General features: G+C 33.8%; 3 protein-coding genes across 4 annotated transcripts in view; 1 reads left to right on the forward strand and 2 right to left on the reverse strand.

The window, feature by feature from the left end:
• Nucleotides 1–226: 226 nt before the first annotated feature.
• TEX43 (testis expressed 43) lies at nucleotides 227–9,244 on the reverse strand. Its single transcript, XM_051982533.1, has 3 exons — nucleotides 9,092–9,244; nucleotides 8,256–8,364; nucleotides 227–515 (listed from the first exon to the last, which is right to left on the reverse strand). Exons 1-3 carry the CDS (start codon nucleotides 9,172–9,174, stop codon nucleotides 306–308), a joined length of 402 nt encoding a protein of 133 aa, XP_051838493.1. The 5' UTR covers nucleotides 9,175–9,244; the 3' UTR covers nucleotides 227–305.
• Nucleotides 9,245–19,899: 10,655 nt separating this feature from the next.
• Nucleotides 19,900–32,593, reverse strand: PHAX (phosphorylated adaptor for RNA export). Of its 2 annotated transcripts, none has more exons than XM_051994647.1 (5): nucleotides 32,479–32,593; nucleotides 30,567–31,171; nucleotides 28,104–28,224; nucleotides 23,069–23,152; nucleotides 19,900–20,417 (listed from the first exon to the last, which is right to left on the reverse strand). In XM_051994647.1, exons 1-5 carry the CDS (start codon nucleotides 32,545–32,547, stop codon nucleotides 20,148–20,150), a joined length of 1,149 nt encoding a protein of 382 aa, XP_051850607.1. In that variant the 5' UTR covers nucleotides 32,548–32,593; the 3' UTR covers nucleotides 19,900–20,147. The 2 variants fall into 2 exon arrangements, with proteins under 2 accessions (XP_051850607.1, XP_051850600.1); XM_051994640.1 differs by having other exon boundaries at nucleotides 32,440–32,574.
• A 19,376-nt stretch (nucleotides 32,594–51,969) lies between these two features.
• Nucleotides 51,970–72,089, forward strand: part of ALDH7A1 (aldehyde dehydrogenase 7 family member A1) — a 34,246-nt gene continuing 14,126 nt past the window's right edge. The window contains exons 1-9 of the mRNA XM_051994660.1: nucleotides 51,970–52,197; nucleotides 53,019–53,072; nucleotides 56,569–56,634; nucleotides 58,899–58,979; nucleotides 59,787–59,910; nucleotides 62,212–62,344; nucleotides 67,839–67,883; nucleotides 69,712–69,789; nucleotides 71,562–71,659. Of these exons, the coding sequence (XP_051850620.1) occupies nucleotides 52,003–52,197; nucleotides 53,019–53,072; nucleotides 56,569–56,634; nucleotides 58,899–58,979; nucleotides 59,787–59,910; nucleotides 62,212–62,344; nucleotides 67,839–67,883; nucleotides 69,712–69,789; nucleotides 71,562–71,659 (874 nt within the window). The 5' untranslated portion in view covers nucleotides 51,970–52,002. The remainder of the gene's footprint in view (nucleotides 52,198–53,018; nucleotides 53,073–56,568; nucleotides 56,635–58,898; nucleotides 58,980–59,786; nucleotides 59,911–62,211; nucleotides 62,345–67,838; nucleotides 67,884–69,711; nucleotides 69,790–71,561; nucleotides 71,660–72,089) is intronic.

Below are 72,089 nucleotides of genomic sequence, written 5' to 3' on the forward strand. Positions count from 1 at the left end.
CTGGGAATAAAACTCCCAGAGAGTCCTAGAGGGGACAATGTAAATGCTTTAGGCTAATAGGCTTTATGAAGTTTTATATATCTATTTAAAAATGAGAGAAAGACACTAAATGAAGAACTTTAGCTCTCTTCCACCTCAAGCAATTCATAAGTTAACAAAATAGCTAATTATGAAGACAAATACTAGGAAATATCAATAAAAATTAAAATATGACACAAAAAAAAGACTGATTTGCACACTACAATTTTATTCCCCCCCCCTTTTTTTTATTTGAACACTACAATTTCATTCTCCCTTTTTTCTTTTCATATCATTTGCCGCCTGTATCCCTGAGAAATAACAGTGCTTTGGTATTTGGAAAGAGGAGAATATAAAGGTATATCAGCCATTTTTACATGGGGAGAAGTTTTCTTTAAGACAGTTTCTCGATCTTCCCCATGGCAAAGTCTCTCACTGTGTTCCAGAAACAGACTTTCTTCCAAAGGACCAGCGTGGATCCCACCCAGCTGTGCATGCTGAGGAAAGAAACAACAGGTTTATACAAATGACCACTTGCTTTGTATACCAAAGATTTCTAGAAACAGATTTAGAATTGAAAGAAACTTTAAGAGATCAATCTATCTAGTAGAATCTATAATGAAGTAGGAATGTCTACTTTCAACTGATTCAATGTCTATACTTATGGTAGCCTGTTCTACTTCTGGACAAATTTAATTATAAGTTTGCCTTTTATTAAGAAGAAATCATCTTTTCATGTATTGTAGTTTTGCCCTTTAAAATCAAGCAGAACAAGTCTAATCTTTCCTTCCATATGATGGTCTTCCAAATACTTGAATATTATAGTCTTCCCCTCAAGTCTTCTCTCCTTCAGACTAAATAATTTTTTTTCATCATTTTGATTCCCAGAAGTACAACTAGCTTTTTGATTCCCGACACAAGCTTTAAAAAAAGTGTCCCAGCTAAGTAACATTAAAAAACAAATCTTAAGCCAGCTTTTAAAGATAGTTCTAGTAAAAGAGAACTTTGGAAAAACTTGAGGACACAAAAGTTAATGGGGAAAATATGCCTCTTGGGAAAGAGGTAAAGACTGTAAAACTATTAATATACCACAGGGTATAATTGGAGAGAAGATAAAGAGATAGACTGGGATATTCTCTCTTTTTTTCATATCATTTGCCACTTGTATCCTTTAGAAATAACAGTGCTGGGATAGAGACTAGGGCGAAACTAAACTGAGGCACATCTTCCTACGGGAGGTTAAGAAGACTCAGTAGACAGATCTGGTGTCATTATCATACCCCTGCCTTCTTTCCAACTTGTAGTAAGGTTTCTCTTAACAGGAGCTATCCATCCTCACCTTTACCTTTTTCATCATTCCCCAGTCCAACTCTTAGCATAGGGGAGCAGCAAAGTAAGTTGGACATCATTGAATAAACGATTACTATTATGTAATGGAAAAAGACATTCCTGCATTGTTAGTCCGTGTTTTTGTGTTTTTGTGGAACAATTGTGATAAAATGACTTGGGTGGGATCACACGACTAGTAAGTATTATTTGTTTGAGACCATATTTGAACTTCTGGGAATGTAGCTATCCCATTGCATTGCTATTCTGAATCAAAGAATATGATCAGTTTTCAGTTTGATTGCTTTCTAAATGTACAACTCTAATTTGATTTAGCAAAGCAGACTTATAGAAAATTAACTTCTAGTAAGTTTGAGATATTTAAAATTATCCAACTATAGAAAATATATTATTTATTATTTATTAATTATTGATTAAATTAATCAATAAGCATTTATATTAAGCATCTGTACTATGTGCCAGTCACTAGGCTGGAAATAGAAAGACAAGTGTTGCTATACCTCTATCTCTTCTCAGTATGAAAATCTGAGTTTTTTTTTTTCCATAAAAGTTCAAGTTTCATATGTGCAATGCAGCAATATATTTTCCATTTGTAGAAAGATACAGAAATCTCTGCTTCTGGGTCTTCATAGTTTTTTAAATTAAGTTTTTATATTTTTCAATTAATGAAAATCTGCCCCCTGCTCTTATGTAAGAAGAAAAATAAAATCCCTATTACAGATAAAAATTAAGCAGAATAAGTTCCATATTGTGTTTTTGCTTTTTAAAAATCACCTTTGATTAAAAAATGAAATGACAAAAAATAATTTGCAAAATTTTTGAATAGGTTGAATTGTCAAGTTTTGCCTTAAAATACACTAACATTTACCATTGTACTCTAACAGTATTTAAAAATGTAGGTATTATATTGTGCTCTTCAACACAATGAGTCTTGCTTCTATTTCCAAAAATTACCATATGCGGGGGGCTTGATTTCTCAAAGTGGAGATAAAGATAGAAATAACTTTTGCGTCCTATCTTTGTTTATACTTTTCCATTGAACATATCAATGGCATTTCAAACATTTTATGTTCAAAATTATCAAAGAATCAAAGATCTAGAGCTGCAAAGGATCACAGATAGCAGCTAGGCCAGTCTGTAAGAGTAAATGGGAGCCCAGGGAGATTTGAGTCCAAAACCATATAAGTGATAATTATCAGAAATGAAATTTAAACCAAGTATTGTAACCCCAGAACTAATGCTCTTTTGTCTCTTATAAAATACTTTCTCAGAACTCATTTTCCCACCCATCCATATTTCTAATTCTCCTACATTTTTCAATGGTACCACTATCTATCCAATCACCTAGATTGATAAACTTGATGTCATTCTCAGTTTTTCCTCTATTTCTCAGGCTACATATCCAATCAGCTGCTAAATCTTGTTTATTCTGCTGTTGAGACACCTCTTGGTTGAGAAGGAACCAGCATACCTAGAAGCAGTGGGGCAGAAACACTATTGGCTGTGGACACTTGCAGGAGGGTAGAGCTTTTGGTTTGGAGTCCCAGGTCAGAGGGGAGAGCTGAAGTGAAGGTAGAGGCAAGATCCTCTCCTACCCCAGGGTTAGAGATGCTTACACTAGTACTACTCATATAAAAAAACAAACAAGCCCACAAACAAGCAATGAAGAAAGAACACAACTATAAGAACCTTACTATGAGAATAAAGATGATAGAGGTTCATCTTCAGAGGAGGATAGTGAAGTAAAGAAACACTCTTCTACCCAAAAAAGTAACTTTAGACACATGTCCATAAATAATTTATAGAAGAGCTCAAAAAAACTTCAAAAATCAGAGAGATTGAAGAAAAACTGAAGAAAAAAAAATTATGAAAAACAAAGTCAACCAACTTGAGAATGAGATAGTTTTAAACAAGAAAATAATTCTTTGAAAATTGGAATTGTGCAAGGGGAAGCCGTAAGAGACCAAGAAATAATAAAACAAAATATTAAGAATGAAAAAGTAAAACGTAATGTAAAATATTTTATAAGAAAAACAACAGATCTCAAAAACAGATGAAGAAGAGGAAATGTAAGAATAATAGGATTACCTGAAAGCTGTGACCAAAAAAAAAAGAACCTTGACACAATAATTCAAGAAATAATCAATGCCTTGGAGTGATAGAACACATGTATGTATGTGTATATAGATACCTGATATATAACCTGAAGGTTATAGCATCCTCCAAAATCTATAGAAGGATGTATAGATTTATGGCACTGGGATAAGGTATATAGATTAATAAAGGGATAAATGGCTCAATAAAGTGGGATACAAAAAGGTGTTTAGATTAATGTGAGTGGTATAAGTTTTGTTGAGAGGGAAGGAAAGGAAGGAAGGAGAAGATAGAGAGGGATCCATGGATTGGGAGAGATTAAGCAGTAAGATAAATTAAGGAGTAGAATTAAAGTAGAAGAGTTAACAAGGATAGGAATAAGAGATATACACAAAGACAGTAACAAGGATTAGGAGTAGAAATTAATAGAAATTTTTAAAAGGAAGGACTAGTAATAGTTGATCTCAGCGTAATGCCGGAGAAACTGAGCAAGACAGAGATTAGAGACCAATTTAATAGTTTATTAAATGGAGAGAGATACTGGGACCAAATGGATCCGTGATTGGTCTCAGGGCTGAACAAGACTATCATCTCAAAGAATCCAGAACTGAGTATTGGGACAGAAAGATTTTTATAGGATAACAAGAACAATGACATAATGGGGGAGGTACCTGGATGGGGATAACCTAATAGGGGGAGGCACCTAGGATGACACAATGGAGGGAGGTACTGGAGAGATTGCTAATATTCTAATGATGTCTAAAATGGATAGGCCTTTATCCTGTCAAACATTAAGAAGGAATGATTATAGCCTTAAGATATAAAACTTTATCTCATCAACATTAAAAGGGAAAGGTCATAATCTGAGGCAGAGTAACTAAAAAGGACAATGGAGAAACTGGGTCAGGACATTAAAAGGGAACTGTGACATAACATCAGAAAAAGCCAAATTTAAAGATATAATTACAAGAGAAATCTGCATTATATGTCAGCCATATTATTGTTTTAGATGCATATTTACATATGGTCAAATGTGTCTGTATATATGTATGTGTGTATGTATACATGTAGGTATATGTTTGTATGTATATGGATATATGTATTGGGGGAAAAATATGTATATATGAATACATCCATGTTTAATTGTAGTTTCCTGGGGGAGGTAGGGAAAAAAAGAATAAAGTAAAAAGTGCACAGCAGAGAACAAAAGAATAATCTACAAGAAAGCAAAGAAAATATTGACAGTCATGAATATATCTTCTGTTATTATTTATGTTTCTTGAAATTTATTGTTAAATATTTTGAATACTCCCTAATGATCTGCTGGGTACATGACTATGTTGTGGTTTTTAAAAAATTTTTCCTTTTTTATCTTTTTCTATTTTGTTTTTTCTTATTTTATATTTAGTTTTAAAGACATACATGTATGTACATGTGTGTGTGTGTGTGTGTGTGTGTGTGTGTGTGAGAGAGAGAGAGAGAGAGAATTTAGCCTTCTGGAAAAAGCATTTGGTAAACTATAACACCCAATCCTAATAAAAACTAGAGAACATAGGAATAAATGGAATTTTCCTTAAAATGATAAATAGCATCTATCTAAAACCATCAACAAGCATTAGATGTAATGGGAATTAGAAGTATTCCCATTAAGATCAGGAGTGAAACAAGGATGCTCATTATCACTATTATTCAGTATTGTACTAGAAATGTTAGAAAGAAATTGAAGGAATTAGAGTAAGCAATTAGGAAACAAAACTATCACTCTTTGAAGATGATATGATGGTATATTTAGTCAATGAAGTAAAAAATTACTAGAAACAACAACTTTAGCAAAATTGTCAGATATAAAATAATATAAATCATTTGCATTTCTACATGTCAACCAACAAATCCAATAGCAAGATAAAAACCCCATTTAAAATAACTATAGACAATATAAAATATTTGGGAATCTACCTACCAAACCTAGAAACTATATGAACACAATTTCAAAACACTTTTCACACAAATAAAGTTAGATCTAAACATTTGGAAAGATAGCATTTGCTCCTGAGTAGGCCAAGTTAACATAATAAAAATGACAATTTATCAAAATTAGTCCACATATTCAATGCCATATCAAACTGCCAAAAAATTACTTTAAAGAGTTCGAAAAAATAATAACAAAATTAATTTGTAAGAACAAAAGAACAATAATATTAGGGGAGTTAGTGGGAAAAAAATGTTAAGGAAAGTGGTTTAACTGTACTAAACCTAAAACTATGTTATAAAGTGGCAGTCATCAAAACCATTTGGTATTGGTTAAGAAATAGAGTAGTGGATCAATGGAATAGGTTACATACATAAGATATAATAGTCAATGACTTTAATAATGTACTGTTTAATAAATCTAAAGATTCCAATTTCTGTAATAAGAACTCCTTATTTGACCACGGAATATTGAAAAATAGTATGGTAGAAAATAATTGACCACCACCTCACACTTTATACCAAGATCAGATCTAGGGGTTCATTATTTAGAGAGAAAAGGTGGTGATATAAGCAAATTAGTAGAGGAAAGGATAATCTATTTGTCAGTCTGTGGAGAAGAGAGGAATTTATGGCCAAAAAGAGAACTAAAGAACATTATGAAATGAAAATAGATAATTTTGATTACATTAATTTTAAAAGTTTTTACACTAAGTCAATGCAGCCAAGATCAGAAGGGAAGCAGAAAGCTGGGAAATAATTTTTATAGTCAGCATTTCTGATGAATACTTTATTTCTAAAATATATAGAGAACTGAGTCAAATTTATAAGAATGCAAGTCATTCCCCAATTGCTAAATGGTCAAAAGTTATGACTAGAACATTTTCAGATGAAGAAATTAAAGTCATTTATAATCAGTTAAGAAAATGTGGGGTAGCTAGGTGGTGCAGTGAATAGAGTACCAGTCTTAGAATCAGGAGATCCTGAGTTCAAATATGGCTTCTGACACTTAACACTTCCTAGCTGTATGATCCTGGGTAAGTCACTTAACTCCAATTGCTTTGCCAAAAAAAAAAAAAAAGTCCTAAATCATTACTGATTAAAGAAATGCAAATTAAGACTACTCTGAAGTACCACTCCATACTACTCAAGATTGGCTAAGATGATAGCAAAAGATAAATATTGGAGGAGAGTGGGAAAACTGTATTGTTGATGTAGTTGTGAACTGATCCAACCATTTTGGAGAGCAATTTGGATCTATATCCAAAGGACTATAAAATTGCATTCCTTTTGATCTAGCAGTCTCACTATTGAGTCTGTGTCCCAAAGAGATCATAAAAGAAGAAAAAAGGATCCACATGGGCAAAGATGTTTTTAGCAGCTCTTTTTGTATTGGAAAGGAATTGGAAAATGAGTGGATGCCCATTAATTGGTAATGACTGAATAAGTTATAGTATATATATTAATAAAATATCATTGTTCTATAAGAAATGATGAGCAAGCTCATTTCTGAAAAGCTTGTAAAGAATTATGTGAATTGATGGTTAGTGAAGCAAGCAGAACCAAGAGAACATTGTACACAGTAACAAGATTATGTGATGATCAACTATGATAGAATGGACTTTTCTCAGCAATGGAGTGATTCAAGACAGTTCCAATTAGACTTGGGAGGGAAAATGCCATCTACGTTCAGAGATGAGTCTATGGAGACCGAATATGGATTGAAGCATAGTAGTTTCACCTTTGGTTGTTTTTTCTTTCTTATGTTTTTTTTTCCCCTTTTTGTCGGATTTTTCTTGTATAACATGCCAAATATGGAAATTTGTTTAAAAGGCGTATATATGTTTAACCTATTTCAGATTGCTTGCTATCTTGGGGAGGGGGAAGGTAAGGCAGGGACAGAGAAAACTTTGGAACATAAAGTCTTTCAAAAATGAATGCTAAAAACACTCTTTAAGTGCATTGAAAAAGTAAAATACTATTGAGAAAAGAATTTATCCTGCTACTAATAGTGTAATAAAATCTTTACCTCTTGAATTGGAGGTCTAAATCTACAAATTCTCTTAAGATATCTTATGACACTGGCCTGGAAACCCATTATTTTGGGGTTCATCTTCTAAACCCCCAAATTTGCACATTATCTGTGTAGTCCATGGCTGGTGTACTCCATCTTCTCACCTCCACCTTTTGAAACTTGTAGTTGTCTTCAAATTTCAGTTTAAATGCTAATAAAACTGGGGTTTGGATTTAATCTCTAATGTTGAGCATCTATGTGATCTTGAGCAAGTCTCTTAACCCCCCTCCCCATCTCAGTTTCCTTAAATATAAAGATTAAGAAATTAGATTAGATATCCCTTTTCAGTCCAGCTCTATGATCCATTCTATATAACACCTTTCCTCATCCCCAACTTGTTGTTTGTGATATCTGCTTCTCTCCCTGCCCCATCAGGGGCAAGAACTTATTTTTGTTTTTGTACACCCAGTGCCTAGCAGAGGGCCTTGGTAGATAATAAGTACTTAATACTGTTGAATTGAATTAAATTGTTCTTTACTCTTCCATTTACTTATACAAATTAAAACTTTTAATATACTTACTAGGATATGAAAATGCATCTTAGATCGTTATAAGAGCTCAAGTATTGAAATATGGTTAAATTATGTCTACACATTCCATTTGAATATATAAATCAGCTATGTAATAATTATATAACTATTAATTAAATATGTTTGTGTATATGTGTGTACTCAAACACACACTCTTATATACAAACATATAGACATATATACACATACATATACATATATATGTGTGTGTTGTGTATAAATACCTTTAGATGAACTTTTCTGAATTTCATGTCTTGTTTCCAGTTCATCACATAACGCCTGGGAATTAGCCCTTGTTTCAAAGAAAATCTTGGCAAGTGGATCCGGTTAGGCCTGGAGAAGAGAGATAGAGAAAAAAGGATATCTAGAAATTAAATACACTGAAATACAATGTCCTAAGGTTCAGTGAAACCGATGGCAAATGTCTGATCTTTGTTATGCTGCAACCACCCAGTTTGGGGTGTTGGGGGTGGGGAAAGTAAGACACATAAAAGAAAAGAAGTTGCTTCTAGATGGTATCTTGAAAAAAAAACAAAAACTAATTCTTATGTGCTAAAAATAGATTCAATGAAACAGTTACCTGCTGCATTCTATCACAAGATAGAGGAGACGGAGTTGCTCCTGTAGGATATTATCTTTTCACCTTGAAAATTGCCTTTGTTTAAACCAATGTTATTTGGGGCAAAATCGTGGGGGAGGAACAGTGAATTCAGAAGGAAGTGAAGGTCTTAATTTTCCCTAGGTCCTACACTCCACACCACAAATTTAATTCCTTTAAGATAAAGAATTTTAATTACCTTAATGTAATTCCTCCTCTTTCCCAAAGGAAGCCATAACTTGTTCCCCAAAAAAGTCTTAATCTAGTTTCTATATAATCCATAGAGTTTGGGATAATTAATTCTTGGTATTCTTTGAATATTTTCTGTCACTACTTCAGAAGTAATGTCTTTTGCGTTAGATGCCCAGAGAGTCATCAAACTGTTCCCTAATTTCTGTTTTAGATATTCTCTCTGTTCTTTTCAGGGACAATCTCATTCTAACAATTCCCTTATTTTCTCACCATTTCTCAAATTCATCCTTTTTATCACAGGAAATGAAAGGTGTAAAAGATTCTTTATCTTCTCCTGTTGAAGCAGCGTCCATCACTAGATGTCCTCTAGAGCAAACTCCCAACAGCCACTGACTAAAAAGATCTTTGCTCACTGATACATTCTCTGTGATGAATTTGGAGTTCCTGATGGAATGATGGGATTTCTGTTTCCATGGCAATTTTTATCCAGCCCAATAGCAACAGATTTGTAGAGTTTCAAGTTCTGAGACATCTTTTCTAGAGCAAGGATGGGATGGGATTTTATAGGATAGGATGAAAAAAATAAGACATTTGTATGAATTATTCTAATACAAGTTCAAACATAAGTACTAAAATTTGGTTGAAAAACTGTGTTACTTTTCCTTTTCTCAGACACTCAAATCATTCTAAGACATGGTAGGGAAGGGGAATGTGCTTGATAAGAAACAAAATATTGTTTAATTGGTAACTAACTAGTGACTTGTGTACGGTTCTTTTTGCTCTCTTATTTGACCTTCAAATTTTCATTTATATTAATGAGTTTTTCCTCTTGTTTTGCTTTGATTTTGTTTGGGATTCTCTGGAGCAGTGGTAAGCTAGTCACTTCATAATGCTAAGATATGTTTTAAGTAGTAAAGCACTGGCTTTAGCTCCTTCTGTTCTAGTAAAGTGCAGAAATGATTCATTTATTTTTTTCTATTATTTTTAGATATGTAAATTAATATATATATATATTTATTTAAAACAATATTGACATAAACCAGTTAACTGCTGCATTCCGATATTGTTATATTGGGTCTATACTGTTGAATTATATGAGCAAGACAGCAAAAATGTGAATTAACAATTTTTAATAAAAAATATTAAAAGTGCATAGTGACTTGAGAGAAGAATGAAAAAATATGAAGAAGGAAGCTATCAGTTCTAGTTGGGGAAATCCAGGAATGATTTTGTAAGAGATCTAAACAAATAGAGAAATGAGAATAATACATTAGAAAACAAATCCCATCTTGATTAGAGGAAGGTATATACACAGACACACAACTTACTATTGGCCAAGTACTATGCTATATGCTTTGATAATTTTTTCAGATATTTTCCTTTTGTCTTTGTCTCTCTGTTTCTAGCACAATATATTGTAAGAAATAGGTATTTAAATGCTTTAAAAATTGAATCTATGTGTCTTGGATGATTGGTCCAAAGTCACACAGCTGGTAAATGGTTCCTTGCTACTAGAGAAATCTTCTTAAAGCATAAAACTTTCAGTGATTCCCCATTGCTTATAAGATAAAATTCAAACTCCTTATCCTGGCATTTAAAGCTATCTGATTCTAATCAATCAACCTTTTCAGCTTTATTTCCATACCCTTTTTGGTGTAAATTAGAATATCCAACAGAAGTAGCTGGTGGTATAGTCAAGCTAGAAAGTCCTGAATTTATCATCTAACCTCTTCCTCAAGTGTAAAATGGGGGTAAAATTAGCACCTATTTCCCAGGGTTGTCATGGGGATCAAATGAGAAAAAAATTATTCACATTTTTGCTGTCATCTAACAATAATATATATAAACAATTTGTCCATATTTAAACAGGCTGTCCATGTTTAAGTTCCTTAAAATTGACTTTTTATATTGACTCTTACATGTTCATTAAATGTCCATTTTTTCTCATTCAAAATTATAGATAATTTTGCTAGATATAATATTTTTGGTCGTATGCCTAGTTCTTTTGATTGTTGGTTGATATGATTCCAAGACCTGCAGTCCTTTATTACAGCTGTTGATAAGTCTTATATAATTCTAATTGTAGCTCACAGCATATTAAAATTTTTTTTTCTTGTTTCTTGCAAAATTTTCTCTTTGATCTGGGGGTTTTGAAATTTGACAATAATATTCCTTTGTGTTTTCCATAAAGAATCTCTTTGAGAGATTTGTCTTTTTTTAAAAAGATGTTTCATATTCTATTCTATTTTCTTATTCTTTATAATCTTGTATTGTTGCTTCTTGGTCTCTCATAGCTTCACTGGCTTCCTCTTGCCCAATTCTAATTTTCTTTTTAAATATTTTTAATAAAATTTTTCCCCAAAATTTTTATTTTCAAAACATATGCATGGATAATTTGACATTGATCCTTGCATAGCCCTGTGTTATAGATTTTCTCCTCTTTCCTCCCAGCCTCTCCCCTAGATGGCAGGAAATCTAGTATATGATAAACATGTTAAAATATATGTTCAATCCAATATATGTAAACATATTTATACAATTTTCTTGCTGCACAAGAAAAATGAGATAAAAAAAGAAAGTAAATGAGTAAGAAAACAAAAATGCAAGCGAACAACAAAAAGAGTGAGAATGTTATGTTGTGATCCACCTTCAGTTCCCACAGTCCTTTCTTTGGGTGTAGATGGCTCTCTTCTTCACAAGATCATTGGAACTGGCCTGAATCCATCTCATTGTTGGAAAGAGTCATGTCCATCAAAATTGATCATTGTATAATAGTGATGTTGCCATGTACAATGATCTCCTGGTTCTGCTCATTTCACTTAGTAGCAGTTCATATAAGTCTCTCCAGGCTTCTCTAAAATCATTCTGTTGGTCATTTCTTATGGAACAATAATATTCCATAACATTCATATACCATAACCTATTCAGCCATTCTCCAACTGATGGGCATCCACTCAGTTTCTAGTTTCTTGCCACTATGAAGAGGACTGCCACAAACATTTTTGCACATGTGGGTCCCTTTTCCTCCTTTAAGATCTCTTTGGGATATAGGTCCAATAGAAACACTGCTGGATCAAAGAGTATGCACAGTTTGATAACTTTTTGAACATAGTTCCAAATTGCTCTCCAGAATGGCTGGATCCATTCGCAGTTCAACAATATATTAGTGTCCCAGTTTTCCCACATTCCCTCCAACATTTGTCCTTGTCTTTTCCTGTCATCTTAGTCAATCTGAGAGTATAGTGATATCTCAGAGTTGTCTTAATTTGCATTTCTCTGATCAATAGTGATTTAGAGCACCTTTTTATATGATTAGAAATAGTTTTAATTTCACCTGAAAATTGTCTGTTCATATCTTTTGACCATTTATCAATTGGAGAATGGCTTGTCAGTTCTAATTTTTGAAGAATTATTTTCATCTTTGAGATTCTGTATCTCTTTTTCTAGTTGGTTAACTTTTTTTCTATAAGCTTCTTGTTTTTCTTGGATGGTTTTTATTTTATTTTATTTTTTTTAGTTTTTCTTCTAAAATTTTAGTTTACTTTTTTCATTTAGTATTTCTTTAGTTTCTTCTCATTTGATTTTTAAATTCTTTTTTGAGTTCCTCTATAAATTCTCTCTGGGCAGGGAATCAATTCATATTCATCATCTTCCCAGAATTCTTCTATTTCTAATTTTTTTTACTACCTTACATAAACTTAAAGTTTTTGTCTAATTGTTTTGCTAAAAGAAATGTGCTTTTGCTTACAATCTTCATTCCATATAGCTAAAAGATACTCCACTTCTTTTTTTTGTTGTTGTTCTATTATGATGATTTTTTTGATTTTTTTTTTAGTTTTTTAAAACTTTTTATTTATAAACTATATGCATGGGTAATTTTACAGCATTGACAATTGCCAAACCTTTTGTTCCAATTTTTCCCCTCCTTCTTCCCATCTCCTCCCCCAGATGGCAGGTTGACCAATACATGTTAAATATGTTAAAGAGATACTCCACTTCTAACACTATAACATTTCTGTGCCTTGTGGTTGATTGTAAATAACATGGAACTGATGTAACTTGGCTTTTTTCTTTTATTTCAACTGTCTTGTAACATTTCATATAGTAGATTCAGGATTCTGATCCATCTTAGAGTTTCCACGGCCTCATTCACATCAATTATATCAAATTTTTATTTTAATATAGTAACCATCATCTTTTTTTGAGTTGGCAATTTTTATACTTACCAGCTGTGTGATTCTGAGCAAATCATGCACCTCTATTTGCCTCAGTTTCTTCATCTGTAAAATAGGGATAATAATAGCACTTTACTTCTAGGATTGTTGTGAGGATCAAATAAGATAATACTTGCAGAGCATTTAGCATAGTGCCTGGAACATAGTAGGCAATATATAAATGCTAGCTATTACTGTTAGTAATATTTTCCTTTTTATCTGAAGTATTTTTCTTTTATCCATTTTGTTAAGGGTTCCTTTTAAAAAGAAATTGATACAACTGTTGGTAGTAATATGGTATTCATCAGCACAGCACATCTACATGCAAGGAATGATAGGTAAGTGCAGACTGAAATCCTTGACAAGTCTTCACAGATTTCATTAAATGAATTTTGGCATGCCTTAAGTGAGAAATTGTATTATTTTATAATTTACACTAGGTTCTGGGGTAGCCAGAGGAATGTTGTACCTCTTGGCACCAGCTAATTTGTAGTAATACATGTATTATATGTAAGACAAAGTAATGATGACTAGCAGAGAACAGGTATCCAGAAAAAAGTAACAAATACTTTACATTCCAGATTCAGAATTGTACTATCTTCAAGGGTCCCAGGCAGACCTGAGTAAGACAGTCAGAAAAACTTGGTGTAGTTCTGTTATTTAAAAAAAAAAATTATAGAGGAAAGAAAAGGAAAGGGAAAAAATATGCTCACAGAAAATAAGGACAAGTTGGAAGAACTTATTATTTCTAAATTGGGGTGAATGAGAAGAAAAAGTTAAAACATAAAGGGTTCACTCACTGAAATGAGCAAAAAGAAGATAGCATACAAATATAAATAATTTGGTGTAGAAATATTAAACTTAACATAGAAAAAATGAGTACAAAGGAGTTTAAAAGGAAACCTTCTGATAAAGCGTAATGGACTCAGAATGCAGATGGAAACTTTTTTTTTTTTTTTTTTTGATATGGCCAATGCAAGAATTTGTTTTGCTTGACCATACATATTTATTTATAACAGATTTTTCATTGATAGGGAAAGGAAAAGAGGATTTTCATGAAAATATTTTTTTTATTAAAAAGAGGAATTTCTGGGGGTAGAGCCAAAATGGCATAGTAGAGAAAGTGCTCCACTGAGCTGTCTTAATATTACTTTCCAAACAATTTTAAAATAATGCTTCAAGTCAAAATCAAATTGTAGAGCCAACAAGAATTCAAAATAAGCCATTTTTCCAGCCTGATGGCATGGGAAGTCAGAAAAGCATATTAATGACATGAGGGAGGAAGTATCCTACATGGAAGAAACACCAGTAGTGGGACTAAGTGATGCTGAGAGAAGCAGCAAAATCTCTGGGAGATTTAAGGCAGAGATAAGAAAGAGACTTGGCGATTGATCAGGAAGAAATTCCTGAGGCAGAACTAGATGAAGGAACAGACATTGTTTGGCAACTCCATTGTTTTTACCCATTTCTGGATCATAGTTCAATTAAGAGGGAGTGAATGAAAGCTCTGAAGGATAGTAGTAGCACTTCAAGTTTTTGCTAGAGTAGTTACATGGAAGCTCAGCTGTCTACTTTCTATTCAGGAACTGATTTGGCAAGAAGTCCTCCCTGCAGTTGTTTATGTGGTTTCCATGCCCTGGCACAAAGCTCTAAGTAGGTGAGAAATATGCATAGTCTCTTCTGTTCACTAATGACCAAAGATATAACTTTTCTGAAATTCTATTCAATTCTTTAGCTTCTTTCTGTTTGTATTTTTCTTATATTTGTGTAACTCTAATAGGAACCTCTTGAAGCCCTTAACAATGAAAAAGTTTTTTTTCCTTTTTCCTTTCTTATTTTCCCTTTAACTACATTGAACTTTTCCTTTAAATATTTAGATGTAACACCATTCAATGTTACTGATATTATTTCATTGTTTATGGCACTTTAAGCAAAATGTAGTTTTCCCATCTTGTCCCTTTTGATCATGATCATTTTTACTATTGTGTGAGATATTTGTTTTATGGAAATTGACAGAAGCATAGCAGAAATGACTTCTTATCTACATGTGGCTTCTTTATTAAAAACTGACCTTGTTCTAGGGTATAAAAACCACACAAACAACTGTAGAGAGGACGGCTGTCTGGCCAAGTCAGTTGCTTGAATGGGAAATAGACAGCTGAACTTACACTCAACTATTCTAGCAAAAACTTGAAATACTTACCAGACAAAATGATTTTTAAAAATATGGTCAGACAAACCCAAAAATTCTAACTTTTGGGATAAGATTTCATTATTTGATAAAAACTGCTGGGATAACTGGAAATTAATATGGCAGAAATTAGGCAAGGACACACACTTAACACCATATACCAAGATAAGATCAAAATGGGTCCATGATCTAGGCATAAAGAACGAGATTATAAATAAATTAGAGGAACATAGGATAGTTGATCTCTCAGACTTGTGGAGGAGAAACAAATTTGTGACCAAAGATGAACTAGAGACCATTACTGATCAACAAAATAGAAAATTTTGATTATATCAAATTAAAAAGCCTTTGTACAAACAGAACGAATGCAAACAAGATTAGTAGGGAAGCAACAAACTGGGAAAACATCTTTACAATTAAAGGTTCTGATAAAGGCCTCATTTCCAAAATATATAGAGAACTGACTCAAATTTATAAAAAATCAAGCCATTCTCCAATTGATAAATGGTCAAATGATATGAACAGACAATTTTCAGATGATGAAATTGAAACTATTACCACTCACATGAAAGAGTGTTTCAAATCACTATTGATCAGAGAAATGCAAATTAAGACAACTCTGAGATATCACTATACACCTGTCAGATTGGCTAAGATGACAGGAAAAAATAATGATGAATGTTGGAGGGGATGTGGGAAAACGGGGACACTGATGCATTGTTGGTGGAGTTGTGAACGAATCCAACCATTCTGGAGAGCAATCTGGAATTATGCCCAAAAAGTTATCAAACTGTGCACACCCTTTGATCCAGCAGTGTTTCTATTGGGCTTATACCCCAAAGAGATACTAAAAAAAGGAAAGGGACCTGTATGTGCCAAAATGTTTGTGGCAGCCCTGTTTGTAGTGGCTAGAAACTGGAAATTGAATCAATGCCCATCAATTGGAGAATGGCTGGGTAAATTGTGGTATATGAATGTTATGGAATATTATTGTTCTGTAAGAAATGACCAACAGGATGAATACAGAGAGGCTTGGAGAGACCTACATGGACTGATGCTAAGTGAGATGAGCAGAACCAGGAGATCATTATACACTTCGACAACAATATTGTATGAGGATGTATTCTGATGGAAGTGGATTTCTATGACAAAGAGACCTAACTGAGTTTCAATGGATAAATGATGGACAGAAACAGCTACACCCAAAGAAGGAACACTGGGAAACGAATGTGAACTATTTGCATTTTTGATTTTCTTCCTGAGTTATTTTTACCTTCTGAATCCAATTCTCCCTGTGCAACAGGAGAACTGTTTGGTTCTGCAAATATGTATTATATCTAGGATATACTGCAATATATTTAACATATATAGGACTGCTTGCCATCTTGGGGGGGGTGGGTGGACGGTGGGAGGGGAAAAAACGAAACATAAGCGAGTGCAAGGGATAATGTTGTAAAAAATTACCCTGGCATGGATTCTGTCAATACAAAGTTATTATTAAATAAAATAAAATTAAAAAAAAAAAATCTGGTCAGAGACTGCAATGACTTCTTCCAATTCTACATAAGAGGCCAATTATAAGCCTGAGGACAATATAAAAATAGACTGCCAGCAAAATCAGCTCCAGCAGCTTTGCAACCAAAGTTATATACAGCCTCATGAATTTGGACAGACTTTGAGAGAAAGTGAAATATAGAACTTGTGCTATGATCTATGGGGTCACAAAGAACCCAACACAAATGAATGACTGAAAAACAACAACATGGGGTTAGATCTTGAAGTCAAAATGTTGAGCTGTTTGAGAATAGACACTTTATTTTCCCTTTTTTTCAGGGGCTGGCACATTGTAGATATTCAATAAATATTTATTTAGCTATTGTTTATTTTTTGTTCAGTCTTTCAGCCTATTCTTTGTGATCCCATCGATTATATTGTCTATGGAATTTTCTTGGCAAAAATACTGGTTTGCCATTTCCTTCTCCAGTGGATTAAGGCAAAAGTTAAGTGATCTATTCAGGGTCACGGAGGTAAGGACTTTCCAAGTTGGGAGGGGATGAGTGAACATGTATAATTCCCATTTCCCCCAAGTATCTAAACAATCAAAGAAGCAAGGAAACAATAATTGTTTGGCACCAGTTTTCAGGGAAGACATATGGATTGCTTGAGAATATAATTGTGAGAAAACTTGCATCAATCTTTGGATCTGACTGGGTTTTTGATCAGTTCTTTCATCTTTAATAACTGATTGGACACAGAGAAAAAAAGTTAAAAGTTCAACTTTTAAGAAACCCAAATGGTAAATAGTGAAATTTGCTGTGTAAGATGAAGGCCCTTGAGACTATAATTTTAACATGAGCTTAATTTATTTTCTGGTAAAGTGTTTCTATAATCCACTATAAAGGGGAAATGCCAACAACTGCCAACATGAAATGACAGAGATTGCTAGGAAGATTGAGAGGAGGACTTTATGAAGGATATTCTCAACCCAGTTTTTCTGGACCTGGTGTTCCTAATCAGCCAAGGTTCCCTCAGTCTTCCCAGACTCAAACCCAGATTCTATAACCAGTTCTGGAGGTAAAAGTCTCTGTGGTTCCTGCTGAGGCTCCAAACACACCCAGCTAACTGCAGGGCTTCCCACTTGGTGTTTCTGCAGAGCTGGGCCAGAAGTGCTGCCATTTTAGATGAGTCAATCCTGGATGGTCTTCTGATCTTCTCTGGGTTGTAGCTGGAGGACCCCGTTCTACCCCAAGTCTTGATTTTTCAAGAGACTATGTTTGTCCTGAGGTGTAAATTTGTTGTGCTTGTGGGGGAAATTGGGAGAAGTTGAAATTTACCAACCTATTGTGCCATCTTCCCAGGATTCTTCTCCCCTTATTAATAATTAGGATGGATTGGTTTTCTTTGTAAGGAAGCATATAATACAAGACTTCATAGAAACTTAGTCCATGTTTTGTATTATTAGTAAAAGTAGCACCATCTTTCAAGAGCAAGTTCTAAAAATAATTGCAAGATTTTGCAATCTGAATAGCATTCTCATTGCTGATCCCACTTAGCTTGAAAAGGCAGTGGAATGACAAAACATAATTCTTACAAATAATATAGCTACAACTTGTACTTACTATTACTTCTCCTATCACTTTTACACACATTGAGAACATTTTTTAACCCTTATGAAACTCATAACCTCCCAACAAACAGGTATCCAATTAAGATTGTGCTGTGGTCAGGTGATTAATGAAATTTATTAAACTGTTCATCAATCAGTATTGGAAGTTCGTTCTGGGTCACTTGGTAACATCACAACTTCTGGAGAATTGGGCCCATTGGTACGAAAAACACCCTTTAATTCACTGAAGGAAATCTATTGCAAGTCCTACTGGACATCAAAATTTACTGTACACTATCAGAGCCTTTGAAATGGATTCAATCCATACTATAAGACACCTGTAATAGGAATATGAGAATACTTTTCTTCTGACATTTAAGATGTCAGAGGAAAAGTATTCTCATACACAAAAACATGTATTTAATAGTTTTAATAAAGAACTAGAAATATGTCAATCATAAGGGGAATGGTTAAATAAATTATGGCTTATGAATGTGATAGAATATTTTTGCAGGTTTAAGGGATGACAAAAGGGGAGTGATACAGAAAAACCTGAGGACTTATATAACCTAATAGACACTGAAGTAAGCAGAACCAGAGGAAATATTTTTACAATATTGTAATCTTGATTGCTTAATGCACTAGTCGATAATTAATTTTATATTTCCCACTTCTGGCCAGACAGCTGGAATAGAAGTATGGAATGAAACCAACTTTCAGATACAATGTGTGGATTTATCTTGTTTATACATATTTATTACAAATGGCATGGTGGTGAAAAGGCTTTAGCAGGTCACTAGATAATAATAATTGTATTACCTAAAAAGAAGTCTCTTCATGTGAAGAGATAATCATGTTGATGGATGATTGTCAAGTTAATAAAATTAATTTTTTAAAATGTACAAAGACATTTGAAGCTCAGAAAAAACTACCAGGAATCAAATTTTATTTTTGTCTTTACAAATAAAAAGGAATGTGTGAAAATCCTATTCCCATTTAGCTCCAACTTTAAAACACTAAAATATTTCAAGAAATGCTTTATAAAATGAAAAGTTGTATAGCATTTTCTCTTGCACATTTCTGTAGTTTTTATATTCTTAAATGTGATTTGTAAGTAAAAATCATAATTCCAATTTACTTTGTTTTAGGAATTTGAAATTCAGATTTAAAAATTTTTTGAATGTGTCCTACAGGTATGGATTTAACTTAGTGATTACTATTTGACCCTGTTTAAAATAAAGTGAGTAATGAAGTAACAAGGTGAACCAAAACTTTATTGAAAAGTTGGTCTTGCTTTTCACCCAGTTTGGTGAAATGAAACAAAAAAATCATTAAGTTAAGAGAGATGTTATAAAGTTTCTATTTTCTTTAAGTTGCAAAGGATATCAGCAAATCAAAAACTTAAACTTAAATATAGCTAGAATTTTTAAAGAAGTTCTAAAAATAGCTTATTGAATTTTTAAAAGAGAAAATTCAAAAAAGATATTCTTTTAAATTACTAGTCATGCTCAAGTTATCTGTATTTTTGTCTATAGTTTATCCCATGCAAATAGACTGATAAAAGAAATACGAGTTCAACACACTTAAGCTTTTTATTTAGCCAGACAAGACAGAATTCTTAAAAACAATAGATAACATTTCTATTATGTTCATGTCTCACATACAGAATTCTTTAAAACAGAAACAAATGCTTTTTATTTTAAATCAGGTAACATGTGCAAAAGGAAACAAAGTAGTCAAAATGTAATAAAAAGGTTAATTTCAAAGTTTTTTTTTTTTCAGAAAAATGTAATCTCCTAGATATTCAAGACGTTATTAAAAGATCTCCAAATCAAGAGAATGATCAATCTCAAAGGTTTCTTCTGAATCTAATTTTCTTTCTCCTTGTCCTTCTTGGGAATCATCCAGAGAAGCCAATGCCTCATTTGTGTCACTTGCAAAAGTTTCTCGAGATGCATCATCATATTCTTGAAGATTAAGACCTTTAATAGCCTGCTTCATCTTTTTCCCCAAGACCTGTATTCTCCTTTTCTTAGCAGCTTTTTTATTTTCATATTCCTTTTGATTTTCAACAAAGAAAATTTCCTTTGAAAAAAACACATGAATTTATTAAAATATATTATTTCTTTGGTTGCAATATATTTCTAACTAGAAAAATAAAAGGGAAAGCAACATTGATTTAAATTTTAAAGACAACTAATCTTGAGGAAAAAGAGCTTATTTCAAGTATTATCAATCACCTGAAATGAAAGCCTAGGGGTAAACTATAGGTTTGATTATTTAGAAATTCCTCCAATATATAACAGACACATAACAATGCCATTCTGAAATTTCGTTTCAATTATGTAGAGTCTGAACTTTGGAGAAGGATACTTGAAACAAAGTGTTATCTCAATGGAATTGATGAGATAATGGTTCTCTAGTTCATATATATCTAGTATGATATGAATCACTCTAGATTGGCTTATACTCAGTATACTAAAATGATGTAATTGTAATAGGATATTTAAACTGGGGACAAAGTCAGACTCAGACTGGGTCAGACTATGACAGTCTGTATGTCAGACAGACTGCTTAAGAGACAATAAAGACTTTGGACTCTATTCTTGTCCATTCTTGTGAAGTCTATCCTGTTGAGACCAAGGCCCTTCAGAAAGCTGGCCCGAACGTCATACAATTATATCTTGGATGAAATCTTTGGCAATGATCAACAATATCAATACTTATTATAGGGAAAAATTTCAGTGCTTTGGAAAATCATGAGAATATACCTGTATGAATATGGGAGATATGTATACATGTATGTATGTGTACACACACACACACACACACACACACACACACACACACACTCTCCAGTGAGAATTCATTGTAAAAGAAAATTACTTGAAATTATTACAAAAACATTAAAAAAGAATGAACTGAAAACAACAAAACTACTCATTAAAACCTTTTAAGCTATGCTCCCAACTGAGAGCTTTCTTAATGTGCTTTCCCTTCCTCCTCATCCTTCATCCAGAGAGACTTTTTAGAACTGAAAAGCTTATCTTCAAGTTGAAATCCACACTAAATGAGGAAGATAGAAAGAGCACCACAATGACCCCAATTATTTTAAGTCACCAAACCCAGAACTAATCTAGGGTACTTAGAACTGGATGTATGAGAGGCATTGTGAATGATCACTGAACAAATGAAAAATGAGAAATATACTGTAAGATTTGAGATGTGTAAAAACATGGACAATGGAGTACTCAAACTGGTGAGGATGACTTAAGACTCCTAGAAAATTTTTACAATGTATTATATTAAAGATATAGTGCAAAAATTTAAAAAAGGAAATAGATAATCACTAAGAACTAAATGGTTTCATCAAGAACAAGCTATGCCTAACTTACCTACTTTCCTTTTTCTGTGAGATGACAAATTATGGATACAAAAATCCCATATTAAAATTACAGGCCCATTAAAACCTAAAATTTAAAATGTATAAATGTGAAATCTTATATGTAAGTCTTAAAAAAATAAAAAAAGGCAATGAGAACTGTGTGTCTCTAAGTAAGTCACCTAACCTTTCAGTGTCCCAGTCAATTTCTTTGAGATCATAAAGTTGTAGAACTGGTACATTAGTAGAACTGTCTTAACTTCAGAGCTCCCTGCATCAATGTCCAAAAAAGACATTACAGAAATAAACAATATAAAACGGGGAGACACCAATAAACAAGAATTTACATGAAAGATTGGGGATTCAGTGAGCTTCACAGTCAAAGAGTCAATAATGTGACATGGCAGCTAAACAAAGATAAGATGATCTGAGGTTTCATTAAGGATGACACCATTTTTTTTTTTACAATGAGGGAGGCAATAGTTCCATTGTATCCTAGCCTAGTCAGATCATATCTGGAGTACTGACAGTTTAGGGACCACATTATAAGATCATTAAGTATTCAGAGAGTGATGTGGATAATAAAGGACCATACTATGTGAAGATCAGCTGCAGGAACGGAGGACGTTTAGTTTATAGAGATTTGGAGCTATGTGTAAGAAAAATGCAAGGGGACAAATTTTGGCTTAGTGTAAAAAAAACTTCCAAACAGATTTGTCCAAAATGGGATTCCCTAAGGGAAGGCTCAATGAAGTCTTTCAAGCAAAGCCAACTATCAGGGAGATTATTATTCAAAGAAAGGTTGGATCATCCAATGACTTCTGAAGACTTTTCAATTTCAAGATTTTCATAATGTATCTCAAAATATATATTAAGAGGAGTTGAGTAGAAAAATGGGAAATATTGAAAGTTTAGCATGGATTTGAGAGAGTTGAACAGTTACTTCAAACAATCCAGCGTACTAAACAAAATCTACACTCTCAAGTCACCCAAAATAATAAAACTACTCTGATTCAGGAACAAAGAGAATTTAAAAAAAAATTCCCCCTCTCTCCTCTTCCCCCCCAATATACTATCTTGTCTGGTCTAAAAATAATTCAATGCTAAACCACAAAGGCACAAGATAATTCAGGATATTTCAGGATAAGATAAAATATTGAAGAAAGTTTTAGTCAGATGTGAGCTACACTTTGGAAGACTGCTAAACTGAAAGACTCTTTTTTCCAGAAGCGAGAAAAAACTGGAATGGCAGAAAAGAATAGATTTGAAGTAGTGGGAATTAAATTTGGAAGGGGAAATAAGGTCAAGAAAACAGTAGAGACTTGAAATTCATACAGAAAATTATAATCTTTACCTTAATTTGTTCCTCAGTGATACTTGGTGTGTTTTTCAGAAGATTCAGATAAACTCCACCTGGTGTTCTTCTTCTGCTACCATTCTACAAAAAAGAATATGAGAAATGTAATGTACTATATAAGGTGATCCAATGGATACAGCACTGAGTCAGAAAGACCCAGGTTTAGATCTGGTTTTAGATATTCCAGGATGTGTGACCATAGCCACTTAACCTGTTTCTTTAGCTGTAAAATAGGAATAACAATATCATCTATAGGGAGTGGAAGTAATTAATAAGATATTAAGTGCTTATCACAGTGCCTGTCACAGGTTACTACATGAATGCTTCTTCCTTTCCCTGGCTGCTGATAGAATATTTCTTCACTGTTAATTTGATTATAAGTTCTTAACAGTCAATCAGACCTTAATCAGTGAATTAAGTATACACCATGTGCCAGGAACTGTGCAAAAAGCTTGCTAAAAGCAATAAACTGGGAAAACATTCTTACAGTCAAAAGTTCTGAATTGACTCTAATTTATAAGAAATCAAGCCATTCTCCAATTGATAAATGGTCAAAGGACATGAACAGACAATTCTCAGATGAAGAAATTGAAACTATTTCTAGCCATATGAAAAGATGCTCCAAATCATTATTAATAAGAGAAATACAAATTAAGACAACTCTGAGATACCACTACACACCTGTCAGACAGGATAGAATGACAGGGAAAGATAACGCGGAATGTTAGAAGGGATGTGGGAAAACAGGGACTCTAATACTTTGTTGGTGGAATTGTGAATACATCCAACTATTCTGGAGAGCAATTTGGAACTATGCTCAAAAAGTTATCAAACTGTGCATACTCTTTGATCCAGCAGTGCTACTACTGGCTTTATATCCCAAAGAGATTTTAAAGAAGGGAAAAGGACCTGTATATGCAAGAATGTTTGTGGCAGCCCTGTTTGCAGTGGCCAGAAACTGGAAACTGAGTAGATACCCATCAATTGGAGAATGGCTGAATAAATTGTAGTATATGAATATTATGGAATGTTATTGTTTGGTAAGAAATGATCAACAGGATGATTTCAGAAAGGCTTGGAGAGACTTACACGAACTGATGCTGAGTGAAATGAGCAGGACCCAGGAGAACATTATATACTTCAACAATACTATGTGACGATCAATTCTGATGGACCTGGCCATCTTCAGCAATGAGATGAACCAAATCAGTTCCAATGGAGCAGTAATGAACTGAATCAGCTACACCCAGCTAAGGAACTCTGGGAGATGACTAAGAACTATTACATCGAATTCCCAATCCCTATATTTTTGTTCACCTGCATTTTTGATTTCCTTCACAGGGTAATTGTACAATATTTCAGAGGCTGATTTTTTTTTTTTTTTTTGTATAGCAAAATAACGGTTTGGATATGTATACTTATTTTGTATTTAATTTATACTTTAACATCTTTAATTTGTATTGGTCATCCTGCCATCTAAGAGATGGGGTGGAGGGAAGGAAGGGAAAAATTGAAACAAAATATTTGGCAATTGTCAATGCTGTAAAATTACCCATGCATATAATTTGTAAATAAAAAGCTATTAAAAATTTTAAAAAAAAAAAAAAAGCTTGCTAATACAAAGAAAAATAAAAGTCTACTGTCCCTGCTCACAAAGATCTCAAAAATCTCACAATGAAGAACAATGAAGTCCAACAAACTACATAGAAACTAGATCTAAAAAGATAAATTCAGAATAGTCATAGAGGAAATATACTAAGATTAAAGATGAGTGGGCAAAGTTTCTTTTAGCACTTGAACTAATTTTATTTTTTATTTTTTGCTGAGGCAATTGGGGTTAAGTGACTTGCCCAGGGTCACACAGCTAGGATATATTAAGTGAGATCAAATTTGAATTCAGGTCCTTCTGACTTTAGAGTTGGTGATCTATCCACTGCACCACCTAGCTGCCCATCTTGAGCTAAAATTTGAAGGATATCAGGGAAAGTAGGAGGCTAGCATTCTGGCAACTTAATTGCCAATCTAATGACCTTTTCTCAATTCTCAATCTTCTTGACCTCAGCAGCCTCAGATACTTCTAATTAACTTTTCTCTGATACTTTCTCTGTGTTTTTGGAGCACTTATCTCTCCTGGTCTACCTCCTATTTGTATGACCATCCTCTTCAGTCTCCCTAATATTATTAGATCATCATTCATGTCATGGCTTCAAATCATGGGAGTCCCTCTAGGTCTTGTTTTTGTTTTTTCTATTGCTTCTATACTATTTCTAACTTCTCTATTAGAGGCTTAATATTTTCTTAACTTCTCTATCACTCTTGAAGGTACCACCAGCCTCCCAGTCAACCAGGGAGGCAATCTAGGTGTTATTCTTGATTCCTCTTTCATTTTCCATAGCCAGTCTGTTGCCAAGGCCCACTGATTTTAGCTTTGTAACATCTTTCACATCTAATCTTTTCTCAGATGTGACCACTACCATAGTGCAGGCCCTCATTCCCTCATAGCTGGATTACTGTAATTGTCTGCTGATTGGCTTACCTGCCATAAATCTTTTCTCTCAAAGACCTATTTTCTACTCAGTTGCCAAGGTGATTTTCCTAAGTATAGGTCTGACTATATCAAATCACTGTTCACTCTACCCCCAATTCAATAAACTCCAGTGACTCTTCACTGTTTCTAAGATCTAATATAAAATCCTGTCAAAGCCCATTATGACCTGCTTCCACCTCTTTACCTCCCAGTCTTCTAACATCTTATTTACTCACTACTTACTCCTCAAGCCAGTAATACTGGCCTTTTAACACAAGGCACTCTTCTAACTACAAACATTTGCTATCTTCCATGCCTAGAATTTTCTCTTTGTTTCCTCCTCATTTCTATTTTCCTCATGTCTTGGCTAAAATTCCACCTTCAAAGAAAACTTTGCCAATTCCCTTTAATTCTGGTGATTTCCCTCTTTTATTTCCAATTTATCTTACATATTGCTTGTTTGTAGAACTGTTTTCATGTTTTGTACCCAATCAGATTGAGTTCCTTGAGAGAAAGGATTGTCTTTCAACTTTCTTTATGACCCCAGTGCTATACAGGGTTGGACAATAAGCAGGCACTTAATAAATTTTTATTGGCTGAAAAGAGCAGCTTGAACCAAAAGCACACAAATCCAGTCCAGATATTCCCTTTAGAATGCAAAGCCCAGTCTTAACAAGACGAGCAAACAAGAATGCACCCTACCATAAAGAGTAATGGGCAACTAGGGGGTGCAGCGAATCAAGATCAGCCCTGAAATTAGGAGGGCCTAAGTTCAAATTTGGTCTCAGACATTTAACACTTCCTAACTGTGCGATCCTGGGTAAGTCACTTAGCCCCAATTGCCTCAGCCAAAAAAAAAAAAAAAGGAGGAGTAATGATGACAGGGATGCATAAGCCATGCTTAAGACTCCACAAATCACCTACAAGCAAAACCTCAAAGAAAAACATATCATGAGTTCAAGTTAAATTAAAACTCCTAGAACAGATGAAGCAAAAGTTTGGAAAAAATTAAAGATTTTATAAAGCAAATGAGTTATAGTAGAAAAAAATTAGAAAAGAAATTAAAACACGACTAGTATGAAGAGAAGTATAACCTACATGATCAACTATGATAGACTTAGTTCTTTTCAATAGTTCAGTGATCCAAGGCAGTCCCAATAAATTTTGGATAGAAAGCACCATCCTCATCCAGAAAGAGCACTATGGAGACTGACTATAAATCAACACATACTATGTTCACTTTTTTCCCTGTTCTGACTTTTCCCTTCCAACATGACTCATGAAAATATGAAAAAAGTGAATACATGGGTAACAAAAAAAAGAGATGCTTTACATGTAAATGGGGAAAAAAAGGGAAAAAAGTATAGACTAACTCTTGCAGCATATTTCCTCCAGAAATAAAAACAAACCAAAAACCAAAACAAAACAAAAAACTCAACAACAAAAAACCCACACACACAACAGACTAAGGACTGATCCAGAAATTCAAGGGAAAAAAAAATCATAGTAAGTCTTTTTTTTTCAGCCCAGGTTGGCTTAATGAGACAGGAGTCCTAATAAAAAAGTGGAGACAGAGTCTGGGGTAAAAATGGAACATGCTTGAGATAGAAACTGAAAGAAGAGATACCTCAGGGTTATAATAGCCTTATACAGAGTATGGAACAAGTGGTGACTGATAACCTTTTCATTTAATACCTAGTTCTAGGTCACTGATCCAGGGCAGATTAAGGAGAACATCTGTGGCCAAAGGTGATATTCTAGGGTAAGGATTGTTTTCAGGTACCGGGAGATGTACAAAATGAGGAACATGTTTAGAAATGATGAGTTACTATGTGGCTGACATCAGGAACAATCTTAGTTACAGCCTCTAGCCCAGTTTGAAGCCTGCACTAGAATAATCAGGGCAGAAATCCCAGACTAAAAGAGAACTTATAGTTCTATAACTGAATCTGAAAAGAAGATTTTAAGAATCACTTGGCAACTGTAAAGCCATTACCACCCCACCCCACCCCAAAGTAAAAAAACAAAACAGACCCTTGGCATCCACCCCTCTGTCCCAACTCAAAGACAAAACAAGATAGCAACAACAAGAAACCTTTTTGAACTCTACTATCCCTGATAGAAATAGTCCTTTCTTCTCTTTCACTATCAAACTTCCAGAAAAAGCCAATTATACTCATTGTCTCCACTACTTACTCATCTTTTCAGCATCTTGAAATGTGAATTCTTACTTCATCACTCAATTGAAAACTGCCCTCTCAAAACTATGTGATCTTTTTTTTCAATCCATAAAATCTAACCTTTTTCTCAATCCATAAATCCAATCTGCAACATCTGACACTTTGACCAGTTTTTAATTTCACATTTTTGTCTAAGTTGATCAATGCTTAACTATTCACCTAATACTAATTCTAAAATGAATTCCAAATCAATGCTAAATAAATAATTGGAGGCAAAGTTTGTCCAAGCAATACAAAGACAAATCGAGCAAACTGTTTATCTTACCATTATTAAAAGTCCACCATTTTGTTCAACTTCTGCAGTTTCCATCAGAAGTTCAATTGCTTTTTTGTTCCCAATTATTTTTACTACTCGGGTTATCAGATCTTTCTTTGGTTCCTGAAGCCTACAAAAGGAGCAAATAAAGTAATATTAGCCTATTTGTTTTATAATGGTTGAAAAATAATTCTCCTATATGTGAATTAATAGAAAATTACTTTGCATATTATCTTTTATATTAAGTTTTTTTTCAATTAACAAGCATTTATTTTTTCTCTCCCACACCACCCCCTTAACACTGGAAAGAAAGAAAAAGTAACTTGTAACAAATAACATCAAACAAAACACATCCTCATATTGGCCACGTCCAATAATGTATGTTTCATTCTGCATTTTAATCCATCACCTATGTCAGGAGGTGGGTAGCATTCTTCATCAGCAGTTTTCTAGAATCATCTTGCATATTATCTTAAAAGTATTTAAAAATAAACACAAATATTAGCTTCTTTTCAAACAAAATGTGGAAAGAAACTGAAATATTTCTAAAATCTCAATAACAAAGCCTCTTGGGGTGGCTATAAAATGATGAAACAGTAACATATAACCTTTATTTCTAAAATTTTATGTTTATCTACTATCAATTTCTTCCCAATAGTCTAGTTTTTTTTTTTTATCTAATACTACCACTGAAAACTGACAAATGATTTTTTGAATAGAAGAAAAGCATTACTATAGAGCAAAAATTAGAATTATGACAAATGAAAATATAACAGTTTCCATGGATATGTTTTGAAAATAAAAAGCTTTAATTAAAAAAAATAACTAAATATAAGTTTCTGGATAATTATCAATCATGATTAGCAAATAATAAAATGAGATTAATGGTCTATTCAGAAGTCAAAGACTAACCTTGGAGGCCACACTAAATGCTTAAATATCATTGGAGAAAGAGTTGCTCTTGATGGGTGATTAATAATGAGAGCATGAATTTTGTAACAAGGTAGGCTTACCTATTTGGGGGGCTAGGGACACAGAAGAAATATGGTATTTTGGCAGAAGAAAGCATATAAGCTGGGTCATGAAGCAAGTCAGGAAAAGTAAAAGGAAGAGATTTAGACATGATAGACAAATACAAAAGCCCAGAGAGAGTGTGAGGAGCAGTATGTAGACTAACATAACATGGAAGTACATGGAAAGAAGAATAATGATGGTGAAAGTAGAAAGTGGATATATTGTGAAGAATTTTATTAGATAGTTTAGATTCTGGAGGCAATGGAATCAAAAATGACTATGAAGGTCTCATAGACAAACTTGTGCTTTAGAAAAATCACTCTGGCAGTTGAGCAGACTTAGAAAGCTATTGAATTAGTTTTTTATTATATTATATTAACTTTAATATAGCTGTGTGAATAAGGCATGAAAGAGGGCCGTAGTTGTAAGTAGGGCATGTATACTAGATATGTGGTGAAGGTAGAAATGACAAGATATATTAACAGAATGGCTATGTGAAATGTGAGTGAGTTAAGGATGACATGAACTTTCTCAGCTGAGTGAATAGGATGGTGGTAATAACAAAAATAAGGAAATTAATAAGAAATTAAAAAGTAACAAGGAAAGGTGAGAGAAAAATTCCATTTTGGACATATTAAGTTTGAGGTTCCTACAGGAGATCCAGTTCACAATGTCCAAAAGGCACCAAAAGGCACTTTAATGAGACTTGTATGAAAGAAAGACTAGGGACTATATATACGCTTGTGCACATTTATGTCTGTTCAGAGACGTGGCAAAAAATCGATAAAGAGATGAAAATTGAACTGAAGGAGTGATGAGACAAGCAAATAAGATAGTATAGAAGGAAAAGAGAAGAGGTCTCAGGGTACAAGAGATAAAAACTTAAACCCAATTACCTTCAATAACCTTTTGTTATACACTAGATCAGCAAATAAATATATGACTAAATTTACTGAAATCATAAAATATCCGACAAATTTCTCTATTAAATTTTCTGCTATGTCTTCCCTTAACATCAAGTTTTAAAAAATAGTAATGCACAATCATGTTCTTAAAAGGAAAATAATCAGAATTCGTTTATTTAACATAAAGTCCCTTAAAATCCTAGACCAAAAAGGTAATTATACACATATCTGAATAGCTGGATGGCATAGAATGTTAGCCTTGAAGTCTGGCAGACCAGAATTCAAATTGGATCTTTGTTACATACTATCAATATGAACCTAGGTAAGTCTTACAACTATTTGCTGCAATTTTCTCATCAGTAAAATAAGCTAGAGAAGGAAATGGCAAACTACTCTTGTTTCTTTGCAACCCCAAATAGAGTCATAAAGAGTTTGGCATAATTGAACAACAATACATATGCTTCTATTAGGCACATTTTGCTAGAGAAAAAATCTAGGGATGGGATGACTGATTAGACTAATGTGAAGAAGTGATAGCTAGTTAAGGACTTACCTGAAAGAAATTTCATCTGCTACTTTTTCTTCAGTATCCTCTTCTGTAATCTCATATCGACCTTTATAATTCATTTCTACTCTGTTCCCTAGTCTGTCTTTGATAGGTCGTTTCCGTTTCATATGACCTTGTCCATTTTCTTCTTCTTTTGGACTAGCTTTTTTATCCTCCTGCATATATTCATCTAACTCTTTGTCTAATTTTCCAGTTTGTGATTCCCTCATTAACTTCTTAGCCAGCAAATAATTATAAGTCTCTGACTGTCTGCTTTTGTCAATGTTGCCCTCCATTCCCAGTATACCGAGTTCATTAGCCACTGCATCTTGACTCTGTTCTTGTAGAACCGCACCCCATATATTGTTGATCTTCCTCCCTCCCAGAATATGCTGTTTCTGATGGTTCTGCACAAACTGAAATGGCTCTGGTTTGGGAAGAGCATTAAAACATTTCTGTCTCTTTCGTTTCCAAAGACAGTTGTCATCGTCTGAATCAGAAAAGCTTTCCTCACTTGATTCTACACCCTTAATAGTTCGATAATGTGATACTGGAGAGACTGCAATGCTGCTCTGGAAAGGCCTGAATGAAATATTGCCATCTGGTACTTTCTGTTAATAAATAAAACACAATCAACTTCATAAAATGTTAAAAAAAAAAAAAACAAAAAACCCAAATATAAAACAATATTGCTAAAGCAACATGTTTCCTCCCTAAGAAAAACCACCACAGTCTAGAATTATAAGGTGGGCTTGTCAGCTCTAATGAGAATTCTTGGTATAGATTTTTAAAAATTGATGCTGTCTATTTGAAAATGAAAAGCTAAACAATGGCCATATGAACTAACCTATCCCTTTGAAATCCTCTTTTGTGTTTAAAAATTCTTCTTAGGCTAATCTGTGGCGGTTTCTGTATTAAATGTAAAATACTTAGTGGGCAGCATTCCTGGCTATGCTATATTTAATGCTATGCATCCATGAGAAGATTATCAGCTTTTAAAAAAAAAAAATCACTGGTTAAGCTTAAATTGCCTGACCCTCTTGTATTAGCTTAAACAAAACCCCAAACCAAACAAGACCCACATTAAAACTTTACTATTTTGTAAGTCATCTAGATCCCAGTTGGCAAAATATCTGATAAGTAACATAAAGAAATTATTTTTTAAATAATAGCTTTTAATTTCTGAAATACATGTAAAAATAAGTTTTCAACATTACCCTGAAAACCTTGTATTCCAAATTTTTCTCCCTCCCTTCCCACTACCTCCTCCCCTAGATACTAAGTAATCCAATATACAACACAATGTATTTAATAAGCAAAAGCAAGCATACAGAATTTCTTCAGTCAAGTCATCTGCTTGAGTTGCAGAAGCACAAGCTTCTCTTCACTCTCAAGAACCTTAAAATATTTAGTTCAGTTATTAAGACTTCAAACAGTACAAATTAAGGGCTGAAATGGGTGGTGTAGAAAAAAAAATCAATCCTGCCAAACATACTCCTTAAAGCCTAAGGAGTGGGTCTGTTTTTCAGATCTACGCAGAAGTGAATCTGTTATTTCGACAATGGAGGTAACTCAAACAAGGGGAGTCAACTGTATAAATACAGTTTGGCATCTTTCCTGAAAACAATCAGTCTAACAGTTGTCTATAGTACTAGGAGGTTAAATGAATTTCCACCTAGCCAGTATGTTAGGACTTGAAATAATATCTTCCCGATTTTAGTCATTATACATAACGCTGCTTGTTTCTTAGAATGTGCAGAATAAACGCTAGTTGATTGACTGGCGCGCAGATTCTGCAGGGCCCGGTTCTCCCCTCCCCCGAGCCTGGGAGAGAGGCGGAGGTAACAAGGTGACGTACCCCCTCCCTCTCATTCCTCACCAGCTGCAGGGGCTGCAAGGGCTTGTCGCTATTCGTTACCGTGTCCGTCATGTCAGAATCCGAGTCGGAGAGCTCTCCGTCTTCCATCCCCCGAACTTCAAGCGCCATTTTTCCCTCTTAAGAGAAACAGTATCAGAGAGCACTTCCGGCAGTACGGCAGGAAGTAGTTCCGCCAAGTCCAGTTCCTTTTCCTCCTTTCTTACTGAGGAGGATGGGGAGCGAAGGGGCTTGGTTGGCGCCCATTCTTCGCTCCTCCCCATCCCCGCCCCGCCCCGCCCCCGTCCCTTTCCGGCCACACCCCACGCTTTAGGTCACACTTCTGGCTGTCCCGAGATTTTCTAAAATATCACGTGAAAGTGTAATAATTGTAGTAAAACACTACATTCTTTTCTTTTTAAACAAAGCCCAAAACAGCATACTTTTCTAGCAGAGCTGGCCAATGCTAATTCGTCTAATAATTCCACACTACCACGCACGTTTTTCTGCAGAGGAAAACTCTGTTCCTTAGTGTTTGAATAACTATTCCCAGAGTCAGGTTAATTAAGGAAAGTGCCAGGACACAATTCTAAATAAAGAATGTGTTAGCTAGATTTGTCATTGTATCATAGGATGATAAATTTTTGAGACCAAAATGAGACTTTGAAGTGCATTCTCTCTTCCTGCCTTTTTGCAGATGATTTACTTAAGATCATCCAAGTAGTGTCTGTTTATGGACTTCTTATCTTAATTGACTCTTTATCTCCCCTATCTCCATGATTTTAGTTATTACTTCTATGTAGATGAAGTCAAAATCTATATCCGCTACTCTAACTTCCCCCAAACTCTAATCTTTTATTTCCAATTGCCTGCTTCCATATACTGTATTTCACGCTGCCTAATAACCAATTAATCATTCATTAAAACTTTTTTTTTTAATGTGCCTGGAACTGGGGATTCAAATTCAATAAATTAAATACTCCCTACTCACAAAGGGGAATACAAAGAGATATATATATATGTGTGTGTGTGTGTGTGTATACACATATATATGTACAGATAACTAAAGCTGCAGTAGATAGAGTGCAGATCCTGCAATTAGGAAAACATTTTTCTGTTGGAATTTTTACAAACTGCTAACTCATTAGAGTTGATGTTTGGAGCCAGAACCTGAAACACGGTACTGAGTAGAACTAATTGATACAATGCTTGTGTTCACACCTTTACTCATTGGAGTTCACAAGTAAACTTTATAACTTTGTGAATTCATACCTCCCTTAGGTGTGTCTCCAGAATGAGGAGTCAACCTTTGGGAAATCATATATAAAAAGGCTCTGAACTTCGGGTGAGTTAGTTGCTTTGGGTTATAGAGCCAGAAGTCTTCTCTCCGAGAGGAGAGAGAGATTCATTCCGTTTTCCACTTGGTTGGCTGGTGGCAGAAGGGAGTTCAGCTGAATTACACTGGAGAAGAGCACGCTGGGACAGACGCAGAGCACTCTGGGAGAGCCAGAAGCCCTTTCTCAGAGGCAAGACAGATTCAACTTGGTGCTGGCTCTGGAGGCTGAAAAAAAGCAGAGGCAAAAGCAAAGGACAAAGCTGCAAGAGCTCTTGGAACCAAGCAGAGAGATAGGCCTCTAAGCTAACCGGGCTATATTAGAGACAATAAAAGATCTGAACTTTTATCACCTGGCTGCGTTTTGGGTGATTATTTACTCTTAATTGAAACTAAGGTTGCTTCCAGAAAACCTCCCTGAGAAACCTGCTCTTGCTCCCAGAAAGAACCATTCTTATATTTAAAAGAAGAAAAACACCATGATTATTATTATAAAGAAGATCACCACATATTTCTATGCACAAATCTGACTTCAGATATCTTGGGCATGTCACGTAATCTGGTTTACTTCAGTTTTCTCAACTGTAAAATGAACTGGAGAAGGAAATGGCAAACCATTCCAGTATTTCTGTCAAGAAAACTCCAAATGCAGACATAATTCAACAATAACAAAGTGTGTACAGAATTAATACAAAGAAAATAAGTAGAAATTTTAAAAAAGTAAATATAAGGTAGTAGAAGAAGCAGGGCACTAGAAATTGATGGAAGGCCTTTTTCTTCTTTAGTATCTTTCTTTGAAGATGAATCTCTGTCTTCCCTATTCCCATATTATCTTTCCATTATCTTTTTCCATTGCCCACTCCTTTTTTTTTCTTGTAGCAAATTGTTGGTGTAATCACCACTAAGTGTGGGGGTGCCTCTGCCCTCAGGTCTTCTTTCAGTTCTTCTCTCTGACCAGGAACTGAAAAGTAATGCTTGAGTTTTGTTTTTGAAGGAAGAGATTGATTCTGCAGTATATAGGAAAGAAGGGCATGGAGGGTAGCAAGAGCAAAAAGCAAAGAAGCTGAGAGATGGAGTGTGTGAAAGGAACAAAGAAAAGATCAGTTTGGCCAAATAGAAGAGTGAGAAAAGAAAGCCTAAAAGTGAACTCCTTTTTTCTCCTACATCTGTTCCTTTCTGAAAGTTCAGTACTTTCTCCCAGTCTCCTAATTATTTTTGGTTCTGTTTTCTCTTATCCCATTTTTTCTATACCAAGTCCTGCCATTTCTCTCTCTACAATTTTTCTAGCACTTGATCCCAAACTATTTCCAGCTTTATTAGGTAGGAAAAAAACAAAGGTCTGTTCCTCTTATTTCACTCCCTACCCCAAGTTCACTCCAAGTTAAAAGTGGCTAAAATTTCTTTATATTTTTTACATTTTAGTCAGATTTTTTGCCATTATCAAGTGTGACTGAGAAATTCTTGGCTGATTTAATTATTGACAGAGGTGGGTAGAAATTTGAGCAGAACTAGTGAACCTTTAAATCATTGTTATCAAAGTCAAAGAGAAATGATTTAGACAGATTGCATGTTCACTTAGAAAACCTAAAATAATGGCTTCCCAGAGTTTGACACTGTTTTAGATTATAGAGGTTCCTACCCTTTTAGCTGTCATGGACCTCTGGTGGTCTGGTGAAGCCTTTAGTATCATAAGAATGTTTTAAAATACATAAAATAAAATACATAGTACTACAGAAGAAATCCATTACATTGACATAAAAGTGATTTGTTGTTTTTTCACATATAAGAAATCCTGAAATTTAGACATACAATTCTCTCAGGCAAAAATAAGTGCCCCCAAAATAAGAGAGCCTATATACACAGAGATAAAATTTATGTATTCTCTAGCTTTAAAATAAATCCTTGAGGCAAATGCCAGTGGAGTATAGAAAGGATCAGGCTCTGTTGGGGTGCTCATACTTGACAGACCATTACAGTCACAAATAAAATTCTCATCAATCCATTAGATCTAGAAGCCAGATCTTTCACCCTCCCCCTACAATGTCCTCTACTCCATATCAATACTATAGGTGGACCTTCACCCCTATTTTTTGCACAAGCAAAACCAGTATAGTTAAAATTAGAAGAGAAGCAGGTAAATGGGGAACTGGTAGAAGTCCTTTCTTAGATGGGGAATGATGAGGTTTAGATTTGGGAAACCCAAATGAAATTAGGGTTTCTGGTGGTCAGGGAGTTAAATGAGGTCTAGTGGCAGGTTCGGGGTTCAGGGAATCAAATGGAGCTCCCCTACAACCCTTTGGGATTCAGCACAAGGGTAGGGAATTTTGGGAACTCCCTTCTGGAGGCACAGAAGTTCTCTGTAAAGGAATTTACAGACCCTAAAACCTAGATTGATAAAAGAGGTTTATTATGGGGATTGGAAGCATAAAGTCTGGTTAGGGAAATAGGTGAGGATAAAGAGAGGGTGGCACTGGAAAAGAATATAATTCTAGTGGGCAGATCTATGGAAAATGGAGTTCTGCACTGAGAATGCAGTTCTCAGTGGGCAGAAAGTGGACAGTAGTAGTAAAGGGAACTACCAAGGTCCATCTGCCAAGACCTTAGTTGATAGAAACTCATTATATTGCTTGTCTTGGTGGCGGTTGGGAAACCTGAGCAGATCATCAAAATGGGGGATTAGAAACTGTGGACCTGGGAGATCCAGTGTGGGCTGAAACCCCAGATCTCCTATTGGAATTCAAAGGGGTGCTTTTGACCAAGATTTATGAATCAAAGGCCCTGGCTTCCTGAACTTATGTGTCAGCCAGGAGGGGTTGGGAATCTGAAAGGAATCACAAATCAATAGGAAATACAGTTTCTTAAAGGAACCACAACCCACTTCAGGGAACTGATTCAAATCTATAAGAAAGAGAGCCTTCAGAGGATTCTGAGAAGTTGGCAGAGTAGGTCAGAAAATTCCAAGCTCTGGAGATTCCAATCCTCCCCCCCTCCCAAATAAGACAATATTGTACCTCAGGGTGAAAGTAGAATTGTAAAAACAGGTAAGAGTTGGGGCAAAAGAGTCTTCCTAGAACAATAGGAGAAGATCTGTAGAAAGCTACCAGGATGGAGGTTTCCTTTCTTTACTCCCAAAGTATAAACACCTCCAGGCTAGTGCTTCTGAAAAGTAAGCATTGAGCCCTGGGTTTAGCTGAGTTGGGAGATAGCCTATGCTGCAGACATAGGAATTTCTTCCTCCCAAATAGTGTGGTGAGTTGGGTGTCTATGTAGGGAAATATTGAGGGAAATATTTCAGCCCCCATTTTGATTTCTTATCTGTTGATAAGAAATGCCAGGCCCAGCTGTACTGCTGATACCTAGGTAAGAAGGAAGCAGCACAAACCCAGTGAGCACAGAAGGCTTGGGGCAGAGTCACTACTGGCTATGGGCACTTAAGGAAGGATAAAGTTTTTGTTTTCAGTTCCTGGACAGAGGGGAGAGCTGAAAGAAGACATGAAGCCAGAGGTACCCCCACACCCCAGGACTAAAAGTGATTATACCTACAATTTGCTACAAATTAAAAAAAGAGAGAGAAGGCAATGGAAAAAGAACTGAACCATAGAAACTTACTATAGGAATAGGGAAAACAGGAGTTCATCTTTAGAGGAAGATACTAAAGAAGAAAAAGTCTCTCCTATCACAATGAGTTACATTAAATGGTCACCTGGCCAAAATGAATTCATAGGAGAACTCAAAAAATACTTTAAAAATCAAATGAGATTGAGAAAAAAAAGATTAATTTAAGAAAAACAAGATTATGAAAAGAAAGTCAGCTAATTAGAAAAGAAGATCCAGAATCTTAAGGAAGAATATGACTCCTTGAAAACTAGAATTGGGCAAGAGAAAGTCAGCAAAATTATAAAAGAGCAAGAAATAATAAAACAAAATACAAAGAATAAAAAAAAAGAAGAGAATGTGAGATATTTCATAAGAAAAAAACACCTGGAGAACAGATCAAGAAGAAAAAAGACTAATTTTAAGGAACTCAATAATGACAAACTGTCTATATTTTTATATATGGAAAAGTAAACTATTATGTCCAAGATTCTCATTAGCAATTGTGTAATTTGAAGGAAAGACTGGGGTGGAGTTGAGAATGATGTGATCCTAAAAAGCAAAACACCGCAGTAAAAGGTAAAAAGAGTAATGATGTTATAGGAATGAGGTACAAGAGCAAGAACTGACTCAGGAATTGAATGGGGGAAGGAAAGCTGATAGTTATGTAATCCTACTTACACTGGGAATAGATTAAAGAAAGAATTTTATATATATATGTATATATACACGCCTAGAAGGGTATCAGTGTCTTCTAAATTTATAAAGAAACAAGAGAATAGATAAAGGGATGGGTATAGAAAGATGTGTTGATTAATGTGAAAAGGATAATGAGAGAGGGAAAGAGTGGAGGGAGGATAAGGGAGGCATTCTTTTTTTTTTTTTTTTTTTTTTTTTTTTTTTTTTTTTTTTTTTTATAATAAATTTTATTTTATTTAATAATAACTTCGCATTGACAGAATCCATGCCAGGATAATTTCTACACGACATTATCCCTTGCAATCACTTATGTTTCGTTTTTTCCCCTCCCTCCCTCCTCCCCCCCCCCCCAGGATGGCAAGCAGTCTTATATATGCTAAACATGTTGCAGTATATCCTAGATACAATACATATTTGCAGAACCCAACAGTTCTCTTGTTGCACAGGGAGAATTGGATTCAGAAGGTAAAAATAACTCGGGAAGAAAATCAAAATTGCAAATAGTTCACATTCATTTCCCAGTATTCCTTCTTTGGGTGTAGCTGTTTCTGTCCATCATTTCTCCAATGAAACTCAGTTAAGTCTCTTTGTCAGAGAAATCCACTTCCATCAGAATACATCCTCATACAATATCGTTGTCGAAGTGTATAATGATCTCCTGGTTCTGCTCATCTCACTTAGCATCAGTCCATGTAGGTCTCTCCAAGCCTCTCTGTATTCATCCTGCTGGTCATTCCTTACAGAGCAATAATATTCCATAACGTTCATATACCACAATTTACCCAGCCATTCTCCAATTGATGGGCATCCATTCATTTTCCAGTTTCTAGCCACTACAAACAGGGCTGCTACAAACATTTTGGCACATACAGGTCCCCTTCCCTTTTTTAGTATCTCTTTGGGGTATAAGCCCAATAGAAACACTGTTGGATCAAAGGGTATGCACAGTTTGATAACTTTTTGGGCATAATTCCAGATCGCTCTCCAGAATGGCTGGATTCGTTCACAACTCCACCAACAATGCATCAATGTCCCCGTTTTCCCGCATCCCCTCCAACATTCATCATTGTTTTTTCCTGTCATCTTAGCCAATCTGACAGGAGTGTAGTGATATCTCAGAGTTGTCTTAATTTGCATTTCTCTGATCAATAGTGATTTGGAACACTCTTTCATGTGAGTGGTAATAGTTTCAATTTCTTCATCTGAAAATTGTCTGTTCATATCCTTTGACCATTTATCAATTGGAGAATGGCTTGATTTTTTATAAATTTGAGTCAGTTCTCTATATATTTTGGAAATGAGGCCTTTATCAGAACCTTTAATTGTAAAGATGTTTTCCCAGTTAGTTACTTCCCTACTAATCTTGTTTGCATTCGTTCTGTTTGTACAAAGGCTTTTTAATTTGATATAATCAAAATTTTCTATTTTGTGATTGGTAATGGTCTCTAGTTCATCTTTGGTCACAAATTTCTTTCTCCTCCACAAGTCTGAGAGATAAACTATCCTATGTTCTTCTAATTTATTTATAATCTCGTTCTTTATGCCTAGGTCATGGACCCATTTTGATCTTATCTTGGTATGTGGTGTTAAGTGTGGGTCCTTGCCTAATTTCTGCCATACTAATTTCCAGTTATCCCAGCAGTTTTTATCAAATAATGAAATCTTATCTAAGGGAGGCATTCTTGAAGGGATTTAATAGCAATAGTAATAGCGAGGCTATATACTGGTAGTAGTAAAGGAGGGGAGTCATCAGAGATAGGACATGAATATAATAATGATCAAGAGTGGAATTTGTTAGGAAAAAAGCAGGGATTTTTAAAAAGTTAAAACTAAAATAGATTTAATCAAAAGAGAAAAATAGGGAAACTATACTAAATTCTGTCAGCAGTATTATCAAAATTGTTTTAGATTAAAATAATTTGGTAGTATAAGGTTGGAATATTGCTGTGATGTAGGAAATGATGAGCTGATGAATTTAGAAAAATGTGCAAAGATTTAGATTCATGAATGATGTTATCTACCTTCAAACAAACAGAGCAGTACTAAGCTTAGTATAGTCTTATGTTGATGTATATGAATGTATCTGTATATACTGAGTATGATTATAAATATCTATGTATATTTTTGAGCATGTATGTATATGCATGTGTATATACACATATCCATCTGTGTATATATATCTATGTATGAATGTATATCTGTATATACAAATATATCCACACTTAATTTAATCTTCTTGGGAAATGTAGAGGATAGAGACAAAAAAGAATAAAGAAAAAAAGAACACAGCAGAGAACAAAAGAAGACCTACAAGAAACCAAAGATAAAGATGGATAGCTTTGAACACAAGGTGTAGTATTTATTACACAGGCTTTCTTGAAATGGAAATTTATTGTTTCATATTTTGGATCTTTTTTCTGTGTTCTGCTGTGCACCCGGCAATACTTTTTTTTTTTTTTTAAGTTTGTATTTAAGTTTTAAATAAATTAAAGAGAGAACTTTCCCAAACATAAGCAGTTGGAAGAGATAAATATACAGTTTTTAAAGGAAAAGATTCAAACTATCACTTGCTTTATTAAAAGATTCTCCAACTGTGAACAGATCCAACCATTCTAGAGAGCATTTTGGAACTATGCTCAAAAAGTTATCAAACTGTGCATACCCTTTGATCCAGCAGTGTTACTACTAGGTTTATATCCCAAAGATATCTTAAAGGAGGGAAAGGGACCCATATGTGCAAGAATGTTTGTGGCAGCCCTTTTTATAGTGGCTAGAAATTGGAAACTGAGTGGATGCCCATCAGTTAGAGAATGGCTGAATAAATTATGGTATATGAATGTTATGGAATATTATTGTTCTGTAAGAAATGACCAGCAGGATGATTTCAGAGCGGCCTGGAGAGACTTAAATGAACTAAGTGAAATGAGCAGAACCAGGAGATCATTATACATGGCAACAACAAGACTATATAATGATCAATTCTGATGGATGTGGCTCTCTTCAACAATGAAATGATTTAAACTAGTGCCACTTGTTCAGTGATGAAAAGAGCTATCTACACCCAGAGAGAGAACTGGGGGAACTGAATGTGGACTACAGTATAACATTCTTTCTCTCTCTGTTGTTGTTTGCTTGTGTTTTGTTTTCTTTCCCAGTTTTTTTTCTTCCTTCTTGATCTGATTTTTCTTTTGCAGCAAGATAACTATATAAATATGTATACATATATTGGATTTAACATATATTTTAACATATTTAACATGTATTGGACTACCTGCCAACTAGGAGAGGAGGTGAGGGGAAGGAGGGGAAAATTTGGAACTAAAGGTTTTTGCAAGGGTAAATTTTGAAAAATTACCCATGCATATGTTTTGTAAATAAAAAGCTTTAATAAAAATTTTTAAAAAAAGATTCTCCAAGTCACTAATACAGCAAGTCAGCTAGGAGGCATTGTAGATAGAGTTATGCAGTAGACAGGTGGCATTGTAGATAGTTATTGCCTGGAGGCAAGAAGACTCAGATCTTTTCTTTATATGTTTTACCTAAAATCATTATTGAGGCTATGAATATCAGCTGACTTTTTGTCAGGTACACAATCTGTGATATTATTTGTCTTACATTAGAAAAATTGCCTTGTGAATAGTCTATATGTAAGATCTTTGAAGAAAGATGAATTTATGGCCAAAGAAAAACTAGAGAATGTTATGTATTACAAAATGGATAATTTTAATTACATTAAATTAAAAAGATTTTGGACAAAATACCCAATATTGCCAAGATAAAGGAAGCAGAAAGAAGAAAAATTGCCTTGTATTATACCATTTCTGGGCAGCTAAATGCACAATAGGTAGAATGTTAGGACTAAAGTTTAAATATGGGCTCGGATGCTTACTAACTGTATGATGCTGGACAAGTCATTTAACCTTATGCATCTCTGTTTCATTTGTAAAATGAGCTGAAGAAGGAAAATGGCAAACTAATCCAGTATCTTTACCAAGAAAATCCCAATGTGTTCTAACAAAGAGTTGTATATGACTAAAAAGCAATAATATCATTACAGGACTGCCAGGATAAAGTACATAAGAGTTTAGGTTATTAATATTTATTTACTTATTTTAAATATTTTATAAATATTCAATCCAAGCTTTTAATTGCTCACTATGTATAGGACATTGTGGACATTGGTAGGAATTCAAAGGCAAAAAATGACTCAGCTTACTGGGGGAATGTAAGAGTTATACAAATAAGTAAATAGAGGCATACCATGTTACATAAAATGGCTTTAAGAGGAAGAAAGGACTGAGGAAGTAAATAGGGGATAAGGAAGATCTCCTATAAGACTTGAAAATTAAGAAGCTCGAAATTCTAAAAAGTAAAGATGACAATCTGGTGGATACTGTGAAAAGATCCACAGAAGAGAGAGAGAATTCTGTTTATTGGGAACACCTACAATTTGGTGTGACTAGAATGGAGAATGTCTGTAACTATATACAGATTTTGGATAAATTTCCTTAATGACTACTATTAAACTAAAGAGGAATCTCATAAGCATTATATTGGAAAAAGTCATGTCACTGGGTATTTTAACGGTTATATTGAATTTCTATTTTCAAGTGTCTTGTTATGCAAGGACTATATGCAGAAGCTGTGGCTAGTACTGAGGTGAGAATGTTTTAAGAAGAAAAACATCATTTTATGGCTTGAAAATTTCTGATTCCCAATTTCTGGGAATATCAAGACTGGGATACCTATTATCCTTCTGAACCTTTCTTCTTCATTATTTTCCTTCTGAGGCTCAAAGAAGTAGAGGAAGAATAGAGATATTGTGATTCGAGTTGAAAAGGAGAATCATTATGGGCTTAACCATAAATAAGAGTAAAGGAATGATTCTTGTCTGTGTTAATGTTACAGTTAAACACATTTTAAAAACAAAGTATTTCAATCAAGGAAAAAAATCCGACCCTTTTGGAAACTACCAGTGGCTTCTCAGCTTTGACAAAACTCTTCAGAGTGGTTTGCCATTTCCTTCTCCATTTGTTAAGACAAACAGGGTTAAGTGACTTGCCCAGAGACACATAGTAAGTGTCTGAGGTTAAATATGAATTCACATCTTCCTTACTCCAGACCCAGCACTCTATTTGCTTTCTGATCATAGATACCTATGTAGAACTAAAAGACTACTACCAAAACACTACTACCCAGCAGCTACCATGAACTACTTGCTGCCATTAATATTCTTTATTTTAATTTTTGCTCTAATATGTCTGTAATGTGACTCAATTCATAGCCTTGATTTAGAAATGACTAATCAGTAATGACTATCTTATTTTCATTTTTGTGATATTCAATGTGTGCCATGTATTCATGCAATAACTAATTTCTGTTCCCAAAGAACAGATGATAAATTTATTTAGAATTAAATTAGTCTAAGACTGTTATTTTACAGACTAGCATAAGTCTAATACTTCTTCCATGTGATAGCATTTTAAATATTTGAATGTAGCTATCATGTTCTCATTGAATTTTCTCTTCTGAAAATGAAATATTCCTAGTTTCTTTATATGATAGAGATTCAAGAGCCTTTTTATTGTCACTGTTCTTTACCTTATCAATAATTTTTCTAAAATGTAGTACACAGAAACAAAAGACAGTATAGTATAGAGGGGCAGAGCCAAGATGGCGGAGAGGACATGGTTCTTTCTGGCTTCTTCCCACAACCCTCAGACTAATTACCAAATCCAGCCTTTGAATTAGTTCTGGACTGGCAAATCCATGAACATAGAGAGTGCAACAAATTACCAGCAGAAGATAATTTCAAAGATTGTGAGAAAAGGTCTGTTTCAATCAGGGAGAGACGTAGCAGGCTAACCATAGACACTAGTGCAGGCTGTGCAGACCCAGGGTGGTGGGAGATCTGAGCTGTGGTAAATCTACATTGAGGAATCTACAGCAGTGTTGGCCACTCTGGTTGGCAACCAGTTGCTCAGCAGAGAAGTTATAAAACATCCAACACAAACACAGAAGGTCAATAGTGTACCCTTAAACACCAGAATCTCACAGGACCTGGCCATGCCCACCCAGCACCAGAAGTGAGGCAACATAGACTTAGTGCAGTTGCTGCCACTTGTAGAGGAAGATAGAACAATCTCCCTTGCTGTAAAAGCAGACCTAAACTTTTTTTTTAATGAGTAAAAAAGCAAAAAGAATGCTGAACTTAGATAGTTTTTATGGTGAAAGAGAACAGATTTGAAACCCTGAGGAGACTAAAAGCAGATTGTCTCCAGATGAAGCCCCAAAAGGTGATATAAATTGGTCTCCAAGACACAAGGCTCTCCTAGAAGAAATTTAAAAAATCTTAAAAGAGAGCTAGAAGAAAAATGGGGAACGGAAATGAGAACTTTATAAGAGGGCTTGGAAAAGCAACACAGAAGTTATCTGAAGAAAGCTCACTACAAAATAGACTTAGTGAAATGGAAAAATCATAGAATGCCTTAAAAGATAGCTTTGACAAAATGGAAAAAGAAAACAACTCCCTGAAAAACAGAATTTCTGAAATGGAAAAAAAAAATCCATAGAACAAAATAATTCATTTGGGAGTTCAATTGGACAAATACAAAAATAAGTAAAAAAAGTAAATAAAGAAAGTGGTTCACTGAGAATCAGAACTGAACAAGTGGAAATGAATGACTCAATAAGACATCAAGAATCAGTCAAGCAAAATAAAAAAAATGAAAAAATAGAAGAAAATGTAAAATACCTACTTGGGAAAACAACTGATCTAGAAAACAGATCTAGGAGAGACAATCTAAGGATTGTTGGATTTCCTGAAACCATGATGAAAAAAAGAGGATTGACACTATTTTTTAGGAAATCATGAAAGAGAACTGCCCTGATATTTTAGAATCAGAAGGTAAAATAACCATTGAAGAAATTCACCAAACATATCCTGAAAGAGACCCCAAAATTAAAACTCCAAGGAATATCATGGCTAAATTTCAGAACTATCAGACCAAAGAAAAAATATTACAGAAAGAAAAAAACATTCAAATATTGAGGAGCCAAAATAGGGACTGCCCAGGACCTAGCAGCTTCCACCTTGAAGGACTGAAGGGCCCGGAGTCTGATATTCCTAAAGGCAAAGCAATTTGGAATGCAGCCAAGAATAAACTACCCTGCTGGACAGAGCATTTTCTTTCAGGAAAGAAGATGGACATCAAGGAAATAGATGAATTCCATTTATTTCTGATGAAAAGACCAGAGCTAAACAAAAATTTTGACCTCCAAATATAGAACTCAAGAGAAGCATGGTAAATATTGGACCCTAAATCACCAGAATTCCATGACACCTGGCCACACCCACCCAGTATCTGAAGTGAGTCAGCATAGCTGCTGCTGCTTGTCTGGAGAAAGCTTGGACAATTTCTCTTGCCCTAAAAGCAGACCTCAACTTTTTAAAAAAGTAAAAAAGCAAAAAGAACTCTGACCAAAGATAGTTTTTGTGGTGAAAGAGAAGAACAGATTTCAAACCCTCAGGAGACCAAAAGCAGATTGTTTCCAGATGAAACCCCAAAGGGTAATATAAATTGGTCCCCATCACACAAGGCTTTTCTAGAAGAAATTATAAAAGATCTTAAAAGAGAGCTGGAAGAAAAATGGGGAAAGGGATCAAAAACTTTACAAGAGGGTTTGGAAAAGGAAACAGAAATTATCTGGAGAAAAATCATTTCAAAATACACTTAGTGAAATAGAAAAAGCATATAACTCCTTAAAAAATAGAGCTGACAAAATGGAAAAAGAAAACAACTTCTTGAAAAACAGAATTGGTGAAATGGAAAAAAATCCATAGAACAAAATAACTCATGTAAAAATTCAAATGGGCAAATACAAAAAGAACTAAAAAAGTAAATAAAAAAACAATTCACTAAAATCAGAACTGAACAGATGGAAATGAATGACTCAATGAGACATCAAGAATCAGTCAAGCAAAACCAAAAAATGAAAAAATAGAAGAAAATGTAAAATACCTACTTGGGAAAACAACTGACCTGGAAAATACATCTAGGAGAAACAATCTAAGGTTTATTGGACTTCTTGAAAACCATTATGAAAAAAAAGAGCCAAGACATTATTTTTCAGGAAATCATCAAGAGAACTGCCCTGATGTGATAGAATCAGAAGGTAAAATAACCATTGAAAGAATTCTCAAACACCTCTTGAAATAGACCTCAAAATTAAAACTCCAAGGAATATCATGGCTAAATTTCAGAACTATCAGACCAAGGAAAAAATATTGTAAGCAACCAGAAAACAACAACAACAACAACAAACAATTCAAATACTAAGAAGTCACAATGAATTCCAACTTAAAAGATCAAAGGCCTGAATTCTGACATTCCAAAAGGCAAAGGAACTTGGATTGCAGCCAAGAATAAACTACCTCACTAAACTGAGCTTTTTTTTTTTTTTTTTTTCAGGGTAAAAGATGGACATTCAATGAATCTGGTGAATTCCATTTATTTCTGATGGAAAGACCAAAAAGCATTTGATAAAATCAACATCTATTCCTATAAAAAACACTAGAAAGTATGGGAATAGATGGACTTTTCCTTAAAATAGTCAGTAGCACTATTTAAAACCATCAGCAAGCATCATATGTAATGAGGATAAATTGGAACCATTCCCAATAAGATCAAGGGTGAAACAAGGTTGCCCACTATCACCATTACTATTCAATATTGTAGTAGAAATGCTAACTTTGGCAATAAGAGAAGAAAAAGAAATTAAAGGAATTAAAGTAGGTAAGAGGAAACCAAATTATCACTCTTTGCAAATGATATGATGGCATACTTAGAGAACCCCAGAGATTCTACTAAAAAGCAACTTTAGCAAAGTTGCAGGATACAAAATAAATCCACCTAAAACATCAGCATTTTTATACCTCACCAACAAAATCCAAAAGCAAGATATACAAAGAGAAATTCCATTTAAAATAACTGCCAATAGTATAAAATATTTGGGAATTTATCTGCCAAGGGAAAGTCAGGACTATATGAGCAAAACTACAAAACTACAAAAAACTTTCCACACAAATAAAGTCAAAACTAAACAATTGAAAAAAATATCAAATACTCTTGGATAGGTCGAGTGAATATAATAACGATGACAATACTACTTAAACTAACCTATTTAGTGCTATACCAAACTTCCAAGAAACTATTTTATTGATTTAGAAAAAATAACAACAAAATTTATCTGGAAGAACAAAAGGACAAGAATTTCAAGTGAATTAATGAAAAAAAAAGCAAATGAAGGTGGCCTCGCTATACCAGCTCTAAAGCTATATTACAAAGCAATGGTCATCAAAACCATTTGGTACTGGCTAAGAAATAGAATAGTTTATCAGTGGAATAGGTTAAATTCACAGGACAAAGTAGTCAATGAGTATAGTAATCCAGTGTTTAACACACCAAAAGACCCCAGCTTTGGGGATAAGAACTCATTATTTGACAAAAACTGCTAGGAAAACTGGAAACTAGTATGGCAGAAACTAGGCATTGACCGACATATTATTTATACAGTTATCTTGCTGCACAGGAAAAATCAGATCAAGAAGAAAAAAAAACTGAAAAAGAAAACAAAATGTAAGCAAACAATAACACAAAGAGTGAAAATGCTATGAAAGTTCCCATAGTCCTTTCTCTGGATGTAGATGGTTCTCTTCATCACTGAACAGTTAGAACTGGTAATACCAAGTTCTCTAACACCAAGTTAAGATCTAAATAGGTTCATTATCTAGACATATAGAATGATATTATAAATAAATTAGAAGAACATAGGATAGTTTACTTCTCAGATCTGTGGAGAAGGAAGGAATTTGTGACCAAAGAAGAACTGGAACTCATTATTGAACACCAAATAGGTAAGTTTGATTTATTAAGTTAAAAAGTTTTTGTACAAACAAAACTAATGCAGACAAGATTAGAAGGGAAACAATAAATTGGGAAAACATTTTTACATTTAAGGATTCTGATAAGGGCCTCATTTCTAAAATATATAGAGAATTGACTCAAATATATAAGAATTCAAGTCATTTTCCACTTGATAAATGGCCAAAGCATATGAACAGATAATTTTCAGATGAAGAAATTAAAATCATTTCTAGGCAAATGAAAAGGTGCTCTAAATCACTATTGATCAGAGAAATGCAAATTAAGACAACTCTGAGATACCACTACACACCTCTCAGATTGGCTAAGATGACAGAAAAATATAATGACAAATTTTGGAGGGGGTATGAGAAAGTTGGGACACTGATATATTGATGGTGTAATGGTGAATAGATCCAACCATTCTGGAGCGCAATTTGGAACTATGCTCAAAAAGTTATCAAATTGTCCTTACCCTTTGATTTAGCAGTTTTTCAACTGCTTGAATAGATCTTAAAGGAGGGAAAGGGACCTGTATGTGCAAAAATGTTTGTGGCAGCCTTTTCGGTAGTAGCAAGAAACTGGAAACTGAGTAGATGCCCATCAGTGGCTGAATAAGTTATGGTATATGAATGTTATGGGATATTATTGTTCTATTAGAAACAATCAGCAGGATGATTTAGAGAGGCCTGGAGAGACTTACATGAACTGATGTTAAATGAAATAAGCAGAACCAGGAGATCATTATACATGGCAACAGCAATATTATATTTTGATGGACATAGCTCTCTTCAACAATGAGAAGATTCATACCAGTTCTAACTGTTCAGTGATGAAGAGAACCATCTACATCCAGAGAAAGGACTGTGGGAACTGAGTGTGGACCACAACATAGCATTTTTACTCTTTGTGTTATTGTTTGCTTACATTTTGTTTTCTTTCTCAGTTTTTTTCCTTCTTGATCTGATTTTTCCTGTTCAGCAAGATAACTGTATGAATATTATACACATATGTTGGATTTAACATATATATATTAACATATTTAACATGTATTGGACTACCTGCCCTCACGGGAGGGGGTGAGGGGAAGGAGGGGATAATTTGGAACAAAAAGCTTTGCAAAGATCAATGTTGAAAATTTACCCATGCATATGTTTTGTAAATAAAAAGCTTTAAACAATAAAAAAGACTATAGTATAATGAAAAGATCACTGAATTGGTTCAATTCACACCTCTGATATTTATAACCTGCTTCATCTTAAGCAAGTCACTTACTCTTGCTAGATCTTAATTACTTCATCTACAAATTAATGATATTGTACCAGGTCCCCTCTGAAGTTCCTTCCAGCTCTAAATTTATGATTCTAAAAATACAATTCTACAGCTTTGGTTTGACCAGAGCAAATTAGAATGACTACTGCTTCATTATTCCTGGAAGCTGGTTCTTTCTTATTGTAGCCATCAACATTTTTGGGGTTGTCACATAATTTTCCTGACTTACAATGAATTTGTACTTCACTAAAACCTCTAGATCATATTCTGACAAATTGATGTCTAATCATAACTCTTCTATTTTGTACTTAGAGAGTTGATTTTTTGAATTTAAGTATGATCAGTAGAGATTGGCACAGAAAGGGAGAAGGGGAGTAAGGGAGAGGAAAGGATGTGGAGATGTCATGAGTAAGATTGTCTAAATCAGTAGTGTCAGATTCAAATAGAAAAGAATCTTTGCTGGTTGCATTTTGACTTATAATACCACTAAATAACATTATTTATGCTGTTTTATATATTTATTTATTTTATTAAACATTTTCCACTTATATTTTTATATATATATAATAATTTATTTTTCACTGGTGTTTTTTGCCTGCCTCATGTAGCCTGCTATCTTGAATTTGACACCTCTGGCAAACCATCCTTGAGAATAATATAATATATATTACCACACAGTTCTGTGGAATAGTATGTGTCAAGTTATCAAGAGATTCCTACCAATTTTTTGGAAATCAGAGCGAATGGCACCAAATATTTTGAGGTAAAATAAGAGAACAAATAGGATGAATATCTGAGTGGTGTTTCAGTGATAATTGTTGAATTTTGTTTGGAGGCAGATATACTTTAAAATGCAGCGTAATTTATACATAAATAAGTATATAAATATATGGTTAGTTGAAGGGGGAAAGGACACCGATTCACTGAGTCCTTAGATCACAGAGATGGAGTTCATTCCTTTGAAAAGTCTGGCTCCAAAGATATGGGAACCATATCTTTTTTTCCCCCTTATATTTTTTTTCTCATTATGCCAAGACCCCTGAGTGTAGGAAAGTCTTGGGTCTATCCAACCTATTTTTAAGTCTTGTAAGTTTCTACCTTTACAACATCTCATATGTGGTTTTTTTTTTTAAACTCATAAGGCTACCTCTCTAGTACAAGCCCTCATCATTTCTTACCTGGACATTTCCCTTCCCCAAATCTCTCCTACTCAGTTTCTTTCTTGTTTTTTAAATTAAAGCTTTTTGTTTTCGAAACATATGCATGGATAATTTTTCAACATTGACCCTTACAAAACCCTGTGTTCCAAATTTTCCCCTCTCTCCCCACCTCCCACTCTTTCCCTTAGACGGCAAGTAATCCAGCATAGATTATATATATTAAAATATATGTTAAATCCAATATATGTAAACATTTATACAATTATCTTGTTGCACAGAAAAATCAGATCAAAAAGGAAAGAAAATGAGTAAGAAAACAAAATGTAAGTGAACAACAACAAAAGAATGAAAATGCTATGTTGTGATCCACATTCAGTTCCCACAGTCTAACTCTGGGTGTAGATAGCTCTCTTCATCACAAGATCATTGGAACTGGTCTGAATCATCTCATTATTGGGAAGTCTCCTCCATCAGAATTGATAGTCTTATAATATTGCTGTTGCCATATACAATGATCTCCTGGTTCTGCTCATTTCACTTAGCATCAGTTCATGTAAATCTCTCCAGGCCTCTCTAAAATCATCCTGTTTATTATTTCTTATAAAACAATAATATTCCATAACATTCATATACCATAACTTATTTAGCTATTCTCCAGTGATGGGCATCCCACTCAATTTCCAGTTTCTTGCCACTACAAAAAGGGCTGCCATAAACATTTTTGCACATGTCTCACTCAATATCTGAAGTGATTTTCCTAAAACACAGGTCTGTGTCATTCCACCAACCATAAATTCCATTGGCTCCCTATTACCTCCGAGGTCAAATATAAAATTCCATTTGACATTTCACAATTTGCCCCCTTCCTACTTTTTCTGTTTTCTTAGACTTTACTCCTGTTTGCCTACTCTAAGATCCAGCAACGTAGTCCTACTTGCTGTTTCTTGAACATGACACTCCCTCTCCAACTATCTGCTTCTGCAGTAATTGTGCTTCATGCCTGGAATACTTTGCTTTTTCCAAGTCAGCCTCTTGGCCTCTTAGTTTCCTTCAGGATTCAGTTTAAATCTTACCTTCTGCAAGAGGTCCTTGGTCCTCACCTTCCCTCAGGCAGAGCCTGTTATCTTAGATTACTTTCCATTTACTTTGTATATATCTCGTATATTTCTAGTTACTCACATGTCTTCCCCATTACAAATGCCAATTCTTTGAGGGAAGGGGATGTTTTTACCTTTCTCTGTAGTCAAAGTTTAACACGGACACACAGTAGGCACTTAATAAATAAATGCTTGTTTATTGATAGCAAAAATTGGGTCGAGGGGAGTTAAAAGTCGGTTTTGAAACATTTATTTTTCTAAACAATAGATGGCAGTAACGAATTTATTTATTTATTTATTTTTGGGTATCTCTCGCAGTTTTTCTCTCGGGGAGGAGCTCAGATCTGAGCAAGAGCAATCTTTTAGCAAAGCTGGGTCAGAAAAAGCTTACTTGGCCAGATGTGCGAGGAAGGCGGGACTCTGAACTGACCAATCACAACCTTGGGGAGCAGGGGTGGGTTTCTGTTTTAATAGCTTCCTTCGGTAAAAGACTCAATTGTGTGCTCGTTATGCTTCCTTTAACCTTTTCTCTTTCTCGGCAAATCGTTCTAGGAAGGAGGAAGATCTTAAGATACTGCCACAAACCTGCTGCCTTTATGTCTACTTTACTGATCAATCAGCCTCAATATTCCTGGTTGAAAGATCTGGGACTCAAAGAAGAAAATGAAGGCGTGTATAATGGGACTTGGGGTGGAAGAGGAGAGGTAAGCGTGGAGCTCATGGAAATCTGATCTTAGCTGGTCCGGAAGCCATAACTCTTCTATTTTGCAAAAATCATTGCCCTTTTAGGTTGCATTATAAATAGCATTTTAATTTTTGTTAATGTTTTAAACAATAATTTAATGATTATACTTTTAAAACCCCTTTAAATGTTAGATTCTTGAATCCAGAGAAGGAAATGCAAATATTTATTTAAAGTTAGTGCAAACTCAAGTTACTTTGCAGTGGTATGTTGGGCAATACTTTTACTTGGGGAAATAACACTTTGCACTATAGAGAATTTTTATGTCTCCTTTCTGAAGTGCTTAACGCTAATTTTCCCCCAGTTTAGTGATTCTCAAATGTTAAAAAAAAAAAAAAAAAGACGGAAGTGGGAGGGTAGTTATCACCTTTTTAAAGGGATTATCTGTAAGGTTGCAAAATTTTCCTGAGTTGTAGCAGCTATAGTGAGCACCTGGGTTCAAAATTCTATTCTGTTGCTTAAAAGCTATTTTGGCCCTGGGCATGTAACGATTTACCAAGGACTTAAGTTTTCTTCTCTATAAAATGATGAGGTTAGTCTAGATGATGCCTCTTGCATAATTAAGATTAAATATTAAAAGGGAAAGTAAGAGGCATGTTGAGAGCATGTGTATTTGAAAAGTGAACTTTTAAAAGCCAGGTACTGTATTTGAAACCCATCAGAAAAAAATGATCAATGCTTTCAATAAACAATGGCAGATAAGTTCGGGAAAATTTTGTTGGTCTCTTTCTCTTCCCCTTTTTATAACATACTCTAAAAGACTTTTTTTTTTTTTTTTAAAAGGTTGTTACAAGCTACTGCCCAGCTAACAATGAGCCTATAGCAAGGGTCCGCCAGGTAAGTGTGCTATTATTTTGTACTTTTTTTTTGGGGGGGGGGTGTCTGAACTTATGTAGAGCATGTAGTAATTAATAATGAAAATGCCTAAAGTTGGGAATGGTACTTTTTAAAATTTGGCATTTATTAAGAACTATAAATGTTGTCTTTTACTGGGCAAAAAAGAGATACTAGATATTCCAAAGGATGTAAACAAAGAATAAGTATTTTAATTAAGCCCCAGAGAACATAAAAGCTAGAGAAAGTATTTATTATGAAACAAATATATTTGGAGAAGATTGGGATGGAAAGAGATTTGAAACAAGTGGTTCTTATTTAATGTTGAAAAATGCAATAAAATGGAAAAAATTGAAGCAAAATTAATCTCATACTTTTGTTTCTGTTAAACAAATTGAATAAGATGTGACTTGCTTTAATAGAAAGAAAATAAACATTATTAAGCATTACTCTTACAAATATTTTCTTATTCAGGTCTTACAACAATCCTGAGAGGTACAATTAATGAAACTGAGTTAGACAAACTTTAAATTATATTTCTATATGTATAGAAGAATTGCATATATATGTTTAACATATTGGATTATTTGCTATGTTGGGGAGGGGTTTGGGAAGGGAAGGAAGGGAGAAAAATTAGGAACACAAGGTTTTGCAAAAGTAAATGTTGAAAACTAGCTTTGCATAAATTTTGAAAATAAAACTAGTATTGAAAAATTATATTTCTAGAGTCACACAGCTAAGTGTGTGTCTAAGACCACATTTGCATATTCTGCTGCACTCCCTAGCTACCTTTAGGCAACTAAAAAATAAAACAGTTCTGTACATGTCAGCATAAATGACATTTTTGAAATATTGACAAATGTAAAAACTATATCCTAAATATGTAAAAACTCTAAAAAATTTGTAAAGGTAACTAAAATAGCTAAATGCTAAAAATATATGTGAATGTCAATTTTCAAATGGTAAAATGCAAATTGTTCACAATAACTTTGAGAATTTGCCAACCTTATATTACTTTATATTGATTAATGTAAATTAAGTAATTGAGGTATTCATTGGTAAAATTGTAAAATCTTCCTGGAGAGCAATTCACAACACAGTAAAAGTTATAAAACTTATCTTACTCTTAGTAACACAGTAATTCCATCATTGGAAATATGCACAAATTGTACTAAGAAAAATAGGACAGAGTTTTAAAAAAAATTTCTTAGCTGTAATTGCAAAAAACTGAAATTAACTGGCACAAGAAGAGGGAGTGGTTAAATTGTGGTAATGATAATAGTAATAATAATAATAGCTAGCATTTATGCTTTAAGCATTTAGCTTTAAGATTTACAAAGTGCCTTACATATACTCACATACTCATACATGTATATATATTATCTTATTTGATAAAATAATGTAACAATCTGAATCATTGCTTTGGATTCTGATCTTTTTGATCTTTGGTTCCCTTTATACTTTTTAAAATTACTGGGGGTCTCCCAAAGAACTTTTATTTCTATTTACTGATAATTGCTCTAATAGAACTTTAAAAAGTACTTTTGACATTCATAACATCTCTCACATATGCCCCCTTCACTCTAATACTATCATTAGCTTGGTGCATGACCTGATCACTTCATGCCTGGACTGTTAAAATAACATGCTAGTTGACTTCCTTATCACAAATCATTCTCCAGTCCATCTTCTACTCAGTTGTCAAAATGATCTTCCTAAAGCACAGATTTGATACTTACCTTCAATAAACTCCATTGGAGCCCCCCCTTATCATTTCTAACACCAAATAAAATCTTATTTTTGGTGTTCAGAACCCTTTATAACCTGACCATTCTTATCTTTCCAACTTTCTTGTGTCTCCCAGGTAATTCTATGTTCCTGTGACTCTGGGTTCCTTATGATTTCTTGTACAAAATACTCCATCCCCAACTTTGGGAATTTTTACTGAATGCTTCATCTCTTTTTCTTTCTTTCCTCATCTCTGCTGCCTGACTTTCCTGTCCTCCTTCAGAACCCAGCTAAAATTTCACCTTCTACAGGAAGCCTTGTCCAATCTCCCTTAATTTTAATGCTTTCCATTTGTTGATTATTTCCAGTTTATCATGTATATAGATTGTCTGTACATAATTGTTTGCAACTTTTCCCCCCATTTGACTATGAGTTCCTTTAGAACAGGAGGTATCTTTTGTCTTTTTTTTTTTTTTGCAACCTTTGTATCTATGAATTAGCACCATGACTGAAACATAATAAGCATTGTTAGTCAATAAACCCCCTGAAAGGGTCTGGGAGAACAATAGAGGGTCTCTGAAATGTATTTTTTTTTTTTTTGAAATGTGTTAAAGCAAGTAAGACCAACTATTGTGAGGAATATGAAAAAATGAGGAAATACTTAAAATTATTTTTAAAGCTGGAAAAAAAAGCAAAATTAAAGTACTTACCAAGTACAACCTCATAACAGAAAAAGTGAATAGGAATGGACAATTTTGAGAAATGACTCAAGAGTAATGAAATTTCATGTATTGGAATTCATTTATTTGATTGTAAAAAATTGTAAAGCAAATTAGATAATAGTGATATTTAAATTTGTAATAAGTTAATAAAAAAAGAAAAGAAATGAGGTTTTTTTTTTTGGCTGTAATCTGATGTGAAGACTTCCCTAATATCCTTCCCATCTTCCAGCTAAAAATGAACTTTTCTATTCTTTTCTTTTTTTCTTTTTCTTTTTTGTTGAGACAATTGGGGTTAAGTGACTTGCCCAGGATCACACAGCTAGGAAGTGTTAAGTGTCTGAGGCCAGATGTTAACTCAGGTCCTCCTGACTTCAGGGCTGGTATTGAACTTTTTCTTTAAAATTAAATACTCTATGTGTCTGCTATGTGTTTACCATGTGTGTTAGTATTTTTCATTTCATCTATATATTTTTTGGATATTTCCTTTAATACTTTAATATAATAGACACCAAATAAATGTTTGTTAAATGAATTTTATTTAATAAATAGTATGAGATAGTCTCTTCTTTTGATAGTCCATGTAAGAACTAGATATATTAGTGAGCACTTGGTTATATTCTATGAATATAATTGTATAATACATACACACACACACATACACACACACACAACATATAATTGTGATTTGGTTTATTTTGGACAAGGAAAGTGGATTAAGACTACGTATGGGGAAATGGAAATTATTTAAAAAAACACGATAATTTCAGTATATCTTTTGGGGTTTATAAAATTGCTTGTTCTGCAGAGATGGGGAATATTACCTAAAACATCCTATATGAGAATACAGCATGTAGAAAATATATGTATGTAAAATACATCCGTATTCTCATCTTTTTAAGATTTTAGGTAGTGTTACACTCAAACACACACACAATACACATATATATGTATATATAAAACTATATCTGTATAGTCTGAGTGGTTATTGGTAACCTTTCCTTTTGCTTTTCTTCCTGTTTATTCTCTTCCCCCATTATTCCTTGTATAAGGCTAACCTGGCAGACTATGAAGAAACATTAAAGAAAGCCAAAGAAGCTTGGAAAATATGGGCAGATGTAAGTAATTTTACTCAATTAACAATTCATTTGCTTCTACCTTTATTTTTGGAATGTATTGTGGGGGCAAAGTAGGAGGGCTAGTGAAATGTTCAAATAAATGAGATTAGGAATTTTGACAACCAGTGATTAAAAAGCCTCTATGTTGGTGTGATGCTATCTTAAATTAATTTCAGAGGAAATGAAATATATCTTTCTAGATAGGGAAGAATCCCAGATTTACTTCTAAAGATGTTGTTAAGCTGCCTAACCCTATCTGCTCTGCCCTGGTGAATCATCTGACTAGAATGTGGCCCAAGGCAAGTATTTATTAATGTTCTTGATAGCACTTGGAGGCTGCTTTGCTGGCCCAAACAAGTTGACTTTTTCAAAGGGAGATGTTGCATGATATGATAGAAGAAGCACTGTCTATAAGTAGCTGAAGATTTGAGTTCACATTCTGCCTTTGGTGTTTACTATCTTTGTGATCTTTGCAAGTCACAATCTTCCTGGGTTTTACTTTCCTATCTTTAAAATAGTTTAGATGGCTTCTCTCAGACTTCTTCCAGTACTAGACTTGATGCCATGATCTTATGGCATAAGAAATATTAAAAAAAAAGGTGAGACTCTGAAATAATTGATATTTTACATATCTTTTGTTTTCTGCTCCCAAGAAATAGTTTGTATCCCCTTTATCAGACTAGAGAATCTTGTAAGAGAAAGTGTCTGGGGGGAAGATTGGTCAGATGCTGGAGAGATTCTACTGTTAATAAAAAAAAATAAGATGTAAGAACAGTTATAATGTATGAAAATTTTGTACTAAAATCTTTTTTTTTTTTTTTTTTGCTTATATAAAGCTTTACTTAGGGTACATATGTAGCCCAGAAAAAAGAATATTACCTTATTTGATAAGGTACTTGGCCTTACCTTTGCATGCCCTCTCCTCCAAAAATTACCTATGTAATCATTGCTAAATTGTAAATATTTAGCCTAGAGATCAAGAAACTTATAGAGACATACTTGGTAGTTCTGTTTAAATATTTCTAGATTTTTTTATGTGGAAGAAGGACTATTTTTTCTGTGAAGACAGATTGAGTAACAGTGTGTTGAAATTACAAAGATTAAAATTTGGGATCATTTTCAGGATAATGTTTTCCTAAAGTGTTATAGGCTCCCTTCATTGTAAGGTGGGTGATATTATATAGCAAATGTCCCCTCACAAGAGGTGTTCAGAAAAAAGCTGAATATCTGGTGTATTTTAGAAAAAATACTCATTCAGAAATAGTTGAATTAAAGGTCACCGGGTTTAGGATGTTCTTGGACTTAGAGCTAAAAGGATCTTACAAGTCTAGTAAAATTCTTTCATTTTATAGACCAGGAAACTGAGCTAGTCTGTGACTTTCCTAAGGTTACACAGACTTACACAGTAAGTAGAATTTGAATCTAGGTCTAGGTATTCTTTTCTTATCACTACTGGGGTCCTTTCAGAATCTTTGGTTTCTGCTTCTGCTCTAAGAATAATGACTGATAGCTAAAGTTATATTTTCACCATCTTGCTTCATTGTGTAGCTACCACGTCCATTACCATTTCTTTTAACTGTTAAATAGATGGGAAATGGTGGTTGGAAAATGTGACAATTTGGAAAAGGAAGTAGACAAAACACAAAAGTAAAGTAATTCTTTAGTAGCTTTGATATTATGATAAAAATTAAATTTTCATTTTTAACATGTTGATTCTGCCTAGCCAAGGATAATAAATATTTTTCTTTCAATTTAGATCTGCCTATATTTCCAAAAAGTGTTTTGTGGATTGACTCTTTTTTTTTTTTTTTTTTTTACTCTAAACAAAATGTATATTTGCCATTATGTAAATAAGGCTTCAAATGTATTTTAAGTTGATGAATATTTTGATAGCACAATTCTTAATTACTTGTAAAACAGTACTGGAACTCTACACAGATTGTGATCAACCATATAAAAAGTTTTTTCTCCTGACAGTAGGGGTAGAGAATGGTTAGCATTCCTTTGAAAAGCTTTCAAATCAGTGATGCTTTGGATTTTACTGTCATAACAGTAATTTCATCTTGAAAATACATAAGGAACAGATTAAAATTAATGAATGAATGAATACATAAATTGTCAAAGAGTATGATCATGAAATTTTCATAGAAATCCAAACTAAAGCCACGTGAAAAATGTTGCAAATCACTAACTAAAATTATGCTGCTCAATTCTAAGTGCTTTTGTCTTTTAAATTGATCAGTGGAGTTTCATTCTTTACTTAGATTCCAGCCCCTAAACGAGGAGAAATAGTAAGACAAATTGGTGAAGCCTTGCGACAGAAGATCCAGATTTTAGGAAACTTGGTAAGATATTTTAAAAGTAAATGTGCCTTTAAAAAAAATCCAACAACTAACTTACAACTGCTCTGTGTTCTTATTTTATGGAAGATTGATTTTGAAAGTTGATTCTACAGAAATAAAACTTGATTTTTTACCTATTTATACACACTATAAATAAGAAAAAGGGCATTTAAGTTGGAACATTCTAGAACTTTTTGTAGTACTTATTAATACAAGATGTTAATATTCTGTTTTGAATTTCATTAAAGATAATTTTAAAAAACTGAAAAACTGCATCTACCTCATTAAAAGACTTTGTTATTTTAAAACAATTCAGTAGCATGAATCTAGAAGAAATCAGAAGTTCATTTAATGATTTTTTTTTTTTTTTGCCTTTCAGACTTCTCGTCTTATATGTTGCACTTCTATATTTATTATCTATTATTTTATCTTATGGTTATCTGTGTGTATATATATATATCTTCTCCTTACTAGATTGTATGGCTCATGAGAGTAGAAACTAGATCCTGACATTTATTTATAAGTAGTAGACCTTAACATGTATATCCCTCTAATCCCTAGTGCTATACTTTCCACATAATAAGTGCATAATAATTGTTTGGTAAGCTTTCATTAGTCTTGTTTTTCAAATCTTTGATTAAGTCTTGCAATAATGTTTCTTAATCTTACCTTTCTTGTTTGTCTTTTTTTACTTCATAATGTCTTTTTTCTAGGTGCTTTTTTTTTTTTTCATGCTTACTTAAGAAGTTTGAAAGATTCATTCATGTTTAAATATTTTTTAAATTGGTATATAAAATTTTTTATTTTCAGGTATCTTTAGAGATGGGAAAAATCTTAGTGGAAGGTGTTGGAGAAGTTCAGGAGTATGTGGATATCTGTGATTATGCTGTTGGCTTATCGCGAATGATTGGAGGACCCATTTTGCCTTCAGAAAGTAAGCAAGTAAAAAAATTTGTGGTGAAATCTGCTAATTACAATTATACATCTTTCTAGTAAAATCTGCAGGTTACCAAATAAATTGAAGGAAGGTACAGAGTAACCAAAAATTTTCTAGATACATCATATTTGAATGTATAATTAATCTGCTTGTTGAAAAGGATGGAGAAAACTCATCATCTGTAGTTGATATATGCTTGACCATGTATTTATCAGTTGTATTCTGTTACTTAATAGTTAATTAATTTTCTTCTTTTAAGAACATATTTATTTAAAAGTTTTGATCTGGAAAATTAGAAAGTACATCTTCTGTTGATATGATGTCCCACCAAAAAGCAAATAATTTAGACTATTACCTCTAGAATTTTAAGAAAATACCTGGTTAGCAGAAAGATTTTTATTTTTTTCCAGTCAAAAAATGTTGACTTTGTGTTAGGCAGAAGGGATACAACAATGAAACAATTTCTGCTTTCAAGAAGGTTGCATTCTATTGGGAAGACATGTACATATTATGTATATAGAATAAATACAAGGTCGTATTAAAGAAAATTTTTTTAATACTTTTATTTTTCATTTTAAACATCTGAGAAACAATTATATCTTCTACGAATATAAGTATTGTTTTCCTTGGAATGAGAAATGCTAATTCGCTCATGTTCTAACATGGCATCTGATATAACACATTTTTGAAACCACGTTTATTTGAATCTTTAATAGACCATAATTCATATTTTTTTGTATGAAATAGTTTAGATTAGTAAATTTTTATCTACAAGAAAAGTAGTCATTTAAAATCTTTCAGAAAAGCTCCTGAAGAATCATCCCCCTAAAATAATTCTTTTTTTGACCATTCCCTTCAAAAGCTCTCCCTTAACTGGCTGTCCCTTTCTCAGAGTTATCAGAGACTTCCTCTCACTTATCAGTACTTTAATCATTTAGGAAAAGGGGAAAGAGTGTACTGTTTTTAGATGGATCACTACTCTGATGCTTTCAGAGGAAAGCAATGGTCTAAAGTAAAGAGAAGATATTTCTTGGTCTATGTCTGATTACCACTTGTTATTTTACTTAGATGTTAGCTTTTCTTCCAGAACTTTTATAACTTTCCTAAAAGAAAGAAATTAGATCTAAGAAAAAGGATAGGGACATTGTTTCCTGAGTTTAAGTACTCATAAGATTTCCTTCATTATTTAGATTGCAGAAATATTTCTTTTTTTTTAAGTTTGCTAAGTCTTTAAAAAATATTTTAATGTTTTTATTTTCTTTAGTTACATGTAAAACAATTTTAAAAATTTTGTTTTTTAAATTTGAATTCCAAATTCTCTCCCTTCCTTCTCATACCCTGTCCCCTGATTGAGAAGGCCCATATGAAGTTATTTCTTAATATTTCACTTAATCTAAAAAAATAGTATTATGCTTCCACAATAGTAAGGGAGGTTAGTAGAGGGAATATTGCAAATCTTTTTTTTTTTTTTTTTTTTTTTTTTAAAGAACAGTGGTTTTCAATTTGGGGCCAATCAACATTATTTAAAGTTTTTAAATAATATATCCAGTTGCCATTAATGCCCTCCAATCTTTTTTTCTTAGGAAAGTTATAAAAGGACTGGAAGGAAAACTAAACCCTAAGAAAATGAATTACGGGTGGTAACCAGCAACCTTTCTTATGAATTTTATTTTGTGCCTCTACAGAGACCTCTAACAAGAGGTCTAAAAGCTTCACTATATTTCCAAAGGAGGCAATGACACAGAAAAGTAAAAAACCCCTGCATTCAAAGGTCTTTAACTGAGTCTTGAAAGTAAAGTATTCTATGAAGTTAGAAATGAGGAGGGAATTCTATGCATGAGGGTGGTCTCTGTGTTCAGAGGTGATGAATTCTGTTAATCTGTGTGTAAAAGAGAGAGAACATGATTAAGCATATTTAATGATGAGAAATAAAAATTAAGACATTTGTAGCAATAATCAGTATTAAAGGGTCCTATTGTTTGACTATAGCCATCTACTTCTTTTTCTTAGAATGCAAAATGACTTCTCATAAAATGAGAAGCTTTGTCTCTGAATGATTTGCCAAATTGGCTTGTCAGTTTATTGGCATTCCACATCAATGCCCCATAATAAGTGCTTTATATTTATTTGCTGATTGATTTGATTATCACTGCCAATCCAGCTCTTACTAATCCCATCCAAAAACCTCTAAAGGAATCTTTCTCTCTCTCTCCCCCCTTGTGTATGTATATGTTTCTGTATGTGTGAAGCATAATGAATCAAACAAAGATAAAGTAAATTGTATTTCTTCTCATTCAGGACCTGGTCATGCCCTTATTGAACAGTGGAATCCTTTGGGCTTAGTTGGAATCATCACTGCATTCAATTTCCCAGTGGCTGTGTATGGTTGGAATAATGCTATTGCTCTGATCTGTGGGAATGTCTGCCTTTGGTAAGACACACAGTTTCTTTTTCCTTTTTTTTTTTTTAACAATTTCAAATATGCAACTTATAACATTGCTTTTCATGCAGATTTGTACTTCACTTTGTTTATATTTATAAATTTAAGCATTTTATTTTATTCATACTTGATTTCACCCCTACTGATTTCACCCCAAAATTCCTTTTTGTATTCCCTTTGAAATCTAGTATACTGTTAGTGCATCACATTTGGTATCACAGTTGTAAAGCTGTTTAGAGATCAATGTAAAAGGTAAGGTTTAACAAAAAAGCTTTACCTTTATTAATCCTGAAAAAGGCGGCCTAGAACACCAACTACCAACCTATATGCTTATTGTCCAGTTTCTATAAAATCTCTGATATTCATCTATACACAAATCAAGGACAACTTCTTTGATTAGTAGAAAAGAGGTAGGCTCTGTAAGCGGTATTCAAAAGTCGAAAACATTCTTGAATATTAGATAACACATTTACCATTTGGTAGTTTTAAAAGATGTAGAGAATATAAAATACCACTGTGTCTGCTATTTGGTGCTCTCAAGGCACTTGATGGCAGAGTGCTAGGAAGCACTATAGCTGAGCTTCCCCCCAACAGAACTTCAAACAGCTCTAGAACCTGTTTCAGAATGAATCCTGATAGGGAATTCCAAAAAGAGCCACTATGAATCTTTTATCTGGCCCCACTCAGCATGGAGAATCAGACAGAGAAGTCTGTAGACACTGGGGATGGATTCTGGCCAGGAGAATATGTGCAAGCACTCCAGTGCTTAGGAACAGGCTGTGTATCAGGGCAAGAGGAAAGCCTAGATTCATACTGGGTACCCCTTTACACATACCTGGGCACTGCTGTAGGGACAGGTGTGAACTGGTACCCTGGTTGAGAACTACTCTGTGCCATGTAACAGATCTTAGGTGGATTGAGAAAAGTAACTAGTGCTTTATATTTATTTGCTGGTTGATTTGATTATCACTGCCAATCCAGCTCTTACTAATCCTTACTAATAATTAGTGTCTAGTGGTAGAAGCCCTAGGAAGTATACCAAGAAAGGAGAAAGTTCAGAAGCCAGTAGTGGCAGTGTGGCTTAGACTCCAGCTACCCTAAGTGCAATGCAATTTCATTTCTAGTATCTAACTCAAGTTATAGAGGAATAATCAGGGCAAGAATTCTAGACCATAGGGAAATCTCTAATTCTGATACTCCTGAAACTAAAGAACTTTAATCTTAGTCTAGCAGCAGCCTATTCTTGCTCAGATCTGAATATAGTTTTGGAACTTTCAGAGTTTAGATTAAGGCAGCAGTAATCAGACCATTCTGGAAGCATTGAAAGCTTGCTGGTCTACAGAATGAGGTGTCCCTGAGATCCTGGAAATAATACAAGTAAGAAATATTAATAGAACTGGCCTAGACCTTCTCTTCAGAAATGAAAAGAGCTTAGACCTACACATCAAGTCTGAAGTCAGAAAATAGGCTGGAAAAATGAGCAAAGAGAAAGAATTGCAACATAAAAGAATTATTATGGTGTCAAGGAAGCTCAAGATACATAATCAGATGAGAAGGACTCCAAAACAAATACAAGCAAAGTCTCAGAGAAAAACACTTTATCTTCCCAAAGGAAACCTCCAAATTAAAACTCCTAGGTACATTATATATATCTCAAAATCCAGAACTTCCAAGTCAAAGACAAAATACTGCAAAGAGTGAAAAAGAATTAATGATTTAGCAGCCACCCTATAAAGGAATGGAGTATTTGTACAATATTATAGAAGGCAAAGTATATGGAATTTTTATCAAAAAAAACTTAGCCAGCAAAACTGAATCTTATTAATTTTTTCCTAACTCCCTTTTTGCTTCCTCTCCAATTGCATTCTTCTCCACTCTTCCCTGGCCCTGTGTAAATGAACTTCCTTTATAACCAATGAGGCTAGGGTTCATCTCCCCACATTCAAATGTAAGCACTTTATTCTTTTTTAGCCCTTTATCACTCTTGTTTACCTTTTATATTCCTCTTCATTGTTATGTCCAACTTAATCTTTTTATCAGGACTTGTTGGAATCCTTATTAATTTTAATAAAATAGAAGGCTTCTAAGCAGTCCTTGTTGGGGTTTCAAATGTTGGGTTCTTGTTCTTCTTTAAAATATTATAAAAGTTCTCTCTGGGTGCCTTCCCTGGAATCAGGATTCTGTCGGCCCCACGTTGGGCGCCAAAATGTGGTGATCTAGTTCAGATGGATCTGAATCGGTCCCTGTTCGGGCGCCAAAATGTGGTGAGCTTTTTCTTCTCAAAACACAGCCAGGTGATAAAAGTTCAGATCTTTTATTATCTCCAATATAGCCCGGTTAGCTTAGAGGCCTATCTCTCTGCTTGGTTCCAAGAGCTCTTGCCACTTTGTCCTTTGCTTCTGCCTCTGCTTTCTTCAACCTCCAGAGCCAGCACCGCTCTTCATGTCATTCCGGTGAAATCTCGACTTGTAGCTTCTTCCTCTGAAGAACTTCCTTGACAGTTAGGAAAAAAATTATCTTACATAATCATTGTATGCAAATAGAAAGCTATATTAAAAAGAGGATGTATCTCATCTAAACAAGTCAAAGGAGGGAAAAGGGGGAATTATAGGGAGGGTAGTTTAAAGAGAAATTAGTCTAAGCAAAACAAACTAAAGAGATATAATATCTGTGACTTTTTGAAGTGACAAAGAATGGGAATTTTAAGGGGTGACCATTAATTTGGGAATAAATTCATTATGATATACAAATGTTATGTAATACTATTAAGTTGGAGTCTTAAAACATAGTAACTACCCATGATTCAAAGTGACAACTTATGAAACATAATCTTGGTCTTCTGAGAATTGAAGGAGTCAATTTCTTTTTTTGGACATGGCAGCTGTGGAAAATCATTTTGATTGATAACATTTATAGTGGATTTTGTTTTTCTTGTGGAGAGAGGGCTCAGATGGGAGAACATGAAGGCTAATTTTGGTTGATTAAAATGTTTTTCAAAAAAGTGGTTGGTTGTTATCCTTCATTCTCAAAAAAGACCAAAATAACATCACTGTTAAAGTTGTTAGAGTGTGTCTTACTGTGGCTGATCAGATGAATACAAGCTTGGAATGCTGTGTTACACATTGGACACAGATGTCCCTATGAACATTTGGGATGGCTTCTCTAATTTTGTGCATCTTGCATTTTTTCTGAGCTAATTCACTTCTCCTTTGGTAGTAGATCTTCTCTGATGAGAGCACATCATGTGAGGTGATCCTGTGCCAGTGTCTCCCATGTTATACAGAAAGAAAGAAAAGGCTCTAGCCTTGGTAGAGCAGAACTCTACCTTAAAGACTCACTTTTGATAAGAAAGCATCTATAACATCAATGATTCAAAATTCCTTGAAGTCATAATGAAAAAAATAACCCTGTTCAGTGGCCCTCTGATCATAAATTTAAAATGAAGCATCAAAGGGATGCATGCTTTTCATAGGTTTTCGTTACTGATACAGCATGACAAAGTGGATAGGGCAGTGGAGGAAGTGTATCAGGGCAAGAGGAAGTCCTAGATTCATACTGAGTACCCCTTTACACATACCTGGGTGTTCCTAGGCAAGTCACTTAACTCTAGGTGTCAGGAGAGCTTGGGCTTGATCTTAGTGCTTTTTCTAGGTCTAAGTCTTAAGTTGCTTTGAAGGACCTCTAATAAAGATCTTAAATCAAAAAAGGATTTCCTATGCATGGTGATATGTTCCAAATGGTCCTGTGTGCAGTTGTGATTGTACTGGTTACATAAACCATTCAGAGCCTCTTGGAATAGATTTACATTTATAAGAGGTTGGCCTAGACCTAATTAAAATCTAATCAGGTAGTAGCCTAAAAGAATGAGCAAAGAAAGAAAGAATTACACCATTAAGCGCAGTTATGGTGACAGGAATGTCAAATCACAAACAAAAAGAATGATACTAAAACATCTATAAACAAATCTACAATAAAAACTGTTTGGAAATGGGCTTAATCAAAATTTCTGGAAGAGAAGAAATGAGTTTTTTTTTTTTTTTAAAGAAAAAGTTAAATAATTTTAAAAAAATTAGTGCAAAGAAAAAAATTATAAAAGAAAGAAAAGTTATGTAAAGAAGAATTCAAAAGGGATGCTTGACACGAGGTGCCAAAGAGGTCACATAACCATGATTCCTAATTACTATTTATGAAATGTCAACTATCTTCTAAATGAAAATTCAAGGGATCAGAATGAAACAAATTCTTTTTGCACATGGCAAATGTGGAAAATTGTTTTGAGCGATAACTTATTATACAATAACAATATTGTAAAAACAAAGTGTTGAAAGACCTAGGAACTTAGATTGGAGCACTGATCAACCATAGTTCTGGAGGACTTAATGATGAAAGATGCTACTTTCCTCCTGATAGAGAGGTGATGAATTTATAGTATAGATTAATTTTATTTTTATGTAGCCAACATGAGAATTTGTTTTGCCTCATTACTTATGTTTGTAATAGTAGTTTTATTTTCCTTTTTTTCTCAGTTGGGGAGGGAGAGGGAAGGAAGGAAAAAAAAAGATTTTTTTATTTATTGAAAATGTCTTTTTAAAAATAATTTAATTTAGTTAAAGACTAAGTGGAAAAATAATGCCTTTTGTCCAACTGACATGAATTTAGAGAGACAACTTACTAGATAGATTGTCCATCAGTATTGTTTTTTTCTTCTGTAAAGATAGTGTTGCTAGGAGAACTAATTATTACTATCAAGTAGTTTATTACATTCAGGACTAAAAGTAATAATAGTACTTTTATTTTCTTTCAGTTCAAACTCTTTATTTTTAGAAGGAAAGAGATCTAGAGAAGTTGTAATCTTGCCAACAATGGTCAACAATTTTCACTTTGCTAGTATTTTCTAAAATAATTTAGTCAAATAAGGAACTACCAAAATAATTGAGATAAACTGTTTTCTATTTTTGCTTTTCTAATTGCATGCTGAGAAACCATTTTTTCCTGTAACTGTTATTTATGTTCAAATATTATCTTTATAGGTAAAAGCACAAGACAGTTTTCCATGAAAAAGTGGTAAAAGCTAGAACCTGCTTATCAATATTACTTAGAGTAATCTGATATTGAAAAATAAAGTAAATCTATTTCCTTTAGTCTTCTCAGTTGCGTTCTGGGAACGGGAATTCTGGGAAGATTTTCTTTTAATCATGTTTGTACTAGAAAGATTAAGTTCAGATTAAGTCATCTTGAAAACTATTAGCCAAACATGGGAGTTGGATTCAAAATGATAGTTCTTATTTTTGTCTTTTTCGAGTAACCTTTTGGAGGGATATTAAAAGCTTAAGTTTAGCAGTAAATTTCCAATTTACTCACTAAATTCACTTATTTTCATTTAAAAATAACTTTGAAAGTGACTTGTTTCTCATTTATGATTTCATTTTTATTTTTTAATAGCAAATAACCAAAACTTAAGTTTCTTCCTTCTTTTCTTCTAAAGGAAAGGAGCACCAACAACTTCACTCATTAGTGTAGCTGTCACAAAGTAAGTATATGTGTGAGATATAAATTTCTTTTGGCTATGGGCCATGTTTTATCTATACTTTGTATTTCCTTTCTGTCCCCTTAGTGCCTGATACATTTTTGCATATAGTGGATTACTGAATGATAGATAAACTGTGCTTTTCCTAAAGTATAGTTTTGATCATTGTTCTTTCTCTGCTAATCTTTGCCTTTTACTCACTTTCCCCAATAAGCTTCCTATTTGGCTTCCTGTTGCCTTCAGGATCAAATACATATAGAATGTTTTGTTTGGCATTCAAAGCCCTCCATAACTTTGCCCCTTCTTAATTTTCAGTCTTCTTATTCTCTGTCATATACTCTTTGATTCAGTGACACTTGCCTTCTGGCTATTCAGTGAATAAGACATACCATTTTCTTGGCTTCCAGTATTTTCTCTGGCTGTTCCCCATGCCTGGAACTCAATCGCTGCTCAAATCTGCTCACTGACTTCTCTAGCTTTCGTTAAATTTCGTCTTTTTATGGAAGCCTTCCCCAACTCTTCTTAATTCTAATATCTTCTCTCCGTTAATTACCTCCTATTTATTTTGTATATAACTTTGTATTTGTTTGTTTGCATGTTATCTTCCTTATTAGATTATAAACTTCAGAGCAAGGGCTGTCTTTTGCTTCTTTGTATCCCCAGTGCTTGCACAGAACCTATAAGGACATATTAAGCACTTAATACAGGTTTATTGATTGATTCAAATTTGATTTAATCCAAACCACAGAAATATGATAGGTACTGGATTTACAATCTAACATGATAAGTAACTTATCTAAACATGGAAGGCCTGTGGAAGTCATTGCCTAAAATTGTAAGCTTGGGATTCTGCAAAAATCTGAGAGGGAGTTTAAACTTTCCTTTTTTAAGTGCATATTACCAGTTTTCTTATGAAACAGTTTTCTCAAAATGCAGAGCCTACTTGGGTAGTATTTACTTATATTCTTGAAAAGAGAGTGTGAATGATTAGAGAAAATCTTGTGGTTTTGAAGATAAAATTTTAACTAATGTAATTTTTTTTTGTCATTTAAGACACAAATTCTTAGAAAAGCATTAAGAACTAATAATTATAATTCACTCAATTCTCCATATTATATATCCTAGCATGCAGTTTTGAGTTGGAGAACTTGAATTCAAATGCTGGTTATGCTACTTGGTAACTATGTGACTGGGATAGTAAGTTAATGTTGCTATGTGATTTATTTCTCCAAAATGAAGGAGTCAGTGACCTTAGATGATCTCTGAGTTCTTTCCATTTCTCAATTCCATGATTTTGGATTATATTTATAGGGAATTAAGAAGTTTGGATGTCTTGGGTGTTTGATTACGAAAATAGTGTCAGGAATTAATTATTCCTTTGCCTAAAATGTTCATTTTGGAGCACCCAGCATCTAATATAGCAGATGGTTTTTTTTTTTTTTTTTGTTTGTTTGTTTGTTCAATATTTGGTAATTCTAATTCTTGAGATCTGGAGGCTAGAAACTTTTTTTTAAAGTTTCTGGTGAGATTTTTATATTTGAGGATTTGTTGCTATCAGAAGAATTTGGCAGTTAGGGATCAAGTATTAGGATGGTTTAAGGAAAAGAAACTAGAAGAGAAAGAGATATGGATTAGTTAATTTTGATGAAAGAATAGATATCTATAGATAATGAGTTGGTTATGCCACTCTTCAAGGAATGACAGGGAAAACTGGTATAATTTGAAATTGCATAAAGGGTAAAGAGGATAGGACTTTGGGGATCCTTCTTTTAAAAACTGTTTCAGAAGCTTATTTACTAATGCTTTTTTTTTTTTTTTTTTTTTTTTTTAGGATAGTGGCCAAAGTTTTGGAAGAGAACAACTTACCTGGGGCAATCTGTTCCATGACATGTGGTGGTGCTGATATTGGGTATGTTCTTCTTTCATTAAGAAGCTGACCTAAGAGATATTATGTTATCTAAGGGAAAATGTCCTAAATTTTTAAAGCTGTTTCAGAGTAGAATGGATTACTTTAGAAATATGTGTTCTCCCTCACTGGAAGTCTTCAAGAAAATCACTTGTTGGAAATGTTATAGAACATAATCTTATTTTAGGAATTATATGACATCCAAGGGTTCTTTAATTCTCAGACTCTGAAAGATAATCCAGGAAATCAAATGTATTTTCCCAGAAAAAGATGAATCCATGACTAATGAATGGTTGAAATGTTGTATTTTTGGTATATTATGGAATGAATAGGATTTTGTGAGCTATCTTTATAATCAAACCTCTATTTCTGTCTTTGTTTCTATAAGAAAATGCATTTTTGAGCTTCAAGTAAACAACTTACAACTTTGGGAACAAAGTGCTTTAAAGTATAGTTTTGATCATTGTTCTTTCTCTTTTGTTCATCTTTTGTTATAATAGGGTTAGGACTATTGATAAAGTGAGGAATAGCATTTTATAACTTAAACTTGTAAAATCCTAATAGCAATCTCTTATGATCATAAGTAAATTTCTTTCAATGAATTTCCATTGTTACTGAATGTAGTCCCAACATTCATCTGAGTTAATTTCATTATGAGGGTTAAGTTTGCATAATTCAACTGAAAGAAACCTAGCAGGAAAATTTCACTGAGTTGCATAGGTACTGTTGTATATTCCACATTCCAGTATTATTACACATCCCCTTTAATTCCTGGAAACAATAGGATAATTAGTGTTTCTGTTTTTAATACATCATTTTAGAAAAAACTCTGAATTGGATTAGTATTGTGGAAAAAAGTTTATTATGCTAAGAAATTGACTCAGATGGCCAAATCTTTTGATTTAGAGAGACCACTGCTAGGCATATATCCCTAAAAGGCCAAAAAGAAAATGTTTCCATTTATACCAAATTATGTATAGCAGCATTTTTTAGTAAAGAAATTGAAATGATAACAGGAAATGGATAAAGAGATTATGGCACATGAATATGAAGGAACAATACTAGATATATAATGGATTTAGAAATAGATAGGAAAACTTGTGAACATGAATTCATATGATCTAATTTTTTTCTTTTAAGATCAAGTATTTTATATTTACATTTAATAAATGCAATAAATAAAATACCCATATCCCTTGAAATTCTGTTGCTAGGCATATACCACAGTGATAAAAAGAAAGGCCCTATATACATTAATATATTTATAGCAACTCTTTTAGAGTAGCAGAGAAACAAAATAGATGCCCACAAATTGAAGAATGGCTAAAAAATTATGGCATATGAATGTTATGGAATATTGTAGTGTTTTAAGAAGTTGAGAATATGAATACAAAGAATCATGGAAAGACCTATGATCTAATAAGTAAAAATTTAAGTAGAACCAGAATAACAGTGTGAAACAATGATTACAACAATATTAAAGGAAAGAACAGCCACTAGAAAAACCTAAAACTGAACAATGCATAATGATAATAATCAAACATGCCATGGAAGAAGAGAGGAGAAAATATACTTCCATTTTTCCAAAGGTATGGAGCATCCCATATAAAGTTACATGCAATTGATGTGTTGGTTAATTTTGTTGAACTGCTTTTATTTTTTAGTACAAGACCAAAGGGAATGCAGATGAACAGCATGATTGTTAAGCTTTTCTTAATTATTTATGGAGGCCACATTTCATTTGTTAAAATATATCTGTGATGTTTCTCTTATAGCACAGCAATGGCCAAAGATGAGCGGGTAGATCTGCTATCCTTCACAGGAAGCACCCAAGTGGGAAAACAGGTGGCACTCATAGTACAGGAGAGGTTTGGTAAGTGGATATTCTGGAAATCATATTTCTCTGAAGACTGAATTTTGCCTTTCCTCCTTTTATACTGCTTCCAACAAAATCTATGTGGTATTTTGAATTATCCAAATGAAAGAAAGAATCGCACAATTTCCTATTAATTCTTAGGTCTAGCTGATTCCAAAGCAAATTTTACAGAAATGCTTTTCCTGAAGAACATTTGTTAAATTGGTCTTGATTGCATTGGCTAGGCAAGACACTCCATTATGCTTAATGTCAAATAAACCTATAGACAAATGTTTAATGACTTTTTGGGAAGGAGGAATCTCCTTACTGGGAAAAAGTGAGTATTTTTTAAATTAGGTGGCTTGAAGTAGGAGTTTCAGATAAGCTGAGGAAAAATTTAATCAGCTTGTCCCAAATTATAATATTCTTTCTGGGTATATAACAACAC

This window comes from Antechinus flavipes, chromosome 1 (assembly GCF_016432865.1).
Source record: "Antechinus flavipes isolate AdamAnt ecotype Samford, QLD, Australia chromosome 1, AdamAnt_v2, whole genome shotgun sequence".
Taxonomy (NCBI): domain Eukaryota; kingdom Metazoa; phylum Chordata; class Mammalia; order Dasyuromorphia; family Dasyuridae; genus Antechinus; species Antechinus flavipes.

What these genes read in the sequence shown, in the direction of transcription:
- TEX43 (XM_051982533.1), bottom strand. Translation starts at nt 9,174, where the DNA reads ATGGACGCTGCTTCAACAGGAGAAGATAAAGAATCTTTTACACCTTTC. An exon ending in AAGGATGAATTTGAGAAATG is followed by an intron (nt 8,365 to 9,091) that starts GTGAGAAAATAA and finishes TCTCTTCTCCAG; the next exon opens with GCCTAACCGGATCCACTTGC. An exon ending in TCAGAAAAGTTCATCTAAAG is followed by an intron (nt 516 to 8,255) that starts GTATTTATACAC and finishes TTCTTTCCTCAG; the next exon opens with CATGCACAGCTGGGTGGGAT.
- PHAX (XM_051994640.1), bottom strand. Translation starts at nt 32,547, where the DNA reads ATGGCGCTTGAAGTTCGGGGGATGGAAGACGGAGAGCTCTCCGACTCG. An exon ending in ATGGTGGACTTTTAATAATG is followed by an intron (nt 23,153 to 28,103) that starts GTAAGATAAACA and finishes TCTTTTTTGTAG; the next exon opens with AATGGTAGCAGAAGAAGAAC. An exon ending in TCACTGAGGAACAAATTAAG is followed by an intron (nt 20,418 to 23,068) that starts GTAAAGATTATA and finishes TTTTTTTCAAAG; the next exon opens with GAAATTTTCTTTGTTGAAAA.